We start from the raw sequence: 72,089 nt of genomic DNA on the forward strand, positions 1-72,089 counted from the left end.
AAACCTTGGCAACCTCACTTAGACTACAATCATAGAGAGCCATTATTGGTCCACCATCTTGTGCCTTAGCCAACAAACTAGTAGCCATTGAGATACTGCTCCAACCAATAGAGCAAAAAGTGGGCCCAAAGAAAAATACAGGTGGGAAACCTTGGAAAGACCTCTTGAACAAGTAAATCTATGAATAGTATCCACAAAAGAAGAAAAGTTGGCTATGTTGGGATGCTTTCCAATTAAGAGCTACCAATAACCAGAAAAGAAAAACTACCCTTCCAATTGCAAAGTAGAATCCACAGGATCCTTGGATGGGGGAAGTCAGAAGGCCATGAAAAAATTAAAATCATCAACTATGTAACATACTCCTTAAGACTAATCTGATAATTACCTGTTAGGCCCTCATTCCTTAAATTTTCTTTTGTTAAATGTAAGATTCAAACTTCGTCACAAGTATAATTATTTCGTCATTATATGAAAAATTATTAAACATGCAACTATACTCATATTCTTAACCATTGAACAACATCAAAAGTAATGAACCACACTCCTTGGGCACAATACTGCATACTCCTTCTATGCTTTACAGGATCCATGATGTGGACTTTTAGATTCATTTATAAGACTTATATGCCCAATCAAACCTTAAGCGTAGATTGAAATTCACATAAAATAATTAATCATGCCATGCAACCAATAAATTCCTTTGATGACTCCACACAAGAATTAATGGAAGAATATCTTGCGTCTATTGTAGCTAGAATGGCCATGAATCATAATTATATTCCTATAGGCATAGTCAAAATTGTTATTGACATAACTCTTATGCAACATGTAGAAATAGCTAAAGTAGCCCCATTGGATACAATTCTAATGACGCATAATGTATGGCATAGCTAACCTGTACCATAGACTATACAATTTGAAGCATTATGCCATAACTGTTCCGCATGCACCAATGTCCCAGGCATAAATATTCACCAACTTAAAATAGAGATATTATATAAGGTTAGATATGTTCCTTTACTAAATTTAATGGTGATGAAATATAGATTCAATAGATATCCAACAAATCTGTATATAATCATCTCATAAAAAAAGTTAGTACCGGAAATTATACTTATGCATAGTGGTCACATGCATATTCTACCATGAGTAACACATGTCAAATAGATCTTTGACCCAAGTATTAGCAACTACCTACTATGCTTCCACCACTAACTCTACACTTAGATGCAATAAGAGTCACATACATAAGAATTCAATTATTCTCATAAACACACATAACACAAACGTTTATACATTTCAGCTGAATGATTCCACAATATAAAAATTAAGGAGTAAACATACATTATTTCCCATGCAAGTGAATCCAACTAGATTAGAAGAGAGAAGACCATTTGGAAATAGTGCACCACCACACAACCTAAAACTGACTCTTCCAATTCAACCCTAAGCCGAGAGTTCTTGCCATGGATCAACTACCCCCTGTTGATCTCTACAATGGGTATTTAATACCCTCTTTCATGATATGGTTTCCATTAGCATCATCCCACTTTTATGGATCTTTTTTATCCATTTGCCTAGGATTTTATCAAAAAAGCTCACCTTTCTCTCCCGCGAGTTGCTTCCTCATAAAATCTCACCTTTCTCTCTAGCAAAGATTTTACGTTTTTCTCAATGGATATTTATCTCCATTCCATCCATCTTATCTAGAATTGAATCTAGAAGCTTTATCATGAAATAAGTATCTCGTCCCCTTCACTTATGGGATTGGGCAAGAATCACATCTCTTGTTGTATCGCTTTTCCAAATGATTAATTATTTTATTTATTTCATAACATATTTAATTTTATTGTTACACATGAGACCTAGATTTTCTTAGCTTAGGCTAGCAAAGTTTTACATACAAAGGAGGGGTGTCACATACTTCCCCCTTAAATTTATAATGTCCTCATTGTATTACTACATATTTACAATATTATTTCCTCGTTCATAGGCAATTTTCTCCGAATTGACAGACTCCCATGGCCTTTCCATCTAATGCAAATATTCCAATATATATCGGTTACAGGGAGCACATATCCTTCCGTCGATACCTGTAACATTTGTTTCAATCAATTTTGTGAGATATTTGAGATGCAAAAACTCAACTATGTTTACCACAGTTAATATGATAATATGATATACAATAATACTAATTGAATTACTACAACTTATATTTCCTTCCATTTATTGTGGTCGAAGAAATTCATGTTCTTACCCTGCATTCTTCCAAGCCTATGGGTTCTTTCCAAACACTTGCTCCTTGTTGTTTTCTTGCATACAACAAGTAAAACTAGCACATTTGACTAATATCATATCAAGTTAGCTCAACATAACCATCAAAATCATATGTAACTTTCAATCATAGATCACCTGTAATCCACATAGATCACATTCATAATCACATGCATACAAAACTGAAATAAAACATTGATACTTATCCTTGAATGAATTCTTAGCTTCCTTCTTCTGTACGCACTCTAGATTGGTTGCCATACCAGAAAATAACCCAACACCATCATGTGTACCTTTACATAGTGTGTTTTACACACAAACAACTATACATGTCATATATTATCATGCAATGCATGTATGCATAACAGTACCATATGTAGCACTTATACACAATACTATCTATACAACCTATACACCATACAGATGTCCATAGCATCACCTGCACGATATATATTTCATCCACATGTTTCTAACCATGTGATTATTATGCCAAAAAAATTCTTTAGTTTATTTATATTACCTTTAGGTAAGATTAACAAATGGTGCTTACTTTATCGATAGGAGAATAAGGAATTTCATGGACCTCTTCAACTTCTACAACCAATGAAATTTTTTATGTCAAGCTATTCTAGTGCTTTTATTTAGAAAATCATTTTCTTGTGTCATGTGGTTGCAGTACAATGTCAGAAAATTAGTATCACAAAAATAATCATGCATAGTACAACTTTATCGTACCCATAACTTTGAGTTTTGGGATTAAATTTGTCACCTCAACAAGGTTTTAACCACAACAGAATATGACTTCCACTTAATCATAAAGTGGACTATTGACTATGATGCTTAACTTTATATTTAACAGAGAAAATGATCATTTGGTAGTTACAAGTACTCTATACTTAACTCATCATGTCATATGCTCCTTTTACCCCTCTTCCAACATCTTGTTGACCATCAATAAAACTCATTTCCCCTCCATGAGTTATAAATGAAAATTTTAAAGTTTTTGATTCCACACCCTTTAAGTTTTTAGGCACTACATGTATCAGTGTGTGATCCTAAGGTATTTATATGTTAACACCTTCTTTTAACATTAAGTCACCCCAGAAAGAAAGAATTCAGTTATCAAATTCATTAACATGAATTCTCGTGTGGTCTATGCAATCGTTCTTATGATGTCCTATCCAAACCAGACACCATTATCAATGCAATATGTCAGGAAAACTCCCCAATGTTTCCTGGTAGGAATGGGTGATACAAAATATGTATTTCAATTTGTATGGTTGTCCAATATATTTGAATAGATTGTTGGATAGTATTTTATCAAACCAATTGTATACACAATCTCAATCACTAGTATCACTTAACCATCAATATAGTGAAGCCATCATTTTAATTTAACAACCATATGTTGCATAGCTTGTTATCCTTTCTCTTATCTTACTTGATGCCTATGTTATTTTACTACTAACATAATATCCTTAGATCATCATAAGTCGTAATTATGCGAAACCTTTTGGTTTACCAAACTTTGTTTATTAATTCAGAATCATGTTCTGAATCTAGTGTATAATCAGGCTGCTTTGGATTTTTCTAATTTTATTTCAGATGCATCAGGGACCACCATATATCATTTGTTTGTCACTTCATGAAGCATGTACGATTTATTTATATGTAGTAGAAACACACAGAGCCTTTTCTTATATTATCCTTCCCACAAGAAGTATATTTGTAACCTCTACAATCATTCTACTAGTATAATCTTTTTCTTGCTATTTCTGAGATATTTACACCCTTGGAATTTTGAGTTTTATTTAATATTTCCTTACTACTATCAATCAAGAAACACCAGGAGTCATTTTTATACTCCCACTATGTATTTACACTAGATGTACCTTTGGTGTCAGTTCCATGGACTTTCTTATGAATGTGATACAATTATTGATGTATGATGTCTTCCTGCATACATTAAGTTGTATAGGTGTGCCTCCTCTTCACAATTAGACCCTAGTTCGGTCATGATATGAACATAAAATTTGTGCTTCTTATTAATTACTATTTTTAGGTATGGTTTCACTTAAGAACCTATTGGTTCAACTACACATATGTTACCTGTTAAGGTTAACTTCCCTTCAATAGTACTTTCCCCAATGGGAAAATTACATTGAAAAATGGATTGCATCATTACATATGGATGCACTAAATCAAAAGATTAAATTGAAAGACAATTTGTACAATTACATAGTCTTATACTATGACATGTCCTTCATCAGCTTAACAATATTTCATGGGAACTTTTACAAATAGATATCCTTACATAATACCTTAGAATATATTCGTGGGTGGAACCTGCTTAATTAACCATGAATTTTTGTTAATGTCGATAGTATGTCCTAGATCTCTTACCTAATGAGGTATATAATTTCCTTTTATATACTTTTACTTTTGATTTTACATCATGTTGCCCATGATCTATGGAAAGGAAATACTTGATATTACCATGATTTCTCCTATAGCTCGTTATATGTTCTACTCCTCTTATGTGGATACATTTACTACTTGCATCTTCTCCTTCCTCAACAATATATGTATGTATGTATGTATGTATGTATTCTTCTTACAGATGCGCTACCTATTATCAAAATTTAATATCCCATTAATACGATGGGTATAACATCCCATTTTCAAGGCCATAACCATACTTTACAATTATTACCAATTTGTTTATTTATCCCACTCTACTATGCATATTTAAAAATATGCAAGTATCAGTTTTGAATCATGATATAAAGTTTGTGTGTCCTCATAAGAGAATTCAACAATAAATTGAGTTTTGAAAACTTTTATAATATATAATAAGTATAATTTTTAATCTCCACATCTATGAGTGGACACAATAAAAATAACTAATTAATAGTAAACCATTATACTTATTAACATTAATCAACATGTTAATTTTTAGTTATATTTTTGTATTACTCTTCACTCCAACATAGTTCCATGCATGTAAAAATACCAAGGCAGCTCATTGTAACCACAGAAATGAGTGTTACATGAAATCGATACATATATGTAAGCATATACATGTAATCACATCACGAGTATTTATTTCAATTATATGTTAAAATTTTCCCTTCAGAAGATAAATCTTCACGTTCCTATGTTTTATGCATAAAACAAAATAACTTATATAACTAATACACACTCTTACATGTAGATTGTTTTCACACAAATTTTCCTCATGTCATTTAATATTTTATTACCTATTTAAACATAATTTTGAACAATAATTCGAAATAATATCCTTATCATCAAGAAAATTGTAATTACACAAACTGTGGTAAATATGTCGACATGATTACACATTAATAAAATAAAACATGTGCAACACCATCCTTATAAAAAAAACTATCAATAAATATTTTCCATTAATGGTGGCATATATATATCCATCAAACTACGATTTTTTGGAACGGTGCGCATAATAAAACATGCAACTATGAAACTGGTCGTGAATAATCCCTTAAAGAGTCTTACCAGATTTAATGGGCAATTCTCATTAAAATCTAATCCCTTTGCTGGCACTACACTTTAGAAGACAAATTTCACCAATGTCTCTACATAAGTAAAACAACTTCTTTTTAATTAAGGGTTTCCTTGATAGGATAACCTCTTACAATCTCAGGCTATCAAATGGCCCAACCTTTCTCACCCTCTCTATGGCGTTCGATCCCAATTACACTCACACCTACGTCCGCACTTCTGTGTATGAGTGCCAACTTATTCCATATAATGACTCCAAAGCATACAATAATGTTGGTTAATTCATGATACATTATCCACTTCCATATTCAAGATAATCAATGAATATGAGCACAAGCTTGATAAATAATTTGATTGATTTGCTAAAGATTTCCTCACTAGTTTTCATGAAATTTTTTGATGGTCATGAATGTTTGTGATTTACTCTATGAGGCGAAATTTTCGGGCACGCCCCTACCATTCTTAGTGAGATAATAACACTGACGAGGAGTAGTGGGTATCAAATCCAAAAATCTTATTATATGAGCCACCCATAGACCTCAACAAACTATAATTTGATCTAGATTATCCTTGCATGTTGATGATGAGATTAACGAGATGTTTACGATGGTGACAGAGACACGTGTATGTAGGATAAACACTATCCAATTTTATGCTTTTATGGATGAGATCATGCGGGTAACTATTAGCCAAATGCTTTTGTGTCCAATTCACCTAGCTTTCAAGCGCCTTCTGATGAACGGATAAGTCCAATATAAAGGACAAATATGTAACTTGAAGAGGAAAAAGTTGTCCACATAGATATTTTCTACAATATTTAATTTGGGAAGGTTTTTTTATGCTTTAAAACTCCCAATCACATACACCCTTTCTAAAACTTCCTTACCTACACATGACACTTCGAACATGATAGTCGTGCTTATACTCAATTCTCAATCTGAACATTAAGTCACAAGGGAAGAGCTCAAAAGTGTGTTTGCTTCACCCCCGCCCCTGTCGCGTCACAAGTAGAGTGAATAATAATGGTTCTTTTAATATCAATCAATGCAAGTACAATCACATCACCTACCCATATCATAACATTGTAGATTTTTGAACCAAATTTCTTGGCAGTCTTTATTGTTCGCAATTTAAAAACTACCATAAAGTCCTCTTTCTCCAATACTACATCGTCCACATCCACAATGGAATGTTGAAATGAATGCGTGGAAGGCTCCATTTGGTAGCTCATAGAGAAATGAGAACTCATGGCTTAGTCTGTACGTGAATTTATGTTGATGCCTTCTGTCGGCCATCAACGCTCAAGAAAAACCTCCTTCCTGACATGGCGCACTGCACCTTGATTTTTTTGGTGATTCATTTACTGCATTATATTTTCCTCGGAGGAGGTCACGTAACATGAGATTCGAGTGGGAATATTTTCGATAACTTAAAATAAAAAATTTAGTGAATCCTTCATCTCTTGTTTGGTTTGTTCAGATAACTATCCTTATCTACATGAAATAAGATAGAACTTACTTTGATGTCATTGAAAGATTGCAATAGTGATCTTTATTATGCGACCCACCCTTCACCTCCAACCAAGTATGCCTTTATTTTTAGTGGAATAAGTAGGCGTATATACTACTTATTATGAATTAGAGTGAACACAACCTTTATCTCTCTATAATAATGGATTATCATTTTAGCGAGAATAATAGGTAACAAATATAGTTATTCATTATCACCTATATATATATATATATATATATATATATATATATATATATATGTCAATATATACACCTCATGAATGATTTCCATATCCAAAATCCATGGAGGGACCGGTAACAGATTTCTTTCCCACAAGACAAACTTATTAATTTATGATAGACCCTTATGATTGATAATAGACGATAGTGTGTTTCTCTGTCACTTTGTGGACATCGTAATTTTCATTGTTCAAATCGACACCAAAAACTAATATTTATTAAATGTTGATTTGGTTATTTTAATTATTATGTGTAAAACTGAAATATACACATTCATAATCCACTTAATAATTACCAGTCATAATGATAAGGGAGTTTCCTAAAGAGGCTAATCCCATGCCCTCCACTCTGACGTTCTATATGAGTTGAAGCTCAACTACCTGCAGATAGGATTTTACATCTCAGAGCCATAATCATTGTACTTGACATGGATGGAATTTGTCTATTAGAAATTATTGACCAATATAATTTCCATTTCAACACTCGATTAAAGAATAGTGCTAGGTCAAATGTCTAGGAAACCACCGCCTCCTCCGTAAAAGTATTGCTTACAACATGCAAGATTTAAACTTTAGTCATGATATATAATCCTCATAGATGTATCGAACTACTTTTTAAAATTCATAACTTTTACAACCTCAGTTTGAAGTTACCTTCAATTTCACATAAAATCTCCTCCATAGTTCATTTTCAGATCTAGCTTCAAACCTTATGAATTGTAATGCCTCAAGACACTACTCTAGAACTCATTGCAGTGAAAGCCTAACAATTCATCTATATCTTATAGAGGTGGATTGGCCCATAGGACGCAGTATTGGAACTTATGCTCTCGCACCATTTCTAACATACCCCTTGAGCCTAATTTGAGAATTACCTACTAGGCCCTCATTCCTTAAATTTTCTTAAGCTAAAGTTAAGATTCAACCATCGTCACCAGTATAATTATTCCTTAATTATAGAAACAATTATTATTCATGAAACTATACTCATATTCTTAACAAATGAACAACATCAAAAGTAATGAACCATACTCCCTAGGCAAAATACTACATACTCCTTCTATGCTTTACGGGATCCATGATGTGGACTTTTAGATTCATTTATAAGACTTATATGTCCGATCAACCCTTAAGCATAAATTACAATTTGGAAAAAATAATTAATCATGGCATGCAACCAATAAATTCCTTTGATGACTCCACACAAGCATTAATGGAACATTATCTTGTGTTTACTATAGCTAGAATTGCCATGAATCATAATCATAGACCTACAAGCATAGTCAAAAGTGCTTTTGACATAACTCTTATGAAACATGTAGAAATAGCTAAACTAGCCTCATTGGATACAATTTTGATGACGCATAATGTATGGCATAGCTGACCTATACCATAGACTGTAAAATTTGAAGCATTACACCATAACTATTTCTCATGCACCAATGCCCCGCGCATAAATATTTTGACAACTTAAAACATAGATATCACATAAGGTTAGATATGTTCCTTTACTTAATTTAATGGTGATCAAATATAGACTCAATAGATATCCCACTGATCTGGATATGGTCATATCATAGAAAAAGTTAGCACAAGAAATTCTACTCATACATACGGTGGTCACATGCAGATTGTACCATGAGTAACATGTGTCAGGTAGCTCTTTGACCTAAGTATTAGCAACTGCCTACAATGCTTCCACCACTAACTCTACACTTGGATGCAATAAGAGTCAGATACATAAGAATTCAATCACTCTCATAAACACAGATAACACAAACGTCTATACATTTGAGCTGAACGATTCCACAACATAAAAAGTAAGGAGTAAACATACACTATTTCCCATGCAAATGAATCCAACTAGACTAGATGAGAGAACACCACTTGGAAAATAGAGCACCACCACCCAACCTAGAACTGACCCTTCCACTTCACCCCCGAACCGAGAGTTCTTGCCATGGATCAACTACCCCTTGTTGATCTCTACAATGCATATTTAATACCCTCTTTCATGATATTGTTTCCATTATCGACGCCCTAATTTTATCGATCTTTTTATCCATTTGCCTAGTACGCTTTTCTCAGAAAATCTCGCCTTTCTCTCCTGCGAGGCTTTTCCTAACAAAAGCTTGCCTTTCTCTCCTGCAAAGGTTTTATGTTTTTCTCAATCGATATTTATCACCAATCCATCCAGATTATCTAGAATGGAATCTAGAAGCTTTATTATAATAATTATCCCTTCCCATTCATTAATTAGATTTGGAAAGAATATCATCTCTTGGTGTCTCGCTTTTCCAAGTGATTAATTATTTCATTTATTTCATAATGTATTTACTTTTCTTGTTACACATCATACATAGCTTTTCCTAGCTTAGGTTAACAAAGTTTTGCATACAAGGGAGGGGTCTTACAGACTAACTGAGCCAAATTTTCATAGTATGTTTGGGTGACCAACTGAAGCTCCACCATGTCAACCTAGGTGGATGAATATTATCGAGCCAAAGGGGGGAAATTATGGAGACTCTCTAGTTTTGAGTATGCCAATGCAACAGAGGCGACAAACACAATATACCACGCACCAAGTCTAGAGGTGGGCCAAAAGGATTATGCCTAGAAACCGTGACTCCACAGCAGTACTATCGTGAGGGACACTCCGTAAGGTAATCTTACATGCTTTTTCTATTTGTGAAGTTTGGTGTGATCCTCTAGGCCTTAATTTTTACTTGAGGAGCCACAACCAAGACCATCTAATCCATCAAAGTCGCAATGGGATCACACCACGCCTCGAACACACTACCTCTAAGATGAATAGATCTTTTATCGACTCTCATCCCCCTAGATAGGCCACAACCACCCCCCTTGAGGTTTGATCCTACGTTATCTTACTAACTAGGCCCATCCTCAACCAGTTGTACTATTGGGACATGAAGGCAATCTTACATGTTTATTTATCTTTGTGTGTATAATTATTTTTTATTAATATTTAAAATGTTATATGTCAATACCATATTAAAAAATAAATGAATTACAAATCTACCTAAAGAACCTATTAATAGAATACTAATTAAATCTTATCTATAAATTCTATATTAAACATTTTTAACTATATTATATAATATATATATATATATATATATATATATATATATATATATATATATATATATATATATATATATATATATATATATATATATATATATATATATCTATATATATATATATATATATATATATATATATTTCTTTTGTTTTGTATAATGTATACATAGTTGACATTAAAATATTTTAGTCATGATTCACAGTAGATATATTATAATGTTAATACATGCTCTGGAAGTAGAAAAGAGATATCCATAGGAATCTCTCTCTATAAAAATTATTTTTGTTATATATATATATATATATATATATATATATATATATATATATATATATATATATAATTTTTATTATTAATATTTAAAATGCTACATGTCAACTCACATTAAAAGATAAATGAATTAAAAATTTAGCTCAAGAAATTATTAATACAATAACGGTTCTATCTCTTTTTATATATAAAAACTGTATTAAATGTTTTCACTAGTAAATTGTTTGTTGTATATATATATATATATATATATATATATATATATATATATATATATATATATATATATATATATATATATATATATGTTTACGTGAAGGAGACGGCTTCCTGTGAGAAACACATGGAATTCTCCTGAAGCGCATTCTTGAACAGACAAAATCGGGGAGTCATCGAGCAATTCTGAACAGGCCGAGCCCTCACACTAAAGCAGACGAAGGGTTTGAACTATAATCGAAGACAGCCCAAGCCAAGCAAAAATAGAACCAATACCCTGTGGTAGTCGAGACTACGGAGCTAGAACTGAATGTGCTTTCGGAATACTAAGAAAGAACAGCAACGTAGATCTGAAGTCAGCGAGACCTGCGGCAGAGGAGAGACTTAATATTAAATTTGATCAGATCTTACTTTTTGAGCCGCAAGATCTGATCCAACGCGCAGGCCACTGCGTGATGCTTTGCAAGCCGAGCTGTATTTTTGAAGGTAATTCCATTTCCCTTCACAGCTGGGTTTTAGATCTAATTTTTTGCAGCTAGATCTAGATCTAGGCGGCTAGGTTCTAGATCTAACCTTCTGCAGTGAGATCTAGATCTAATCTTATCTTCTGCGGCTGACAGCGCTCCACAATTAGATCTCGGAGGTATGGAAGCTTGTCATTTCTGATGAAATTAATATCTACCCCTGTGCTAGGGGTTTCTTTATAGAAGATTTTGAAAATCCTGAAAGCAGACAATGTATTCTAGATTTCGGCCCTTGGTTTTGGGAAAAATTAAGTCTATTCATGAAGCCATGGAACCCACCATTCGATCCCTCTACAGCATTGATAACCTCAGCACCAGTTTGGGTGAGATTGCCAAGCCTACCCTTGCATCTCTGGAATCTCTCCTCACTAAAAGCCACCGGAAATGCAATTGGGAAATTTTATTACAGGTGCCCAAAAACAGAGGAATATGCCAGAACCACCTATGCACGCATCTATGTGGAAATGGACTTCAGCGCTGGATTCCTAGCTGAAATAAACCTAACAAGTAAAGACTATGCGTGGAACCCGAAACTTGATTATGAAAGTGTCCTCTTCAGATGTTGATCATGCTTTGAGACAGGGCATCTAGCCAAAAATTGCCCAAAAGCCTCTGAGAAAAATTTTGCTAGAAAAAACCACCACAGATCTACATGGTGGGAAGGAGCACAAAAAGAACACTACACTGTCACCAAAGAAGAATATTCTAGAGAAAACTCTGAATCACAAGAAATAGGGAAGAAAGAAACAACTCCCAAGACAAGGAAGGAGAAAGCCTTGACCAACAAATCAACAGTTATGAGGATTCGAATACCGCACAAAATAAATCTTCAATTAACAACAAAACAGATCTCCTAGACCAAACTTCGTCTCTGACTATCTTCAAAAGAACGAACACAATAGATCGCGAAACTAAGACACCAATGTCCCAAGAACTAGAAGAGATGAAGGAGATGCAAGATAAAGGAAGTTGGAAGACCATAGAGGAAAAAAAGAAAGCTACAACACCATTCTCACCAAGAAAGACGAGGAGCCAGATAATTAAAAATTACGAAAATTGTAGGTCCGATAGACCAATTTGGTCTCAGTGGACGTTAACCACCACCATCATCATATATATATCTTGTTTTACATACTATTTACATGGTGGACGATAAAATATTTTATTTGAGATTCATATTCTACACATTAAAATATTAATAAATACCTCATGACCCAATGAGATTTGGAAATAGAAAACATATGTACATAAGACTTTCTCTATATATAAAACTATTTTCTGTTGATATATATATATATATATATATATATGAATGACTTATAAATTTTAGTAAAACAAAATATTAATGGAATAAGAATTCTCTCTCCCTTTATATATATAATTCATGCTAAACATTATTTCCTTACTAATATCATACGCTGTTATATGAAGGCAAACCTGCGTATACTCTGTTTTGAAATGTCGAACCAGTGTGTATACGCGCCTTTGCTATACTGAACCTGCGTACAGATTTGTAAAAGATGATTTAACCTTTACAACTATTCAGACATCATTTATACCCAGATCATCAGATTTACAGATTATGACATGTGCCAATTATAAAAGATCAAATTCACACAAAGATACTTCTCTTCAAGCCTTAGGATCTTGACCCATCAATAGAACTTATCCTTCTTCAAGCGCTCGGGTTCCTCCTTGATTCAGATCCAGCTATGCACCATAACCCAATGACCAGTGTTCTAGATCTTGCTCTGCATTAGATATTCAATGCCTGAGTGCTCTTGCATAATGATCTCCTCCTCCTTTTATAGTCTTAGGCCTTACTCAATACCATGGTCCAAAACCACTTAGAATCCATACCTTGGACCAAATACCTGGGGTCAACACTTCGGACAAGATACCTTGGACCAATACCATGGGTCAAAATACCATGGTCCAAATACCACGGACCAAAACCAAATTCTCCAACATGTATGCACCTTTCCTTACGTGAAAGTGTGTGTAGACGCATACGCGCCTTTTGGTCGGCAAATTAGTGTGTATACGCGGCTTGGTTAAGGGGAACCTGCGTATATCTCGTTTTCCTTCATTCTGAGAGCTTGAACTGTGATCTGTCATCTGAGTGAGTTACCATCAAGGACAACACCTGTGTCATAGCGCCAAACCTGTGTCATAATGTCTGAGAAGCTGTCCAAGGTGTACAAACTAATTTGATGAAGAGAGAGAGAGAAGAATGTGTGAGTGATGGATGCCCAAATTAGGTGTGATGTCTCTTCTATTTATACGCTTCATTGTGGGTGAAGAGACACATTGATTGGGCTTCTTGAGCCTACATAATGATGAAGCTGACTTGAACAATTTGCACATCTGTGGGCATAAATTCAAAATCACACTTCTGCTTGTTCGAATGAGATGAACTTTATATCAATCTTGGACCTCTCGAAAAGAGGAATCCAATGCAATCATCATCTCCATCAAATGAGTTGTCCCAAGGTGGAGTTTGGCCCTAGTTGCCAATTTTAACAAAAATACTACGGGCCTCCTTCTTGGCCTGCAATTGGGTTGGTTCATGGCATACTGAATGACCTCCCATCATTAATTGTTCAACAAGGAACGATTTGCAAATCGAAACGATGGAGTTCAGAGTATAATATGGTAACAATATTGCGCAGAATATGGGAATTCAACAAACATAAAATGTAACAACACCTTCTTGGAAATTCAACGAACATAACATGCAACAACCATAAAAAATGGTGGCAAAGGATGAGGTATGTTTATAACACCAAATAATCATTAGGTTGATCATCAATATCCATTCTACTTTCTATATTAAAAATATAATAAATGACATGTATCCATTATATATATATATATATATATATATATATATATATATATATAAGTTGTTTTTATTTTTATTGATATAAGACTATCTTATTTAATATTTAATAGGAATATTGAAATATTAATTTATAATTAACAATAACATGTTCTTTTGTTATTAATACATTTTATTTGAATTATCACATACCAATAAGACATAAAATGAATTATCCATATAAAAAAAATATTATTTTTACATGCTATAGGTTAATAAGAAAATTGCATATCTATTTCATACAAAAAGAAAATATTTTTTTAATATTTTAAATTATGTTATCTCTACATAAATCTTATTTCTATTAAATATAAAATAAATATAATATAAAATTAAAAACTAAACTATTTTATTTATATAAAGTATTTTTTTTATTATTACCAATTTATTATTTTAAATATTACTTTATTAAACATCTCCCTCAATAGCCATACAACACCTCTCACATCAAGAATTCAAGATTCAATATCCAGTATTTTTCTATCCGGCCATCTTTTACCTTATAGGACGTGTTCTTGTCGTGTTCAGCTTAAGTGGCAATAGATTTGGACTAGTACATTAATGACATTTAATCCCTGCCCCTATTGCTCTTTATTTATAGTTTCACCCCCTCTCCTCTTCACCATCTCATCTCGTCTCCATTTTATGAATTTATTTTGGTTTTTCACAGTGATATCAATGGCTATTTCAAAGCTCGTATTATTGTTTGGCATTTGCATTTTTTCTCTCTTCCTGTCATCTCATGTCACAGTGATAGATGATGATCGTACTTCTGCAAAGACTGCATTATTACTCAGTAAAGTACTATTTTATTATTTATCTCCAGTATTATTTATCACCAGCCACCCTTACTATGAGAAGGTTTTGGAGATCACATGCAACACTTTCATTTCAAGGCACTAGGTTAATTGTTGGTCTTAGGTGGAGGTCATGCTCATCAACGGTTTGTAATATTGAGTATCCATGGTTGTTGAATGGACCTATTCTTATGACATGAAGAATGTCAAAATGTGACCTCAAACAATGAATAGGAGAAATTTGGTTTCATGGTCTCAAATGACATGAGAGAGGTGGTCTCCTGGAAAGAAATACTACTTCCTCAACCGCATTATTGTTCTTTATGGTGCAAGAGTTATCTGATAACAAAAAGTATTAGCAATTATTTTCTCCCATGGTTTATCTAGTCTCATTTCAAAGTTTATTTTCACCCATCTATTTTTTGGCTTATTATGGAGGGTATGTGTTAGTTGATTTTTTTTTTTTTTTTTTTTTTTTTATCTGCTCGTCAAAACATTTTATCTCTCCTAGCCTTTTATTATTCTTACTAATTGAAATATTATAAATGTGTATGCAGGTTCCTTCATTTTCTCAATTTTCCACTCTTACCCCTACATGTTATTCACCATCATTCTTTTTTTCCCATTGTTTTTCCATCATTATTGTCATATTTCCCCGATGTTTGATATGTCACATACCTCACTAGGGAACTTCCAACATCAATATAACCCATGGGTGTTGATTAACACCTTCCTCCACCACATTTTCCATCCCATACAACCATAAAGGTTACATCCATAGTGTTATAGACATTTTTGTGCCTTACAGCTCTAAGCATGAAATGTCCATAAACCAAGGGATCCTAAGTCCCTAAAAGTGTTGTTCCAACCCCTAAAGGAACAAGGTCAAAAAATTACAGCTTCTCCCAGAAGTTCTCCACCAAAAACTGCTCAGAATAAGTCAAAACAGGATCATTTCAGCTGCTCCACTAGCTAAGTGCATTGCATAGCACCTAAGTCCACTAGCTAGGTGCGTTGCAACGCACCTAAATGCACTACCAGGGTGCGTTGAGCAGGAAATGACAAATGGCAGTGTCATTCCGCAAGGTGGAAAGACAATGGAAGCTTCCAGAATCTTCTCCAATGACACTTGCCTCACTGAATTCGACCAAGGATGAGTAAGAGTCTTTCAGTCTCCAAGTGGAAGCAAGAACTGACAGAGAGAAGCCACTAATCAAATCATAAGCTGACTCATCCTCCTTGCATACATCTATATATGGATCCTGATGAGCCCCAATTTTTGGTAACAATTTGGGCTCATTTGGCCTACTTACCTTGCTCAACCCTTCATCTTTTATCACTTATGCATTCATTTCTTGGTATATTCGTGTTATTTGTAGGAAGAAGGGCAGGCATTATATCTATGTGGCTAATACATGATAATTTCAGGTTTTTTGGCATTAAAGGGAGCAAAAGACCACCCAGAAGGAGACAAGGAGACAGCAAAGGTGGCATTGCAGGTTTATAGGGAGGTTGTCTACAGCCTTAAATGACCTCCCTCGTGATCTCCACCCTAACTCCGAGCTCCAACAGCTCTCCCCACCGAGCTTAAAGGCAGCCAACGGATTCTACAGGAACAGCAGTTTAACTTTCAGTTGGACAGCCAAGCTCCACGTATTGAGGAAGCTAGCTGGATCCTCATCATGTATAAATATTAAGGCCGTAGCCTTTGATAGGAGCTTTTTGAACTTTTGAACTACTGTTGCAATTTCTAAGCACGAGCTACAGCTCGGTTTTTGCTTTTTGTAAGCCAGTTTTGGCATGATGTTAGACTCATGATTATTCAATAAAGGCAGGCAGCTTTGGATTCAATTCTGAGTTTTTAAGGGAGCTATAGCTCTCAGGTTAGGGCCCAACCTGAGAGCAATAGACCTCCTTTTCCTTGTATTGTTACTTGTCTTTCCTTTCAGCACTTTATTCCTCTGTTTTGACATGCATTTGGAAATTACAGTCTGCTGATTTGATTTCTTTTATGTGATTGAGTAGGATTAGTTTACGGTTCAAGTGCTTTTAGTTGCTTAGATTAGAGTAGGAGGATCAGCATTCATTAGAGCTCCAAGAAAAGGTTGACAGTGCACTCACTGCCATCTCTGTTTAGAGATTGGGGGTGTAGACCGTACCAACCACCAAAAAACGCAGTCTTATACTTTCATTCAAGCTGCAACACAGTCATTTCAATTGTAGATCCATCCATGCATTCTGATCTTGAGCAGTACTTCTTCATTCCAACTCCATGCACGATTTTTCTCTGAAGTTTACATTGTTGTTCGTTGATTTAATAACACAGTTAGGATAGGTTGATGAATTCTCGGTTTTGTGCAGATTTGTTTCCTTTACACTGCGTTGCATCACTCTATCATCTTCTTCTTCTTCTCAACGCGCCCAAGTCACCTACCCAACCTCTGTTCAGCTCGTTTGGCTTCCAACACTTCTACTGTTCACGTAGCTCCATCTTTTTGGACTTTTCATTGCTTCCACCCTTCTATCCACCAACCAACTGTACCCACTCTTTCCTCATCTCATATCTCTATCCCTGAGCCATCATAAGCTCCCTTTCCATCCTACCTATCCACCCATACAACTCCTCCACTCCTCCATCACCCAAAACTCCAACCACAAAACATCCTGTAGAAGTTAGCAGACTTCCTGTAGAAATCTCGAGCTTCCTGTAGGATCCCCTGCAGACATCTTGTAGAAGCCTGCAAACTCGGTTGCCGAGCACCTGAACGTTGTGGACTTCTGTGGAATGATGTTTTGGATCCCCTGGAACCTCTCCTAGCCCTCCTGACCTTTCCCAAGCTTTCTTTCCCTTCGAACCACCCCTGCACAGTCAAAACCTAATAAGAAACAAGTCATAATAACTCCAACCACTTAAGCAAAAATATAAAAACAATGTTCTTTTCAATGGAGGTAGTTTAATCTCATGCATCTCATATCACTAGAAGTAATGGCATCATTTTTAGTAGTTACATTCCCATCGTTGCATCATAAGGACTAAGCTAGTCAGATTAGGGTTTACTAGGGTTTCCATGGTTTGATTGGCTTTCAGTTCATTCTTGCAAAGTAGGTTAATTTCCTTTGAGATAGCCTTCGTCCATCATTTAGAAAGCTTCTTCTGAGAACATATAGAAGTTGGCTTGAGCCCTAGTGGACTTGTGCCAGCTGACCAAGTGACAGCTGCGACAAGAGCTAGTACTTGTGCATACAACACCGTCGCTTCCAAGTTTGTTACGAACTACCGGGTTGATAAAATTAGAGATAGGAAGCTCCAGGAGTTGTAGCATTATTGCTACAATACTGGAGCCCACCATCTTTTTGGCGCCGTTGCCGGGGAAGCGTCAGAGTATTAGTAATTGTTGCTTTTCTTCTACTTTCTGCAAAAGTAGCATAGACATTTCCTGCTTTCATAGATTAGCATTCCCTGCTTTCATAGATTAGCATTTCAATTCTGCCATTTCATTTCTGCAAGCGTAGATTAGTGTTTCAATTCTGCAAGCGTAGACTAGCATTTCCATTCCTGCAATTTCATTTGAGCAAAGTAGATTAGTTCTTTCCTGCTTTCAATTTAATTCTGCATCTTTATTTCAGTAAGATAGTTAGTTGTAGATCAATCTGTTTCAGTTTTGCAGGTACCAAAGAAAAAATACAAAAGCAATAAAAAAAAGTCTTTCCATTTCATGCCTCGTAGGAATCGAGATAAAACAAGCAAATTCTTACCCAACACCCCCACCACATCACTGAGTCACCCTTCTCTCTTCTTCGGTGACAGTGATCCAGAAGAACCTATAGGTGAACCTCCTGAGATATACGAAGATCCTATAGCAGAAGAAGAATTAGAGACCATCCCATCTGAAGCTATGGCTGACAATAGAGGGGAAGACGAGAGAATAGAAGGTGCCTTCCCCATCCGAGAGACCAATGGAGAGATGAAAATGAAGAACATTAGCCCCTCTGCTTTACCTCACTTCCATGGACTGACTACTGAAGATCCTAATACCTTCCTATTTGAGTTTGCTGTCCTTTGTAGAACCTATGACTATACTGAAGATGAGAAAAAGCTGAAACTCTTCCCTTCAACTCTTAAGGATGCAGCATTACGCTGGTTCATGGGCTTACCTGGGAATAGTATCACTACTTGGGCTCAGATGCAGCAAGCTTTCAATACCAAGTACCGGGACTACTGTAGGTCCAAGGAAACCAAGGGAGAAATCTTTCGGATGACCATGGGAAATGATGAGTCCTTAGAGGATTATGAGGAGAGGTTCCAAGTTAGCTATAAGCGGGCCAGGTGCACACTTGACCCTGAATCCCTCAAGTTGGTCCTGCTCCGAGGAGTCCCTGAAGACCTCTTAGATACCCTTCACATGTTAGCTGGGGGGATATTTACCAACTGCCTTATGAGGACATCAAGACTGTGTTTAGAAACCACTCCAGGGCAGCTCGGAAACGAGGTAGAGGAAACCTCCTCTCAACTGGTGTCCCTTTCTCCAAACATGAGTTTGCAAATCAATTGGAAGATCTTAAGAGTGAGGTGAGACAGACCATTGCCATGTAGCTAGACACATTCAGGATCCAGCAGAAGAAGGAAGAAGCTGAGAGAGCCTTGGCTATCTTCTGCCCTAGATGTACCAGGAGACACCCTAAGAACGAATGTCCATTGCATTCGGTTGAAGTGTGTTTCGTTTGTGAGGAGGACCATCCCACAAACCAATGTCCAACCTTACCTGGATTTAAAGCCATGTACCAAGGGACATAAGCTCCCACTGAACCTCTCTATTACCTCAACCAAAGGAGGCCACAAGGACCTAGACCTTACCAGCAGGGGATGCAAGGGGCACCTCAAGCTTATTACAGCCCCAACCAATCGACTCCTATGCCTTCCTGGGGTCCCCCTGCTCATCCTTCCTGGTCTATGCCTCCTCCATGGTCTTATCCACCTCAGTACCCTACTCAACCCACTACTCATTCTTATCATTCACATGCCCAGCCACAGCCTCAGTGGAATGCACCTCAGTCGGGGTGGAGGCCCCAGTACAACACTCCTCCTGCCATTTTGCCTCCACCACCAGTTCAACCTCAACCCTTACCTCCTGCTCCTCCAAGGCAACCTCAAATACCTGCTCAACCAAACCCGAACCCCAACAATAGACAGGCCCAGCAGGTATACACTGGGGAAAAATCATGCCCTACTTATGTTGTGGAGATCCAGGAGATCAATCTTCGATCTGGAAGGACTCTTCTGGATCGCCAACCTCCTCCCCCAGAGGATGAGGAAGATAAACAGGAAAGTGAACCAAAGGCTATTCCACCCTTTCCTGAGAGACTAACCGCCACCACACAACCCAACCCAGAGGAGGATGAGCTTCTGGGTGAGCTCAAGCAGTTGTGTGTGAAAATACCACTTCTCCAAGCCATCAAGGATGTGCCAATATACAACAAACTGGTTAAGGAAAAGTGTTTTAAACACCCAGGCAGGCGAAAGAGAGATGCTTCAACCATAAATGTCTTAGGACAACTGTCTGACCTTATGTTAGGACAAGTCATCTGCCCAAAGTATCTAGATCCTGGGAGTCCTGTAGTAGATGTCCACATCAATGGCACCATCATACCTCACACCTTGATTGATCTGGGGGCTGCCATTAATGTGATGACCAGGGATACCATGCTCAAACTTAATCTTCAGGGTTCCTTGAGGAAGACCTCGACATTTCTGCAACTAGCAGATCGCTCCACTGTGACTCCCGAAGGGATTGTGGAGGATGTCTTGGTCTCGGTCGACTCTTGGGAATACCCTGCAGATTTCTTGGTTCTACAACCCAAGGCAAAGCTTACTGGATATCCTCTTATTTTGGGAAGGCCTTGGTTAGCCACTGCAGATGCTTACATAAGTTGTCTTGCAGGAAATATGACCATAAAAAATGGCCCTATGTCCAAGAAGCTAGTCCTATACCCTCCTGCCCAACCTTCCTTAGAGCATGACTTACCACTTTGGTTGGAGGAAGGAGAAGAGGATGAAGTGTACTCAGCACCTTTGTGCACCCTAGATACCACTAGAAGAGACCCCCCAAACGAGGATGACTTGATTGAGACCTTGATCCAGAATCCACCTTCCAGTGCACTATCCTTAGAAAAATTGGTGGAGGATGCCCAAGCCAGCACCTTAGTGGATTTTTGTACGACCAACCCTGTCACTCCCAGAGTCAAAAATGTGGAGTTCGGCCCTGAGAGAACGTTAAAGATCAGCTCCTCCCTATCTCCTTCCCAGGAAAAGGAGCTGTGTAGCCTGTTGGCCAGTCACCTAGATGCTTTTGCTTGGAGCTATAAGGAGATGAAAGGAGTCCATCCCTCGGTCTGTACCCATCACATATACATCAAGGAGGATTGTAAACCGGTTAGGCAACCTCAGAGGAGAATGAACCCAGCACTTAAGGACATTGTCAAAGGAAGAATTGCAAAAACTGTTGGATGCCGGATTCATTTACCCCATCTCAGATAGTGAATGGGTGTCCCCTCTGGTGTTGGTTCCCAAGAAAAATGGGAAGCGGAGAATCTGTGTGGACTATCGAGAACTGAACAAAGCTACCAAGAAAGACCATTTCCCTCTACCTTTCATAGATCAAGTGTTGGATGGACTGGCAGGAAAGAAGTTCTTCTCTTTCCTGGATGGGTTTAGCGGGTACAACCAGATTCAAATCAGCCCAGAAGACCAAGATAAGACCACCTTCACTTGTCCTTGGGGTACCTTTGCCTACCGAGTTCTTCCCTTTGGGCTATGCAATGCTCCTGCTACCTTCCAGAGAGCTATCTTGAGCATCTTCTTGGAGCTGGTCCACGATGCAGTGGAAATCTATATGGATGACTTCACTCCTTATGGGGCCAACTTCCAGGAAGCATTGTCCAATCTGGGAAAAGTCCTAACCAAATGCATTGAGATGAACCTGTCCCTTAGTCCTGAAACATGTGAATTCCTGATGACTGAAGGGACCGTGCTAGGCCATACCATTTCTTGCCAAGGGTTACAGGTGGATCCTAACAAAATTGCTCTCATCAAGAAGGTTCCACCTCCTCAAAAGGTAAGGGATGTTCGAAGTTTCCTAGGATTAGCAGGGTATTACAGGAGATTCATTAAGGACTTCAACAAGCTAGCCTCGCCATTGTTTGGCCTGTTGGCAAAAGATGTGGAGTTTAAGTGGACTGATGATTGTTAGAGGGCTTTGAATGAATTGAAGGGCAAGTTGGTGTCAGCCCCAATCTTGAGAGGTCCAAACTGGGCCCTACCTTTCCACATCCACACTGATGCCTCGAACAAAGCCATAGGTGCAGCTTTAGGACAAGTCGAACAAAAACTTCCATATGCCATTTACTTTGTTAGCAAAAACTTGTCCAAAGCTGAGCTGAATTACACTATAACTGAGAAAGAGTTTTTGGTTGTGGTCCATGCACTGAACAAGTTCCGAAATTATATCACTGGCTATCAAACATTTGTACATACTGACCATGCTGCAATTAGATATTTAATGAATAAACCAGATGTGAATGCTCGTATTATTAGATGGTTACTTTTGTTGCAGCAGTTTGATTTGACCATTGTTGACAAACCAGGTAAAGAAAATGTTGTTGCTGATTTTTTATCTAGATTGGATTTGTCTGCAGATGAGGATGGAACCGTGGATGACCAGATGCCCGATGAACATCTGTTTGCTATCTCAGCACTCTCTCCATGGTTTGCTGATATAGCAAACTACCTTGTTTCAGCACAGTTCCCTCCACACCTATCTTCAAGAGAGAAGAGCAGAATCATCAGAAAAAGTGCCTCATTTACTTGGATCGGGGGCAATCTGTTCAAGCTTGGCCCCGATCAGATCTTAAGGCGTTGTGTAAGGGAGGAGGAAGTCTTTGATATCCTCCTCACCTGTCATGATGGGCCTTGTGGAGGACATTTTGCAGCAAAGAGAACTGCCTTCAAGATCCTGCAGGCAGGCTACTATTGGCCCACACTTCATCAAGATGTCAGAAGATATATCAGCCAATGTGACCAATGCCAAAGAATGGGGAAACCGACTCAAAGGGATGAGATGCCTCTCCAACCTCATGTGACTCTTGAGCCATTTGAGAAGTGGGGTATGGACTTTGTGGGTCCAATCAACCCTCCTTCGAGGCAAAGGTCTTACATCATTGTGTGTACTGACTACCTGACAAAGTGGGCAGAGACTAAAGCAATCAAAGCAGCAACAGAAGAAAAGGTGGCCGAGTTCTTAAGAGAAAACATCTTCTACAAGTTTGGCTACCCAAGAGAGCTGGTCACCGATCAAGGGAGCCAGTTCACATCCAACCTAGTTGAAGACCTACTAGCTCATCACAAGATCAAGCATAGGACTTCCACCCCTATCACCATCAAGCAAATGGGCAGGTGGAAGTCACCAATAGAGCATTGGAAGGGATCTTGACTAAGGTGGTGAGCAGCAACAGAAAGGACTGGGCAGATCGCCTGGTTGAGACCACATGGGCTTACAACACAACCTGGAAGACCACCACCGGCTTCACACCTTATGAGCTGGTCTATGGGAAGAAAGCTTTGCTGTCCATTGAATTTGAATACAACACTTTGAGGATGGCAGCTCAGCTGGACCTAGATCTCAGCCATGCACAGCAAGAAAAGTTATTGCAGCTAAATGGACTGGACGAGCATCGGATGCAGACCCTCCTTCACTCGGAAGTGGTTCAACTTCAGAGAAAGGTGTGGCATGACCAACACCTCCATGACAATAAATTCCAGCCAAGAGATTGAGCTTTGTTGTATGACTCCAGATACAAAGCTTTCAAGGGGAAGCTGAGAACCAGATGGCTAGGACCATATGCAGTGGAAAAATGTCATGACAATGGATCTGTTCTTATTCGGACCATTGATGAGGAAGCCATCCCCATGCTTGTCAATGGGCATCGATTGAAGATCTACAGGAAGCCTCTCTCAAGACAAGAGTTCATCAAAACTATGGAGAAATCAGTGTTGGTCACAGAGAAGGGTTCTGCCTCTCCTTTGGGCATACCCTGAAAGATCTAAAAAAAAAAAAAAAGAAAAAATAATAAAGATCCTTGGGTGAAAACCTATCTGAGGCGCCCAAGGCAGGTGGTAGGGGTGAAAACCTCATTGAGGCGCCCCTATTGTCTTTCAAAAAAAAAAAAAAAGAAAGAAAAGAGATTTGAAAAATGATCCTTGAGTGAAAACCTCTCTGAGGCGCTTAAGGTAGATGGCAAGGGTGAAAACCTCATTGAGGCGACCCTGTTGTCTTTCAAAAAAAAAGAGAAAAAAAAAGAAAAAATAATAAGAAAAAAACAAGGTCAGCAAATTCATAATGTAAAGTTGCATGCAGGTTGTAGGTGTACTATGGAGGAGAGGAAGCCTCTCAACTCAAAGCTAAGGTTCCTTACCATGTTGTCAGGAGACCTCACCAGCACCTCCTCCAAGAATACTCATTTTCTCCAAGGTATGTGCAATTTTATCATGGCTTGAGTCTTCTACAGGAAGACGCAGATTTTCTACAGGAAAATGCAGATTTTTACAGGAAGGCGCAGACTTTCTACAGGAAACGCAACCTTTCTACAGGAAGCTCTGTATTTCTACAGGAAACTTCCTGTAGAAGTTCAGGACGGCCCAGAATCCATTTTATGAGGAGATCTAACGACTAAGGATCGGTTTGGACGCATGCAAGCTATTGTTATCTCCCTTGCACATTGTTGTCACCTCGTCCTGCCATCCTTGTCGACATGCAACGAAGTTACCTGCACCAGCAAAGCAGATCGATGAGTTATCAAGAAAAAGCAATTTTTAAATAATAAAAAAAAACGCTGAGATCTCATACCATATCCATCCCAGTCATCCAGAAGCCCTGGGAGCGTGATCGGGAAGCCAGATCCTTCGTCGTGCAGCATGCACCCAAGGAGGAAGAACTGTTACAAGACATCCCGCGGGAGTCCTGTAACAGTTAAGCTCGCTAGAGTGTATACTATTCACAGCGCTGGCCATATGCAATGAAAACGCGGACGCATGCAGCCAAGCATCAAATCCATCGTCGGCAGCCTATAAACGTGAACCTCCGGGCCTGTGCAAATTCACCAGTAGCAGATAGATCCATTCATCATCGTCCAAAACCCGAAAAATCGTGTTGCAGCCGCGCAGGTAAGTGTCTCGACCCTTTCTTCCGTCAGATTGCATGAATTTTACTTTGAATTGTTTGCAAAGTGTGAAGTGAATGGGTTGAGTGGCTGTATGGCCAGTTGACTGGCCACGTCGACCGGTTAATGGTCCAGTCGGATGTTTGGGTGGCGGCCGTGACAAAAGGAATGGGCAGCACACACGTGAGAGCAATCCCCGTCGGGAAAAACGGATTTAGCAGAAGAAACGGCGACGGATCTGCTGGAGGGATGATGCGGTAGTAAGTGAACTCGCAGACAAATGATGGAACGACGTCATCCAATGGTCCGGCGGGGACAGCTCACCCCCGCGCCACGGATTCCGCCAATTCAAATCTAATCGGCTAGATTGCCCGCATGCATTTATCATTCACCGTTTGAAACTCGAGTGAACATTCGGATCCCTCTGCAGTTCGAAACTCCGAGCCTTTGGCTATCAGAACGTCTGTGAAGCAACACTGAGAGCACAGACCAACTGCAGTCTTCCCCAGGAATCACGCGCTGCTCCTACAGGAAAGTTGTTTCTACAGGAAGGCGGGTTCCTCACGTAAAAAGGTGGCAGATAAAAAGGTAACCCTGAACTCTCCATGCAATTGGTTTTTAAAGGTGGCAGAATCGTCGTCTACAGTCTGGTCGTAGGAAATGGTTGCAATTGTTGTCTGCCATGCATAAACTGTCGTTCTACAGGATGTCAGTGTAATTAAACTGTGTTAAGGTCCTCAGGGATAAGTTTCGTGGATTATGTGCATGACAGAAGCGTAATTCTACGCTCTGTCTCAGTAGGCCAAATTTCTTCCGCATTCGCCACCTCTAGCAACAGTTTTTATCATGCCGGGTGGGTTTATTAGACGGGAACCCACTGATTCATCAAAGTTAAGAGAAAACCAGGAGGTGGTGGAGCTCTTCACACGGGTGCAATGGATATCCTTTTGTGACAAGTTGCAGGGTTATGACGACGAAGTGGCAGAAGAATTTTTACAAGCTTTGAGGCCGAAATCCAAAACATTGGCCACCGTGAACTTCAGGGGCCTAAGCCTCAAGCTCACCCCGCAATATATCAGTCGAATTACTGAACTTCCAATGGGTTTGCCATGGGATAAGGAAGAAAGGAAGTTGAGCCAGCAGGCAAAGAAAGAATTCTTTCCACCTGAGGAGGAATTCTCGGAGGACAAAAATGGGGTGCGTAGAACCAGTTTGCTACCACCATGGAATGAAGTTAGCCTACAGATCATGAAGTATATAACCTGTGAAGGCCATTTTAGCATTGTGTACGGGTATCACTTCAGGTTGCTCACTGAATTGAGACACCAGATTGATCTTCCTGTAGAAAATAAACTGAGCATCCCTTATTTCCTGCTACAGTCTCTAATTGAGTGTGCCACAAAGTTAAAAGAAGGCATACCAGATCAGGTAGCCCACCATGGATTGATCAAACTTCTTGTGGAGGATGCGCTTCATTCATATAAGGTTCCCCTCTCATGGGAAGCATTCAGAAATTTGACAAGAGATGGAGACATAAGGATGTTGACCGAAGAAAGTGGTTCCTCCAGCAGTGAGGAGAAAGAATCAGTGGCCGTGGGAAAGAAAGAAACAGGCCAGAAGACCCCGACCACAGTGCAGAAGAAAGAGCAAAAGAAGAAGCATGAGAAAACGGATGACAAAGAAAAAGGTGACACACCCATCTTGTCAGCAAGAGAGAAAAGGTTGCAGAGCAGAACGGACAAAGCTGAGAAGGTCCACATTAGCACAAGTACCTCATCAGCACTCACAACCAAACCAAAAAGCAAAACCCATGCAGCAAAGCAAGCCAAGGTGGTGACACCTGTGTCTACAGGAAAGTAGAAACAGGCTTCTATAGGAAGCCCGAAAACAGAAAAAGGGTCTTCTACAGGAAGCCCGAAATTGACCAAAACAGGGTCTTCTACAGGAAGCCCCGGAAAAGTGAAACCCAAGGAGAAGAAGGCGGACATTCTAGCAAGGGAGGCAGCAGCTGTGCTGGCCGCCCTCAGCACACCACCTAAGCCAAAAGAGAAGAGAAAGAGGGAGACCCCTCTATACTTTAAAGCTCAAAGAAGTGTCCGAACAAAGACGGGCAAACCACAACCTTCGTCCAGCAGCCCGATTGTCATTGAAGATACCCCTACTTCTCCCAAGGAAAAGTCCCCCTCAAGGATAACAGTCACCTATGAGAAGGGGAGCCCAAAGAAAACTAAGTGGCAAGAAAGGTTAGACCTGTTGACTGAAAAAGCTCGGCTACAGGAGGCTGAAAATGTTCTACAGGAAACTCTGACCCGGCTACAGGAAACAGAGAGGAGGGAAGAAGAAGGACCCTCATCACCACCAAGGGAGGGTGAGGTAGAGCCACCTAAAGAGGCAGAAAAAGAACATATACCAGAACCCAGCCCTCAGCCTAGTCTGAGTTCATACTACACCTTTTTAGAGGCAGGCAAAATCATACCGCAGAAATTTACTGTGCCCCTGTTTTTTGCATTAGAGGAAGAAAGAGTCCGTACACACACGTGGATGAAGATTGCCAAGTCAAAGGGTGTGGCGGACATAGGTCCTTTACAAGAGCAACTCAAGGAGGCCAGGAGTGAATTGGCCATGGCCAAACATGTGGCCAATTGCCAAAGAGTGTACCTACAGGAAGAAAACCAGAAGCTAAGATTGCAGCTACAGGAGCTGAAGGCAGGGACAGGTACAACCTCCAAAGACACCACAGAAGAGTAGCAAGGCAAAAAGGAACTGACCACAGGTCTTGAGGATCCAATGACACTTCTACAGGAAGCAGAACAACAAGCACAAATCGAAGTGCAAGCTCTAAAAGAACAATTGCAGTAAAAAGAGGCACAATTGCCCTGCATGGCCAGTTGGGCCATGGAGGCAATACAGTGCAGACAACCTACAAAATCCTATGGTTTGTACTTGAAAGACCAATGGCTACAATTCCAAATAAATACCTTGGCACAAAGGGGTATTTCTCAGATCCAAGACCCACAACAATTTTCTGAGTTGTGCAGTACTAGTTCGTCAGAAGATAAAGCCAAATTAGCAGAGTTCTACCTCCACAATTTGGCCTTGCCTAATGAAGTTTCCTGGGATCCCAATACTGCCTTGGGTGATATGCAATTGATGGTGTTCGCTTCATGGTTGAACCATGAGGATCAAAGAGCAGCTGAAGCAAAATCGGTCATGAACCGAGAATTGAACGAGCCATTGTTCATTCGAGCAGAACCAGAGGATCCAGTTGCACTCATCTCAGCACACCAACACTTGTCTATTGATCCCACAACTTCCTTGAGATATATGGATCAACAGGCCCAAGCCATAGCTCATTTTGAAGACATGGAAAGACTGTTAGGAGAAAATGCTGCCCAAGCATGCACACGCAGGTGGAATACATTGGCACACAGTTTGAAAATCCGAGAGTACCATACCCGAACTCGGATGAGGGAAGATTTGGTAAGGGTAGACCTTTACAAGAAATCCATGCAAAACCTCCAGGCCAGCTGGATTGGCCTTCAACTCAGCCCACCACTGCTGCTAGGATTGACTGAAGGCAGCACAGAGAAGGATGACAGTGAACAATGGGAAGAGGTGAACAGGAAAGCTGGGTTTCATATCAGCAAGGACACTACTACAGAGGCTTGGGATGTAAGGGTAGCAGTAAAAGCAATGAAGGATGAAGAGTTGGACTAAGTTGCTCAAGGATGAGCAAATATTTTAGCTGGGGGGTGATGATGAGCCCCAATTTTTGGTAACAATTTGGGCTCATTTGGCCTACTTACCTTGCTCAACCCTTCATCTTTTATCACTTATGCATTCATTTCTTGGTATATTCGTGTTATTTGTAGCAAGAAGGGCAGGCATTATATCTATGTGTCTAATACATGATGATTTCAGGTTTTTTGGCATTAAAGGGAGCAAAAGACCACGCAGAAGGAGACAAGGAGACAGCAAAGGTGGCATTTCAGGTTTATAGGGAGGTTGTCTACAGCCTTAAATGACCTCCCTCATGATCTCCACCCTAACTCCGAGCTCCAACAGCTCTCCCCACCGAGCTTAAAGGCAGCCAACGGATTCTACAGGAACAGCAGTTTAACTTTCAGTTGGACAGCCAAGCTCCACGTATTGAGGAAGCCAGCTGGATCCTCATCATGTATAAATATTAAGGCCGTAGCCTTTGATAGGAGCTTTTTGAACTTTTGAACTACTGTTGCAATTTCTAAGCACGAGCTACAGCTCGGTTTTTGCTTTTTGTAAGCCAGTTTTGGCATGATGTTAGGCTCATGATTATTCAATAAAGGCAGGCAGCTTTGGATTCCATTCTAAGTTTTTAAGGGAGCTATAGCTCTCAGGTTAGGGCCCAACCTGAGAGCAATAGACCTCCTTTTCCTTGTATTGTTACTTGTCTTTCCTTTCAGCACTTTATTCCTCTGCTTTGACATGCATTTGGAAATTATAGTCTGATGATTTCATTTCTTTTATGTGATTGAGTAGGATTAGTTTACGGTTCAAGTGCTTTTAGTTGCTTAGATTAGAGTAGGAGGATCAGCATTCATTAGAGCTCCAAGAAAAGGTTGACAGTGCACTCACTGCCATCTCTATTTAGAGATTGGGGGTGTAGACCGTACCAACCACCAAAAAACACAGTCTTATACTTTCATTCAAGCTGCAACACAGTCATTTCAATTATAGATCCATCCATGCATTCTGATCTTGAGCAGTACTTCTTCATTCCAACTCCATGCACGATTTTTCTCTGAAGTTTACATTGTTGTTCGTTGATTTAATAACACAGTTAGGATAGGTTGATGAATTCTCGGTTTTGTGCAGATTTGTTTCCTTTACACTGCGTTGCATCACTCTGTTATCTTCTTCTTCTTCTCAACGTGCCCAAGTCACCTACCCAACCTCTGTTCAACTTGTTTGCCTTCCAACACTTCTACTGTTCACGTAGCTCCATATTTTTGGACTTTTCATTGCTTCCACCCTTCTATCCACCAACCAACTGTACCCACTCTTTCCTCATCTCATATCTCTATCCCTGAGCCATCATAAGCTCTGTTTCCATCCTACCTATCCACCCATTCAACTCCTCCACTCCTCCATCACCCAAAACTCCAACCACAAAACATCCTGTAGAAGTTAGCAGACTTCCTGTAGAAATCCCGAGCTTCGTGTAGGATCCCCTGCAGACATCCTGTAGAAGCCTGCAAACTCGGTTGCCGAGGACCTGAACATTGTGGACTTCTGTGGAATGATGTTTTGGATCCCCTGGAACCTCTCCTAGCCCTCCTGACCTTTCCCAAGCTTTCTTTCCCTTCAAACCACCCCTGCACAGTCAAAACCTAATAAGAAACAAGTCATAATAACTCCAACCACTTAAGCAAAAATATAAAAACAATGTTCTTTTCAATGGACGTAGTTTAATCTCATGCATCTCATATCACTAGAAGTAATGACATCATTTTTAGGAGTTACATTCCCATCGTTGCATCATAAGGACTAAGCTAGTCAGATTAGGGTTTACTAGGGTTTCCATGTTTTGATTGGCTTTCAGTTCATTCTTGCAAAGTAGGTTAATTTCCTTTGAGATAGCCTTCGTCCATCATTTAGAAAGCTTCTTCTGAGAACATATAGAAGTTGGCTTGAGCCCTAGCGGACTTGTGCCAGCTGACCTAGTGACAGCTGCGACAAGAGCTAGTACTTGTGCATACAGCACCGTCGCTTCCAAGTTTGTTACGAACTACCGGGTTGATAAAATTAGAGATAGGAAGCTCCGGGAGTTGTAGCATTATTGCTACAATACTGGAGCCCACCAGATCCCTCATCCCAGAGATCCAGAGGCTGGAATTTTGCACATTGTAAGGAATTGTTGTTGGTTTTGAGATACATATCAGAGAATTGGGTGATCTATGATTTGTTGGGGGTGAAGAAGGGACTTCTTTGCTGGGAGGTTGATGCTAGGTCAGGAATCATCGGTTGTAACTCCTCCTGGATCTTCTTGTATATCAATAAAAACTATTTGAGTTTCTTCTCCATGCTTTTGTATCATTGATGCTTGTTACATTTGTATGGTTAACTTAAATCTGATCCTAAGTTATTTATGAATATAAATCCATGTCTTTGTATAGTTTTCTCCTTCTGTGATCTTACAGGTACTTGGTGAAGCTGGGCAAGTAAGAGAGCAGGTAGCTAGAAGCTGTCAAAGAGGAGAGAGATTGGATCAAAGGACTATCGCAAGACACAGGTTGGTTCTTCCTATTCCTCTTTGTTTATAGTTCATAAAGAAGATACAAAAGTAGTTTTCTCTGTTTGTTTCTAAGGGATAGAGCAGTTCTAAATAGACACTTTTCCTGATAAAAAAATGGTGACTCCACTGGGGAGCGTGTCTAATTAGTTTGTTTGTGTTTCTCTTGTTGTTTGTTTCATAAACTTATAAGTAGCAATCGAACTGCATTTGCCATTAACAAATGCAAAGTAGATATCTGCTACTTCAATCCATTCACTGGATCTATTTATGATTTGAATAGCTGATTCATAGACTAACTGATTGCCCTTGTGATAGCTCTTAGACCCCCCTTAGATCTACCTCTGATTGTGCATTACTGATTGCTTTTACTCGGCCAAAAACCAAAGATTAAACTGCAAACTGTGACCCAGAACCCGGATAGAATTCTCGTTTCTGCCCCAGCGCAGGCACGGTGAAGAGGTTCTGCATTTCAACGCACTTCCCAAGAGGGCTACCTACGCTTCAATGCAGTTTCTCGGTGTAACAGGTGTGCTGATCAGCCTAGCCCTGTGCAGCTGAGGTTCTTTGCTTCATTCTTTCAGTTTTGTCTCTGATTTTTGCAGCCTGTGATCAGTATTTGACTATTTCAAACCACTTTTCCTTACTGATATTCCGCCTCATTTGTACAAAGGAACTGTAGATGTTTTTATGTGTTTGTTGAGTCGTTTACAGTTTTCCATTGCAAAAGTATAATAATCGTACTGTTGTCCTTTGATTTAGATCTATCGCAAGTGTCGATTTCGATCATAGGATAAAGTTTATTTGCTGTTGATAGTCGATTATGCTTTTACTTTTGCCTTTGGTTTGAATTTGTGACTTTCTAGTGTCGAAACGAGTATTTATTTCAAAATCATAAAGTGTCGTAATCATCTCTACCTTTAGATTTCGAAAAGAAGCTTGTTTGTGTTTGTCGCTTGAAAGCAAATTCAGATTTGTACATTAACTTTCTTTTTAGCATCAATACTAAGAAAGTGAAAAACAGATACTTGCATGTGCATTTGCATATTCATAGTCTGTTTGGCTTGATTTAGGAAAGTGCATTTACAGTGTGCTCTTTGCTCTTTGCTAAACGATTGTGTCTTTCTTTTCCCCTAGTAGCTAGGATTTTCATTGCTGAAAAGAGATAAAAGTTTGTTTATCATCTTTAGATTGCATTTTAGGAATTACATCTACATCTCGTGGTGAATCCAAAAGGCAAACTTCATAAGAAAGATCAACTTAAAATAAATTCAATGAACCTAACAACGCTTTGGAACTTAACGCACAACATTTAGAGGTCTAGGCTAGAGACGTATTCCGGCGTCGTAAAGCCTGGTAACTGTTGTCCTCATTGATGGTTGGGTGATTCCTCCACTTTGAAACGATAAGTGCCAGTACGGACTTGTGCTCCCACGTACCGTCGAGTATATATTGGGAGACCCCTATAGGCTTAAATCCTTTATCCATAGGAAGCCGTGTCAGCTGCCCTACTGATCGCAATGCACCGAACACAGCATTCGGGAAGATTGACTGTCGTACCGTAAAAAGTATTCTGCAGTTTTGCGATTGGTTTGGTACTCCCTCTACCTAGACCTCCAAAGTAGTCCCTTTCGTTCCTTTTCAGACTCTTTAACGGAAAAGGTCCATCTGAGCACTTGTCACTTCAGGCTCATTAAAAATCGAAGGAGACTAGAGTCATCTTTTGTTTTTTCTCGACTCTTAAAAACTGAAAAAACAAGTTGTGTCAAAGCGTGTTAAAATTTATTTTAAACAGAATATTCATTACCCTTTTCCTACGTTGATCTTGGGTTGAGAAAATGGAGCCTACCAACCAAGGAATTCCCCTTGGTGGAAATCCTAGTCCCTTCTCCTCTTGGGGAGATGTTGGTGTACCCCATATGGCCACATTGTCACTTCCAGGACTGACAATTGGTTTGCCTGTATGGCTCTTCTCAACCTCTGTCGTTCAAAACACCACCATTCCTGAGTTGCCCACCAGCCTTCTACTTCCTCTAATTCTTCCTCTCCTCCTTCCTCTTCGCTTGATGGAGTTGGTAAAGCTAAAAGCCAAGTTCCTAAGGAGAAGAAGGAAAAGAAGAATAAAGAGAAGAAGAAGAAGGAGCCAAAGGCGAATGGGGGAAAACGAGTGTCGTCTAACGAAAATCCACACACTGCACCGACCAGGCCTAAATCACCATGTGTCATTTGCAAAGGAGACCATTTTCACAGAGATTGTCCTTGCATCCCCCGGATACTAAGGGACTGGTCTCCTTGTTTGCACAACCCGGTGTCGTCAACCTCTGATGATCATGTTGAAAGCACACCGTCAACTAGTGAAAGTGAAGCCCCAGGACAAAAAGGGAAAGCTAGATTTCCCTGTAAACTGTGCGAAGGAAATCATGTTGTCCACCATTGTCCCTTCTTAGATGAAGCTAAAAGAGTTTTGGATGATCGTCCGGTTTCACCGTTACGACTTCCTCCTGGATATAAAAAAATCTTGCCAAGTCCGTCACTAGTTGAGAATCCAGCTGGCCCGCTCAGGTGGTCGGCTAAAGCACCTATCATTGAAGATAAACCATCTGAATCCATACCAGATGAAAGTCAAAAGGTCGAGGCAGTAGTTGACCTGGTCTTGCCTTCAGAGGTTTCATCTTTAGATGATACAATCACTGAAGAGAACAAGGATGACATCGTCCAAATTCTCTTCATAAACATAGACTCCGACGAACATGGGGGAAATCTACCCGTTCCTTTACCGCAGGAAGGAAGTTCATCAGAGCCGTACCCGGCCGTCTATTCGGTCCCACCTCCAAGCAACCTAGTTTTCTCCTTCGACTGGAATCAACTAGGCAGACCCCGTTTACCAGCAAGCGTACCATTCCGAATTATCGTTCAAATATATAGAATGGTTATGGCTAGTACCATCATAGATGAGGGGGCTTCTGTGAGTATCCTTTCCTCAACTGCTTGGAAAGCGCTTGGTTCGCCATCGCTTTTGCCTGAGATGAGAAATCTGACAGGCTTTGATAAAGGAACCAGTCGACCTTTAGGGATCCTTCCCGATGTGCCGATAACATTGAGAAGGAAGACAGTTCGCATGAACGTAATGGTAGTTCAAGGACCCTTGGATTATAACCTACTCCTTGGACGAGACTATATTTATTGCATGGGAGCGATTGTCTCCTCACTCTTTAGAGTAATGTGTTTTTTGCACGAAGGAAGAGTGGTCAAGCTCGTGGACCAGCTTTCATTTCCCAGATCACGCATAGAAAATAGTCATATACCATCCCTAAATGGTCTTTTCACGCAAGAAATGTCTCAATCCCCATTCCGTCCTCCCGATGAGCGCAAGTAATTCGGAGGGATATGACTGAAACCCAGGGGGCATTCGTCCTCGTCTGCTTCGGCAGGAAAACTTCGGGTATAGGGTAGGTTTCCGCGGGAGAATATGACTAGTCTGTACCCCGTCCGTGATTGGAAGAGGGGTTATTCTAGAACAAGATTCTTTTGTCAAAGTTATGTGAGTTAGCGGGCATCGTCACTCACCTTTGTTTATCTCGGTAAACATCGCCGAAGAAGTGTTTTGTTTGCGCCGCGAATAGAACAATCTTTGGGTGACCTGTAAGAGGTAGGCCTCTGTCGGTAAAACAAATGTTTTGGTGGAAATGAAGTAGAGGTAACCTTGAAACTCTGTTTTATACCTGGGGGCATGCAAACCTTTTGGAGTGCAAGCAAAGAGCGATTATTTATCTATTTTTTAGATTAGTCGTTACCTAACTTGCATAAAGAAAGGATGTGGGGTAAAACTCTAAAAATTGCCGTTTTTATATGAGACATTCTTATCATATGATTGGATTAATCGAGCAGTGTTTACCGCGAGGTTCAAGCTCATTAAAAAATAAACCCGGACCGAGCAAATGTTTCCACCCGCATTTAGGCTCGTTAAAAAATGAACTATCCCCTGGTAAATGACCACCGTGAATGTACTACTTCAGCCATTAAAGCCTTGGTCGTGTTTGCACCGTCACCTCCACTTTTTCATTGGCCGATCATTCACCTCCATTTGATTGTTTACCCATTTTGAGGAACAGCTGCGAAGAGTGATTTCAATAGCCATCCTTTTGACACTGCCGTGATTGGAAAATTACAAACCTTACCTGGAATCAGTTGCTACCCATTTTATCACTCGTTCCTCAAAAGACGAGTCTTCTTTAAGCTCTTTTCTGACTCGTAAAATATGAAAAGATTGTCGAGTTCTGGCCTTCCAGCTCGTTAAAGCGACGGGAAGTGCTATCCCTCCTCTAGAATTTAATCTTTTTGGACCTGAGGGATTATTGCACAAAAAGATCGAGCGCTTGTTTTGTTCGGCTCGTTAAAGCTAATCGAAAATTCATCCCTTTTGTATTGTTTTATACTTTTTCGGACATAAGGGATTAGATGACGAAAAAGGAATTTTGGAGTTACCTTTACGTACCTTTTCAGACTCTCTAAAAATGAAAAGGACCGAGTTATCTTTGTCGTTAAACTCGTTAAAAGGTTAATAGCGACAAACTTGTCTTTAGACGAGAACGAGTTTCACTATCGCTAGGCTCGTTAAAACATAGCGATGGGTTTGCCCGAAGGGAAAATTATAGAAAAAGCATATGTTATCCTCCTCAAGCTTGACAAAAATAAAGAGGTACTGGTCAGCAATGACTGGGGAAAAATTTGGAAGAAAACTCAAAGAATCTTTATTGGTAGCAAGTCGCTCTTGAACATGACACTTCCACTCCGTGCCCGAGTCGGGTTGGGTTGTTTCATTCACCGGTCACATCGCCATGGTCTCGCCATACCATCCACATTCGGGGTTAATGCTACCAATCCATCACATAAGTGTCGCCGACATGTTCAAGAGAAGTCATCCAGAAAGGCCACCTGTGTCCCGCCCACTACCATACATTATACTCCATTCTTTCATGACCGCCACCCTGAACCATATATCATCAAATCGTTTTCACCTCCATCAAAATCATTTGCTCCATTCCGTGTCATTGATGTGGGATTCATTAAGGCCCTCCTATGACGGATCACTTCTTGTCGACATCAACTCATTATCCAAGAAGTTGGTCTAGGAACACCCCATTCAGTACTTTGAAGCTTGCATGCCTCAATGGCAAGTTTCTCACTTCCGGCGACAGGTTTACATCAATGACCTTTGACCGAAAGATTTTGCGTGGTGTTCGACGCCAAGTCCTTTATTCACACCACGTGAATTGTACTGCAGTACCTTGAGGGTCATTATCATTATCGGTGATTCCTCTCATGCTTGTTAACAGTTTACATCATTGACTCGTAATCAAGCGATGTCTTTCCATGTTCGACTTCAAAAAAATTTCTCACATGGATCGACTTGTACTTCGAGTGAAGATCGGACGAGATTGAAGACCCCGGATCTAGTTTCATCCATCCGTGCTGCGATATATATTTAGGAAAATAAAGACATTGAAATGTACAGCGTTGCAGCACAGATAATCATCCTACCAAAAGGATGATGGCTCTATCAGAATCATCAGTCTACCCTCAGACGATTGTCTGTCCTATGTACATGAAAATGAATTTATAAAGCTGAGCATGGGAATGCCCGCCTCAGCTAGATCATGAAAACAGTATGAAGATAATGTATTGTATTGTATCTTATTACAGGTCTCCTCCCAGCATTGAAAGAACTTCGGATCCTCCTAATAAATCATTTCACCCGATAAATGGCCTCATACTTTAGGGGGCAACTGTTATAGACATTTTTGTGCCTTATAGCTCTAAGCATGAAATGTCCATAAACCAAGGGCTCATAAGTCCCTAAAAGTTTTGTTCCAACCCCTAAAGGAACAAGGTCAACAAATTACAGCTTCTCCCGGAAGTTCTCCACCAGAAACTGCTCAGAATAAGTCAAAACAGGATCATTTCAGCTGCTCCACTAGCTAAGTGCATTGCATAGCACCGAAGTCCACTAGCTAGGTGCGTTGAAACGCACCTAAATGCACTACCAGGGTGCGTTGAGTGGGAAATGACAAATGGCAGTGTCATTCCACAAGGTGGAAAGACAATGGAAGCTTCCAGAATCTTCTCCAATGACACTTGCCTCACTGAATTCGACCAAGGATGAGTAAGAGGCTTTCAGTCTCCAAGTGGAAGCAAGAACTGACAGAGAGAAGCCACTAATCAAATCATAAGCTGACTCATCCTCCTTGCATACATCTATATATGGATCCCTCATCCCAGAGATCCAGAGGCTGGAATTTTGCACATTGTAATGAATTGTTGTTGGTTTTGAGATACATATCAGAGAATTGGGTGATCTATGCTTTGTTGGGGGTGAAGAAGGGACTTCTTTGCTGGGAGGTTGATGCTGGGTCAGGAATCATCGGTTGTAACTCCTCCTGGATCTTCTTGTATATCAATAAAAACTGTTTGAGTTTCTTCTCCATGCTTTTGTATCATTGATGCTTGTTACATTTGTATGGTTAACTTAAATCTGATCCTAAGTTATTTATGAATATAAATCCATGTCTTTGTATAGTTTTCTCCTTCTGTGATCTTACAGGTACTTGGTGAAGCTGGGCAAGTAAGAGAGCAGGTAGCTGGAAGCTGTCAAAGGGGAGAGAGATTGGATCAAAGGACTAGAGCAAGACACAAGTTGGTTCTTCCTATTCCTCTTTGTTTATAGTTCATAAAGAAGATACAAAAGTAGTTTTCTCTGTTTGTTTCTAAGGTAGCTGTCACACCTTAGTGGGATAGAGCAGTTCTAAATAGACACTTTTCCCAATAACACATAGGCCATTCAATAGCCCCCTCCCCACACCTCACAACCATTTTGACTATCATTGTTCTTTCTCAAGTGGTTTATCAAGATAGCCCCCATGTAGTACCCCAACCATTAACCCACAATGGAAGTTTAGTAGATGGAAGAATAGATTTTTCCTATGAGTAGGTTGTATAGCTAACTACTCCACCCATTAGTGAATCTTTGTCATTGGGCGAGACCTTAACAATGATATCATTAATGGATTGTTTTCTTTATTTATGATCAATTGAAGTGATTCTAGTAATTTTTTTGTTTAAATTCTATGCTTGAACTCTTGTAACTATTGAAGAATGGTATAGTAGAGAGGTTGAGGATGTGGAGGAGAAAAACACCCACATGATTGATTAGACATATTTGGTTAGTTTTATGGGCTTGAATCATAAAGTATTATTTTATAAGTGTCTAATTTATTATGGAAAAATAGAATGAGAATTTTGTTTCTTTGTATAGTCCCTGTAGAGAAGAAGCAAGCCCAGAAAGCTAAAAATATGAGCTCCTTCTAGTAAAAGGAGAAAGGTCGACTTCACGGATGCAAATGATGGTCATGATGGTGTAAGTGGTCAAGAGACCCATTTTTTATATACAACATCATATGCAAGATAATAATGTTTGGGCAAGAGATGTTGTTCGAATATTATAATAATTTTTTATATAGATCACTACATGCCATACTTCCATGTTTAGGAATGAGGTGTAATTCTATATATTCAACACATTGTGCCATTTTGTTAGATATGTATATTTGAGACAATCTTGAGTGTGTTTGTGTGCATTGAAGTGCATTTTACTTTATGTTGAAGTGTTATATTATTAGGTTGAATTTGCATCTATGTCATAGTGATGCAATATCATCCATTTTGAAGAGATCACTTTGACATGTTGTATCATTGAAGGTGTTTTTATTGGTTTTTTAAAGACATGGTAGTTAGGCATATTCCTAACAATACACTAGTTCATGATCCCAAACAAATTGCAACAATTTTTATCACTTAGGGCACTCTTCTCCAACTGCATACCAAATATGGAAATCTCTTTATTATAATAATTTATGTAACATAAATATGGCTTTTATCTTCAATTTTTATATTCAATTACTTAAAAAATTCAACCTTATGTTATATCAAATCAATATGAATAATAACACTTGAAAATTACTCAACCACAAAGGAAATGCAAGAAGAAAAATAAAATTTTCAGTCACACAATTGTGGATAGAAGGATACTTTATACATAGATAGAACAAATAAAATATGCGTGAAAAAATTTATCACAATAATTGGTACAATATATAGCTCCCAAATTTATAGCAAGTTAAAAAAAGGAAAATCTAGCCACCATCAAAGATCCACAACAAGCAAGCATCAACAACAACATGTCTTCCCCTCACTCCAATAAGCTTATATCACATATGCTCTTCACACTATAATTATTTTCTTCCTTAGATTTTATGAACCCTAGCCATGTTGCATCACACAAATGCATGGAAAGACAATATAGTCCTAGTCTCCATCCCAAGGTTTGTTTACTCAAATCCTTGGCCTTCAACACTTACATCAACATAAACAACAATACATATGTGGAACATCGTTAAAGATATAGTAGCCAAATTGTCTTCTAATAAAGGAATGACACTATGCTCATGAATCATAAACTTCATCTCATGATTATGTTTCCGTAACCTCACATCCCATAAGAATAAGGTTTTTAAATCATTCAAGGTGTTATCTCCACTATCCATATCTTCATGTAGGTTATAAAATATAGTAGTACAACAAGATCCACCACAACCATCATCATCGTTTACACAAAATCCATGTCCTTTTATAAGGTCTAAGTGCATAGCGTAAAAACCAACATCACATGAGAAAACCTAAAATTCACACAAAGGAAATCTCTACATGAAATAGACAAGACATCTCTATCTCTCATGTTTTCTTATTTTAGGGTTTCCACATGCACCTCAATGTCATGCTACTAGGTTTTCCTTATGTACCTAACCTATTTGTCCCTATAAGATATAATACAATACAATGAATAGATTATAATGATGATAAAATTTGCATCAACTCTATCTTCCCTTATATATAAATAGGTGAGGGATGCTAAAATAAAAAGGACATAATTTGATACATGTTAAACACCCTCTGAGACTCTCTAGTTTTGATTAGGGGCAAACCATTAGAATTGAGGACATAATGAAGATAATGGGCATGGTAGCCATGTATCAGAAACTTGGAGCCACTTAGCATAAATGACAGAGGTGACTAATACAATATACCATGCACCAAGTCTAGAGGTTAGCCTAAAGGATTATGACTAGAAACCGTAACTCCACAACAGTACTGTCATGAGGGACGATTTGTAAGGTAATCTTACATGTTTATTTATCTTTGTGTGTATAATTATTTTTTTTATTAATATTTGAAATGTTACATGTCAATTCCATATTAAAAAATAAATGAGTTACAAATCTACCTAAAGAACCTATTAATAGAATACTAATTAAATCGTATCTATAAATTTTATATTATATATATATATATATATATATATATATATATTTCTTTTGTTTTGTATAATGTATACATAGTCGACATTAAAATATTTTAGTCATGATTCACAGTAGATATATTATAATATTAATACATGCTCTGGAAGTAGAAAAGAGATATCCATAGGACTTTCTCTCTATAAAAATTATTTTAGTTATATATATATATATATCTATATATATATATATATATATATATATATATATATATATATATATATATATATATATATATATATATATATATATATATATATTATTAATATTTAAAATGTTACATGTCAACTTCACATTAAAAGATAAATGAATTACAAATCTAACTCTTGAACTTATTAATAGAATAAGGATTCTATCTCTCTTTATATATAAAATCTGTTTTAAATCTTTTCACTAGTAAATTGTTTATCATATATATATATATATATATATATATATATATCTATATATATATACTTTTTTACACAGTGTTTACATGGTGGACATTAAAATATTTTATTTATGATTCATATTCTACACACTAAAATATTAATAAATACCTCATCGCCCAATCAAATTGGGAAATAGAAAACATATGTACATAAGACTTTCTCTATATATGGAACATGGAATGGTATATACCTACTGGAACAAATTTGCTGCTGAGAGGGACGGCCGCTTTGCAGCTCTTGCCTCTGCTGCCATGCACTCCCACAATGAATATGATCTTTTGACTTCTGGAATCCATGATGGACCTAGTTATCTTCTCTAAGAAGACCCCCTACTTGAGGATAGAAGGCATCGTTTACAGAGGGAAACGGAACCCCTTGGACTTGCTTATGATCGCTATGTTTGAAATGGGGGAAAGGGAGTAGGCTTCGTGTACCAATCCCACTCCCATCGTAGGAAGAGACCTGCACATTTCAGATGCCTCGACTATGGTGAGCGCAATGGATTTATTAGGGGAAATGGCACGGACGTCATACACGATTTTGGTCACGGTGCTCCTCTCTACAAGGTGATCTACAGGCACCCACTCCGTTACAAGCATCAGAAGGAGTTCTTCATAGTGGTCGAACATATGAACCTGGGAAACAACTGCAGAAAGAAGATCATTTTCATTGTGGGTAACTTGAGGTCTATTCTGGAGGGATCCATTTTCTGCATCGCAGAACAGAATGTCGGAGATCAGGGGTCATTTACTAGGGCTTCTAGAGTTTACGCCATCGACGTCAGCTGCACCGACATTTATCCTCGGAGAAATGTGAACAGTAATAAGGAGTCCGCGGAAACCACAATGAGGAAAAAAGCACAACAACTAGCATTTTTCCCAACAGAGCATCAGGAGCAACTCTGCCGGGACCAAATCTTGCCCCCTCAGAATTTACCTCAGTTTTCCCGGAAGAAAATCCCTGGGAATACAAAGATGTGTGGCGAATCTGATGCAGATGGGAAATCTTACTCTCAGATAGAACCAGAACCTGAATCATTGGTAAAACCTCTTCCTTATCAAGTTTTTATAAAAACCCCTAATGGGAGGTCACATTTGGCCTGGGTACACATCACCAAATCAATATTGCTTTTGAAGAACAACATCTACCAGCATATTGGTTATCCTACAAGAACACAGGTTTTAATCTATGGAGGCAGAGTACTCCAAGACTACAAAACCCTTATGGATTACAAAATCTTCCCTGAGTCTACCATCACACTCAACCTGCGGCTGAGGGGAGGTGGGGCATATCATCACAAAACATATCCCTTAGGCAATGGCATAGGAAGCAGCATAGTTTAATTCCTAGAACCACATCAAAAGCAAAAAAGTGCAGGGTTATCCTTCAAAGACATTCTTGAAGGAAATAAACTAGCTACAAACTCAACAAAACAAGCTAGCACAACACCAGCACCATACATTGTGGAGTAACTTAGCTACACCCCAGAAATAAATATGGATATACCAGAAACAGTTGAGTATTGTTCTTCATTCGAAAAACAAGCTTTAATTTGCAGATTCAATTATTTCTGGCCCATGTATATCGACCTTTTCCTTTGGGTTTTCAGAACCTGGACCCCTACATGTGACATACGTCTCTACTCCAAAGGTTTCTTCATTGTAAAATTTCAGACAGCAGATGAAAGGGACATCATTATGAGGGAAGGACCATGGTTCATCGAATCCACAGGTCTCTTCATTACTCTATGGTTCCCAGAATTTGATACAAATACAATGGTTTTATCTCGGATGTTGGTCTAGGTTCGTCTCCACAACCTATCACTACACTTCTAGAGCCCTCAAGTCCTGTCTATTTTAGGCAACACCATTGGGCAATTCATTAAAATTGACACAGAAAGAACGAAGGAATGAATCTACACATTTGCACGCATATGTGTGGAAGTAGATCTCAACAAAGGACCACCAGACCAAATACAACTCAAGTATAAACCGAGATGCTAGACACAGATACTAGATTATGAAAATACTGCATTCAAATGCAGAATATGTCGCCAAACAGGGCATCTTCAAAACACATGCCCCGAAGCCAAGAAAGATACACATAGGAAGAAGAAAGCAGGAAAACTGCCCAAGGGATGGAAATTCCCTCCACTAGACCCTGAAGATGTCCCTGTTAAGGAGGAAGATACAGAAAAGGAACACCCCATTCCCCAAGAGAACAATCAAATCCACAAGGAGACAGGAACTATGGAATCTATATCAAAAGATCTGATGGACTCATTACCGACAAAGATACCAGATTCAATGGATCTCAGTGGAGCCGAAAGATATCATTGTTCATACCACTCCGATTCAAACAAGGAGAATCCTCGCCCTAAGGAGGACACCTCACTCGTACTATTTTCATCCTTGCCGACACAAGGGAAGTGGTGGAAGGTTGAGAAGAAGAAAGGGAGAAAAACATAATTTTCTTCCCAAATGTGCATTATTTTTTTGGTTTTTTCTTTCTAATTTTTCTTCGAACCACAATTTTCAACTTGCTCATGCATATGCACTTCGGCGTCTACAAAATGTAATTTTGTTATTATTAATAAAATTATGTTTTTTCCTAGGGGAAAAAGACTTTCTCTATATATAAAGCTATTTTCTGTTTATATATATATATCTATATATATATATATATATATATATATATATATATATATATATATATATATATATATATAAAATGTTACATGTCAATTCCATATTAAAAAAAAAAACCAATTACAAATCTACCTAAAGAACCTATTAATAGAATACTAATTAAATCTTATTTATAAATTATATACTAAACATTTTTAATATATATATATATATATATATATATATATATATATATATATATATATATATATTTCTTTTGCTTTGTATAATGTATACATAGTTGACATTAAAATATTTTAGTCATGATTCATAGCAGATATATTATAATGCTAATACATGCTCTGGAAGTAGGAAAGAGATATACATAGGACTCTCTATAAAAATTATTTTTGTTATATATATAATTTTTATTATTAATGTTTAAAATGTTACATGTCAACTTCACATTAAAAGATAAATGAATTTCAAATTTAGCTCAAGAAATTATTAATAGAATAAGGGTTCTATCTCTCTTTATATATAGAATCTGTATTAAACTTTTTCACTAGTAAATTGTTTGTTATATATATATATATATATATATATATATATATATATATATATATATCTTGTTTTACATAGTATTTACATGGTGGATGGTAAAATATTTTATTTATGATTCATATTCTACACATTAGTCATTTTACATGTCAATTCCAAATAAAAAATAAACCAATTACAAATCTACCTAAAGAACCTATTAATAAAATACTAATTAAATCTTATCTATAAATTCTATATTAAATATTTTTAACTAATTATATATATATATATATATATATATATATATATATATATATATATATATAATTATAGATATATATATAGTTTTGTATAATGTATACACAGTTGACATTAAAAATTTTAGTCATGATTCACAGTAGATATATTATAATGCTAATACATGCTCTAGAAGTAGAAAAGAGATATTCATAGGACTCTCTATAAAAATTATTGTTGTTATATATATAATTTTTATTATTAATGTTTAAAACGTTACATGTCAACTTCACATTAAAAGATAAATGAATTACAAATTTAGCTAAACTTTATTTCCTTATTGATATCTCTTTAATTATATCTATCCATTCTACTTTCTATATTAAAAATATGATAAATGACACATATCCATTATTTATATATATATATATATATAATATTATATTTTTACATACTAAGTTAATAAAAAAATGGCATATCTATTTCATATAAAAAAAATTATTTTTTTAATATTTTAAATTATGTTATTTCTACGTAAATCTTATTTCTATTAAATATAAAATAAATATAATATAAAATTAAAAACTAAACTATTTTATTGTTATAAAATATTATTTATTTTATTATTACCCATTTATTATTTTAAATATTATTTTATTAAACATCTCTCTCAACAAAACCATACAACACCTCTCACATCAAGAATTCAACGTTTAATATCCATTATTTTATTTTATCTAGCCGGGAATCTTTTACTTTATGGGATGTGTTCTGGTCGTGTTCGGCCTATGTGCAATAGATTTGGACTAGTCCATTAATGACATTTAATTCCTGCCCCCATTGCTCTTTATTTATAGTTTCACCCCCTCTCTTCCTCACCATCTTATCTCGTCTCTTTTTTCTGAATTTATTTTGGTTTTTCGTAGGTGATATCAATGGCTATTTCAAAGCTCGTATTATTGTTTGGCATTTGCATTTTTTCTCTGTTCCTGTTATCTCCTGTCACAGCGACAGATGATGATCGTACTTCTGCAAAGACTGCGTTATCACAGAGTAAAATACTACTGAATGCTCTTCTTTTATTCTAAAACGAAAAAATAAAATAAAAGTATGAATAAAATCCATTCATACTAAAAATATTAGTTTAATAATTTGTTTTTTTTTTAATCTAGGATAATCGGTAACTGGTGAGAGTAATTTGTTATTTATTACTAATGGTAATATTGTTTGATGTGTGTCTGTGTTTAGAGATGGTAGGGGCACCTTGTCGGTGCTGCAAATGGTGCTACAACGGTGGGACTTACTTTTGCTATGAAGTGTGTTGCGCCGGATACGGTGAAAACAAGGTAGAGAAACCGTCGGCGCCATCACCGAATTACTAAATCACTGGATGGTGCTGCACCGAAGACGTTGCGGATGGTGCCGCACCGAAGAGGGATGTTGATTGAATAATAACAATGTAACTACTTGATTGAATAATAAGAATGTTTGGGTGCCTCAGATGCTGTAAACACACTACTTATATGTAATGTTGCAGCTATGGATATAGACTCTATTATTGTTTAGTGTTTGCTTTGAAGCTAATAATACTTGCTATATGACATGCCTTAGCCACTTTCATAACAGATTTTTTGAAATGTTTCCCTGTTTAATTTTGTGTTTTTTAAATCACTCTGAATATTTCATTCTCTTTAAGTTTTTCTATTTAAATTCAGGGGTATCCAGTTGGAAGAATGCAAGTGAGTTTAAAAAAGTTACATAATGTTATAAATTTTCTTTATAAGAGGCAATATATTTGTTATGGGTTTGATATTGAATATTTTATTTAATATCTTCTAAATTTTACATATTAATAATTAAATAAATTGTTTATATATCTCTAATATAATATTTTTCTCTCTATAAAGACATATAAATGATATTAAATTATTTTATTTCAAATAAATATTAAAATATTTTATTGATAGTCAATTTTGAAATATATATATATATATATATATATATTTTATAAATGTTTGTGTGTGTCAAATTTGTATTGAAATATATTAAATAACATAGGTATTCACATATTTTTGTTAATGTAAATAGTAAAATGTTTTTAAACAATAAAGAAAAGTCTCTCATAGTTAAAAGTGGAAATATATGAAATTATTGATTTTCATTTAGTTTATTTTTCTATATAAAGTTGATAAAAAATTATGTTACTATGGACACAGAAATATTTTATTTATGGCTAACCCTTTTCTTTTATTAATATTTCTTTTTTAAATATTACATGTCAACTCTGTGTTTAGTATGGAATGAATTACACACATTTTCTTCATAGTAGGGTGTAAGATTACACATGCTAGCTCCATATTAAGTCATGGAGGAATTACACTACTCAAAAAAGGAGTTAATTACAGAGGAAATTTTAGATTTTTCACAATAAATTACTTTATCTCTATATGTGAATATGATATAAAATTAACGTTGACATTGAAGTTCCCTACATGAGTCATTTTCCGAGGACTAGTGGGGAGGGGCATAATGCTGCCACCCCACCATGCATTAATAGATGGAACATGAATTTATGTCCCACTAGTATTACTTATCACCAGCCACCCTTACTATGAGAAGGTTTTGGAGATCACATGCAACACTTTCATTTCAAGGCACTAGGTTAATTGTTGGTCTTAGGTGGAGATCATGCTCATCCATGGTTTGTAATATAGAGTATCCCTGGTTGTTGAATGGACCTATTCATGTGACATGAAGAATGTAAAAATGTGACCTCAAACAACGAATAGGAGAAATTTGGTTTCATGGTCTCAAATGACATGAGAGAGGTGGTCTCCTACCAAGAAATACTACTTCCTCAACCAAATTATTGTTCTTTATGTTGCAAGAGTTCTCTGATGACATCAAGTATGAGGAATTATTTTCTCCCATGGTCTATTTATTCTCATTTCAAAGTTTATTTTCACCCACCTAATTTTTGGCTTAGCATGGAGGGTATGTGTTAGTTGATTTTTTTTTGTTTCTCCTCGTCAAAATATTTTATCTCTCCTACCCTTTCATTCTTCTTACTAATTGAAATATTATAAATGTGTATGCGGGTTCCTTCATTTTCTCAATTTTCCACTCTTACCCCTACATATTATTCACCATCATTCATTATTTTCCCATTGTTTTTACATCATTATTGTCACATTTACCCGATGTTTGATATGTCACATACCTCACTAGGGAACTTCCATCATCAATATAACCCATGGGTGTTGATCAACACCTTCCTCCAACACATCTTCCATCCCATACAGCCATAAAGGTTACATCCATAGGCCATTCAATAGCCCCCTCCCTACCCCTCACAAACATTTTGACTACCATTGTTCTTTCTCAAATGGTTTCTCGAGATAGCCCCCATGTAGTACCCCAACCATTAACCCACAATGGAAGTTTAGTAGATGGAAGAATAGATGTTTCCTATGAGTAGGTTATATAGCTAACTACTCCACCCATTAGTTAATCTTCATCATTGGGCGAGACATTAACAATCATATCATTAACTGATGGTTTTTTTATTTATTTATGATCAATTGAAGTGATCCTAGTATTTTTTTGTTTAAATTGTATGCTTGAACTCTTGTAACTATTGAAGAATGGTATAGTAGAGAGGTTGGGGATGTGGAGGAGGAAAACACCCACATGATTGATTAGACATATTTGGTGATTTTTATGGGATTGAATCATAAAGTATTATTTTATAAGTGTCTAATTTATTATGGAAAAATCGAATGAGAATGGTGTCTCTTTGTATAGTCCCTATAGAGAAGAAGCAAGCCCGGAAAGCTAAAAATATGAGCTCCTTTTAGTAAAAGGAGAAAGGTTGACTTGACGGATGCAAATAATGGTCGTGATGGTGTAAGTGGTCAGGAGACCCATTTTTTATATACAACATCATATGCCAGATAATCATGTTTGGGCAAGAGATGTTGTTCGAATATTAGAATTTTTTTTTATATAGATCACTGCATGCCATACTTCCATGTTTAGGCATGAGGTGTCATTCTATATATTGAACACATTGTACCATTTTGTTAGATATGTATATTTGAGACAATTTTGAGTGTCTTTTGTGAATTGAAGTGCATATTACTTTATGTTGAAATGTTATATTATTAGGTTGAATTTGCATCTATGCCATAGTGATGCAATATCATCTATTCTTAAGAGATCACTTTGACATGTTGCATCGTTGAAGGTGTTTGTATTTTTTTTTAAAGACATGGTAGTTAAGCATATTCCTAGCAATACACCAGTTGATGATCCCAAACAAATTGTAACAATTTTTATCACTTAGGACACACTTCTCCAACTACATACCAAATATTGAAATCTCTTTATTATAATAATTTATGTAACATAAATATGGTTTTTATCTTCAATTTTTGTATTCAATTATTTAAAAAGTTCACCCTTATTTTATATCAAATCAATATGAATGATCAAACTTGAAAATTACTCAACCACAAAGGCAATGCAAGAAGAAAAATAAAATTTTCAATCACACAATTGTGGATAGAAGGATACTTTATACATAGATAGAACAAATAAAATATGTGTGAAAAAAATTATCACAATAATTGGTACAATATATAGCTCCAAAATTTATAGAAAGTTAAAAAAAGGAAAATCTAGCCACGATCAAAGATCCACAGCAAGCTAGCATCAACAACAACATGTCCTCCCCTTGCTTCAATAATCTTATATCCCATATGCTCTTCACACTAGAATTATTTTCTTCCTTAGATTTTATGAACCCTAGCCATGTTGCATCACACAAGTGCATGGAAAGATAATATAGTCCTAGTCTCCATCCCAAGCTTTGTTTACTAAAATCCTTGGCCTTCAACACTTACATCAACATAAACAGAAATACATATGTGGAACATCATTAAAGATATAGTAACCAACTTCTCTTCTAAGAAAGGAATGACACTATGGTCATGAATCATAAACTTCATCTCATGATGATGTTTCCATAGCCTCACATCCCATATGAATAAGGTTTTTAAATCATTCAAGATGTTATCTCCACTATCCATGTCTTCTAATAGGTTATAAAATATAGTAGTACAACAAGATCCACCACAGCCATCATCATGGCTTACACAAAATCCATGTCCTTTTGCAAGGTCTAAGTGCATAGCATAAACATCAACATCACATGAGAAAACCTAAAATTCTCACAATGGAAATCTCTCCATGAAATAGACAAGACATCACTATCTCTCATGTTTTCTTATTTTAGGGTTTCCACATGCACCTCAATATCATGCTACTAGGTTTTCCTCATGTACCTAACCTATTTGTCGCTATAAGATATAAGATAATACAATAAATAGATTATAATGATGATAAAATTTACATCAACTCTATCTTCCCTTATATATAAATAGGTGAGGGATGCTAAAATAAAAGGGACATAATTCGATACATGTTAAACACCCTCATTCAACACGGACTAGTTTGTGAGCTGGAAGCTCTTTTATCTTTCTAACTAATCTAATTTAAAACAAAAGATGTTTGCACAAAATTTAGTTTTACTATAAAAAAAAAAAAAAAAATCTAATAGCTTGTTACTAATTGTAGTATTATTTGATATGTGTGTGTTTAGAGGTGGTAGCACAACGTTGTTGGTGCTGCAAATGGTGCTACGACGGTACCTGCACCCATTGTTGTGATCTGTGTTGCATCGGATACGGTGAAAACAAGGTAGAGAAACCATTAGCGCCATAACTGAATTACTAAATCACTGGATGGTGTTGCACCAAAGAGGAATGTTGATGGTGCATCTTGTAACTACTTGATTGAATAATAAGAATGTTTGGGTGCCTCAGATGCTGTGAAGACACTACTTATATGTAATGTTGCAACTATGGATATAGACTCTATTATTGTTTATGTTTGCTTTGGAGCTAATAATACTTGCTATATGACATGCCTTAGCCACTTTCATGATAGATTTTTTTAAATGTTTCCCTGCTTAATTTTGTGTTTTTTAAATCACTCTGAATATTTCATTCTCTTTAAGTTTTTCTATTTAGATTCAAGGGTATCCAGTTGGAAGAATGCAAGTGAGGTTAAAAAATGTTACATAATGTTATAAATTTTCTTTATAAAGAGGCAATATATTTGTTACGGGTTTAATATTGAATATTTTACTTAATATCTTTTAAATTTTATATATTAATAATTAAATAAATTGTTTATATATCTATAATATAATATTTTTCTTTCTTTATATAGATATATAAATGATATTAAATTATGTTATTTAAAACAAATATTAAAATATTTTATTGATAGTAAAGTCTAAAATATTTAATTTGTGTGTGTGTGTGTGTGTGTCAAATTTGTATCGAAATATATTGAATAACATAGGTATTTACATATTTTTATTAATGTAGATATTAAAATGGTTTTAAACAATAAAGAAAAGTCTCTCATAGTTAAAACTGGAAATATATGAAATTATTGATTTTCAGTGAGTTTAACTCTCTATATAAAGTTGATATAAAATTATGTTACTATGGACATTGAAATATTTTATTTATCGCTAACAATTTTCTTTTATTAATATTTATTTTTTAAATATTACATGTCAACTCTGTGTTTAGTATGGAATGAATTACAAACATTTTCTTTATAGTAGGGTGTAAGATTACACATGCTAGCTCCATATTGAGTCATGGAGGAATTACACATCTCCCTCATACTCAGAAAAGGAGTTAATTACAAAGGAAATGTGAGATTTTTCACAATAAATTACTTTATCTCTATATGTAAATATGATGTAAAATTAAGGTTGACATTCAAGTTCCCTGCATGGGTCATTTTCCGAGGACTAGTGGGGAGGAGCAAAATGCGCCACCCCATCATGCATTAATAGATGGAACATGAATTTATGTGCCACCAGTATTATTTATCACCACACACCCTTACTATGAGAAGGTTTTGGAGATCACATGAAACACTTTCATTTCAAGGCACTAGGTTAATTGTTGGTCTTAGCTAGAGGTCATGATCATCCATGGTTTGTAATATTGAGTATCCCTGGATGTTGAATGGACCTATTATTATGACATGAAGAATGTCAAAATGTGACCTCAAACAACAAATAGGAGAAATTTGGTTTCATGGTCTCAAATAACATGAGAGAGGTGGCCTCCTAGCAAGAAATACTACTTCCTCAACCGCATTATTGTTCTTTATGGTGAAAGAGTTCTCTGATAAAAACAAGTATGACCAATTATTTTCTCCCATGGTCTATTTAGTCTCATTTCAAAGTTTATTTTCACCCACCTATTTTTTGGCTTAGCATGGAGGGTATGTCCTAGTTGATTTTTTTATTTTTTTTTCTCCTCGTCAAAACATTTTATCTCTCCTAGCCTTTTATTCTTCTTACTAATTGACATATTATAAATGTGTATGCAGGTTCCTTCATTTTCTAAATTTTCCACTCTTACCCCTACATATTATTCACCATAATTCACTATTTTCCCATCATTTTTCCATCATTATTGTCACATTTCCACAATGTTTGATATGTCATTTACCTCACTAGGGAACATCCATCATCAATATAACCCATGGGTGTTGATAAACATCTTCCTCCACCACATTTTCCATCCCATACAGCCATAAAGGTTGCATCCATAGGCCATTCAATAGCCCCCTCCCAACCCCTCACAACCATTTTGACTACCATTGTTATTTCTCAAGTGGTTTCTCGAGATAGCCGCCATGTAGTACCCCAACCATTAGCCCACAATGGAAGTTTAGTAGATGGAAGAATAGATGTTTCCTATGAGTAGGTTGTATAGCTAACTACTCCACCCATTAGTGAATCTTCGTCATTGGGTGAGACATTCACAATCACATCATTAATTGATATTTTTTTTCTAAATTTATGATCAATTGAAGTGATTCTAGTATTTTTTTTTTTAATTCTATCCTTGAACTCTTGTACATATTGAAGAATGGTATAGTAGAGAGGTTGGGGATGTGAAGGAGGAAAACACCCACTTGATTGATTAGACATATTTGGTGAGTTTTATGGGCATGAATCATAAAGTATTATTGTATAAGTGTTTAATTTATTATGTAAAAATCGAAGGAGAATGTCATTTCTTTGTATAGTCCCTATAGAGAAGAAGCAAGCCCGGAAAGCTAAAAATATGAGTTCCTTCTAGTAAAAGGAGAAAGGTCAAATTCAGAAATGCAAATGATGGTCGTGATGGTGTAAGTGGTTAGAGACCCATTTTTTATATACAACATAATATGCCAGATAATCATGTTTGGGCAAGTGATGTTGTTTGAATATTAAAATAATTTTTTATGTAGATCCCCACATGCCATACTTCCATTTTTAGGCATGAGGTGTCATTCTATATATTGAACACATTGTGCCATTTTGTTAGATATGTATATTTGAGACAATTTTGAGTGTGTTTGTGTGAATTGAAGTGCATTTTACTTTATGTTGAAGTGTTATATTATTAGGTTGAATTTGCATCTATGTCAAAGTGATGCAATATCATCTATTCTGAAGAGATCACTTTGACATGTTGTATCGTTGAAGATGTTTGTATTGGATTTTTAAAGACATGGTAGTTAGGCATATTCCTAGCAATACACTAGTTGATGATCCCAAACAAATTGCAACAATTTTTATCACTTAGAGCACACTTCCCCAACTGCATACCAAATATGGAAATCTCTTTATTATAATAGTTTGTGTAACATAAATATGGCTTTTTATACTTCAAGTTTTATATTCATTTACTTAAAAATTTCAACCTTATGTTATATGAAATCAATATGAATGATAAAACTTGAAAATTACTCAATCACAAAGGCAATGCAAGAAGAAAAATAAAAATTTCAATCACACAATTGTGGATAGAAGGATACCTTATGCATAGATAGAACAAATAAAATATGTGTGAAAAAATTTATCACAATAATTGGTACAATATATAGCTCCCAAATTTATAGCAAGTAAAAAAAAGGAAAATATAGCTACCATCAAAGATCCACAACAAGCTAGCATCAACAACAACATGTCCTCCCCTCACTTCAATAAGATTATATCACATATGCTCTTCACACTAGAATTATTTTCTTCCTTAGATTTTATGAACCCTAGACATGTTGCATCACATAAGTGCATGGAAAGACAATATAGTTCTAGTCTCCATCCCAAGGTTTGTTTACATAAATCCTTGGCCTTCAACACTTACATGAACATAAACAACAATACATATGTGGAACATCATTAAAGATATAGTAACCAACTTGTATTCTAATAAAGGAATGACACTATGCTCATGAATCATAAGCTTCATCTCATGATGATGTTTCCATAGCCTCAAATCCCATAAGAATAAGGTTTTTAAATCATTGAAGATGTTATCTCCACTATCCATGTCTTCCAGTAGGTTATAAAATTTAGTAGTACAACAAGATCCACCAAAGCCATCATCATGGTTTACACAAAATCCATGTCCTTTTGTAAGGTCTAAGTGCATAGTGTAAACACCAACATCACATGAGAAAACCTAAAATTCACACAAAGGAAATCTCTCCATGAAATAGACAAGAAATCTCTATCTCTCGTGTTTTCTTATTTTAGGGTTTCCACATGCACCTCAATGTCATGCTACTAGGTCTTCCTCATGTACCTAACCTATTTGTCCCTATAAGATATAAGATAATACCATGAATTGATTGTAATGACAATAAAATTTACATCAACTCTATCTTCCCTTATATATAAATATGTGAGGGATGCTAAAATCAAAAGGACATAATTCAATACATGTTAAACACCCTCACTCAACACGGGTCAGTTTGTGAGCTGGAAGCTCTTCTATCTTTCTAATGAATCCAATTTAAGACAAAAGATGTTTGCAAAAAATCCAGTTACACTATAAAAAAATTAATCAAATAGCTTGTTACTAATTGTAATATTTTTTGATATGTGTGTGTTTAGAGGTGGTAGCGCAACCTTGTTGGTGGTACAAATGGTGCTACGATGGTACCCGCACCCATTGTTTTGATGTATGTTGCACCGGATACAGTGAAAACAAGGTAGAGAAACGGTCGGCGCCATCACGGAATTACTAAATCACTGGATGGTGCTGCACCAAAGAGGCATGTCGATGATGCATCTTGTAACTACATGATTGAATAATAAGAATGTTTGGGTGCCTCAGATGCTGTGAAAAAACTACTTATATTTCATGTTGCAGCTATGGATATAGACTCTATTATTGTTTATGTTTGCTTTGGAGCTAAAAATACCTACTATATGACATGCCTTAGCCACTTTCATGATAGATTTTTTGAAATGTTTCCCTATTTAATTTTGTGTTTTTTAAATCACTCTGAATATTTCATTCTCTTTAAGTTTTTCTATTTAGATTTAGGGGTATCCAGTTGGAAGAATGCAAGCGAGGTTAAAAAATGTTACATAATGTTATAAATTTTCTTTTTAAAGAGGCAATATATTTATTATGGGTTTTATATTGAATATTTTACTTAATATATTTTAAATTTTATATATTAATAATTAAATAAATTGTTTATATATCTATAATATACAATTTTTCTTTCTCTATATAGATATATAAATGATCTTAAATTATTTTATTTAAAACAAATATTAAAATATTTTATTGATACTCAATTTTGAAATATATAATTTGTGTGTGTGTGTGTGTGTGTGTGTGTGTGTGTGTGTGTGTCAAATTTGTATTGAAATATCTTAAATAACGTAGGTATTTACATATTTTTATTAATGTAGATATTAAAATGTTTTTAAACAATAAAGAAAAGTATCTCATAGTTAAAAGTGGAAATATATGAAATTATTGATTTTTCAGTTAATTTAACTCTCTACATAAAGTTGATATAAAATTATGTTACTATGGACATTGAAATATTTTATTTATCGCTAACAATTTTCTTTTATTAATATTTCTTTCTTAAATATTACATGTCAACTACGTGTTTAGTATGGAATTAATTACATACATTTTCTTCATATTAGGGTGTAATATTACACATGCTAGCTCCATATTGAGTCATGGAGGAATTACACATCTTCCTCATACTAAAAAAAGGAGTTAATTACAGAGGAAATTTGAGATTTTTCACATTAAATTACTTTATCTCTATATGTAAATATGATGTAAAATTAAGGTTGACATTGAAGTTCCCTACATGGGTCATTTTCCGAGGACTAGTGGGGAGGGGCATAATGCCGCCACCCCATCATGCGTTAATAGATGGAACATGAATTTATGTGCCACCAATATTATTTATCACCAGCCACCCTTACTATGAGAAGGTTTTGGAGATCACATGCAACACTTTCATTTCAAGGCACTAGGTTAATTGTTGGTATTAGCTGGAGGTCATGCTCATCCATGGTTTGTAATATTGAGTATCCCTGGATGTTGAATGGACCTATTCTTATGACATGAAGAATGTCAAAGTGTGACCTCAAACAACGAATAGGGGAAATTTGGTTTCATGGTCTCAAATGACATGAGAGAGGTGGTCTCCTAGCAAGAAATACTACTTCCTCAACCGCATTATTTTTCTTTATGGTGCAAGAGTTCTCTGATAACATCAAGTATGAACAATTATTTTCTCCCATGGTCTATTTATTCTCATTTCAAATTTTATTTTCACCCACCTATTTTTTGGCTTAGCATTGAGGGTATGTGCTAGTTGATTTTTTTTTGTTTCTCCTCGTCAAAATATTTTATCTCTCCTAGCCTTTTATTCTCTTTACTAATTGAAATATTATAAATGTGCATGCGGGTTCCTTCATTTTCTCAATTTTCCACTTTTACCCCTACATATTATTCACCATCATTCATTGATTTCCCATAATTTTGCCATCATTATTGTCACATTTCCCCAATGTTTGATATGTTGCATACCTTAGTAGGGAACTTCTGTCATCAATATAACCCATGGGTGTTGATCAACACCTTCCTCCACCACATTCTCCATCCCATACAACCATAGAGGTTGCATCCATAGGCCATTCAATAGCCCCCTCCCCGCACCTCACAACCATTTTGACTACCATTGTTCTTTCTCAAGTGGTTTCTTGAGATGGAGGTTTAGTAGTATGAGTAGGTTGTATAGTAACTACTCCACCCATTAGTGAAACTTTGTCATTGGGAGAGACATTAACAATCACATCATTAATTGATGGTTTTTTTTTTTTTTTTTATATGGTCAATTGAAGTGATTCTAGTAATTTTTTGTTTAAATTCTATGCTTGAACTCTTGTAACTATTGAATAATGTTATAGTAGAGAGGTTGGGGATGTGGAGGAGGAAAGCAGCCACATGATTGATTAGACATATTTTGTGAGTTTTTTGTGCTTAAATTATAAAGTATTATTTTATAAGTGTCTAATTTATTATGGAAAAATCGAATGAGAATTTTGTTTCTTTGTATAGTCCCTGTAGAGAAGAAACAAGCCCGGAAAGCTAAAATATGAGCTGCTTCTAGCAAAAGGAGAAAGGTTGACTTCGCGGATGCAAATGATGGTCGTGATGGTGTAAGTGGTCAAGAGACCCATCTTTTATATACAACATCATATGCTAGATAATCATGTTTGGGCAATAGATGTTGTTCGAATATTAGAATAATTTTTTATATAGATCACACTAGTTGTTTGAATATTAGGCACATTCCTAGAAATACACTAGTTGATGATCCCAAACAAATTGCAATGATTTTTATCACTTAGGGCACACTTCTCCAACTGCATACCAAATATGGAAATATCTTTATTATAATAATTTATGTGACATAAATTTGGCTTTTATCTTCAAGTTTTATATTCAATTACTTAAAAATTTCACCCTTATGTTATATCAAATCAATATGAATGATAAAACTTGAAAATTATTTAATCACAAAGGAAATGCAAGAAGAAAAATAAAATTTTCAATCACACAATTGTGGAGAGAATGATACTTTATACATGGATAGAACAAATAAAATAGGTGTGAAAAAATCTATCACAATAATTGGTACAATATATAGCTCCCAAATTTATAGCAAGTTAGAAAAAGGAAAATCTAGCCACCATCAAAGATCCACAACAAGCTAGCATCAACTACAACATTTCCTCCCCTCACTTCAATAAGCTTATATCACATATGCTTTTCACACTAGAATTATTTTCTTCCTTAGATTTTATGAACCCTAGCCATGTTGCATCACACAAGTGCATGCAAAGACAATATAGTCCTAGTCTCCATCCCAAGGTTTTTTTACTCAAATCCTTGGCCTTCAACACTTACATCAACATAAACAACAATACATATGTGGAACATCATTAAAGATATAGTAACCAACTTGTCTTCTAATAAAGGAATGACACTATGCTCATGAATCATAAAATTCATCTCATGATGATGTTTCCGTAGCCTCACATCCCATATGAGTAAGGTTTTTAAATCATTCAAGATGTTATCTCCACTATCCATGTCTTCCAATAGGTTATAAAATATAGTAGTACAACAAGATCCACCACAGCCATCATCATGGTTTACACAAAATCCATGTCCTTTTGTAAGGGCAAAGTGCATAGCGTAAACACCAACATCACATGAGAAAACCTACACTTACATCAACATAAACAACAATAAATATGTGGAACATCATTAAAGATGTAGTAACCAACTTGCCTTCTAATAAGGGAATGACACTATGCTCAGGAATCATAAAATTCATCTCATGATGATGTTTCCGTAGCCTTACATCCCGTATGAATAAGGTTTTTAAATCATTCAAGATGCTATCTCCACTATCCATGTTGTTTGAATATTAGGCATATTCCTAGCAATACACTAGTTGATGATCCCAAACAAATCGCAACGATTTTTATCACTTAGGGCACACTTCTCCAACTACATACCAAATATGGAAATTTCTTTATTATAATAATTTATGTGACATAAATATGGCTTTTATCTTCAAGTTTTATATTCAATTACTTAAAAATTTCACCCTTATGTTATATCAAATCAATATGAATGATAAAACTTGAAAATTACTCAATCACAAAGGCAATGCAAGAAGAAAAATAAAATTATCAATCACACAATTTTGGATAGAAGGATACTTTATATATAGATAGAACAAATGAAATATTATCACAATAATTGATACAATATATAGCTCCCAAATTTATATCAAGTTAAAAAAAGGAAAATCTAGTATGACCAATTATTTTCTCCCATGGTCTATTTAGTCTCATTTCAAAAGTTTTTTTTCACCCACCTATTTTCTGGCTTAGCATGGAGGGTATGTGGTAGTTGATTTTTTTTTTTGTTTCTCCTCGTCAAAACATTTTATCTCTCCTAGCCTTTTATTCTTCTTACTAATTGAAATATTATAAATTTGTATGCGGGTTCCTTCATTTCCTTAATTTTCCACTCTTACCCCTACATATTATTCACCATCATTCATTTTTTTCCCATTGCTTTTCCATCATTTTTGTCACATTTCCCCAATGTTTGATATGTGACATACCTCACTAGGGAACTTCCATCATCAATATAACCCATGGGTGTTGATCAACACCTTCCTCCACCACATTTTCCATTCCATACAGCCATAAAGGTTGCATCCATAGGCCATTCAATATCCCCCTCCCCGCCCCTCACAACCATTTTGACTACCATTGTTCTTTCTCAAGTGGTTTCTCGAGATAGCCCCCATGTAGTACCCCAACCATTAGCCCACAATGGAAGTTTAGTAGATGGAAGAATAGACGTTTCCTATGAGTAGGTTATATAGCTAACTACTCCACCTATTAGTGAATCTTCGTCATTGGGTGAGACATTAACAATCACATCATTAATTGATGGTTTTTTATTATTATTTATGATCAATTGAATTGATTCTAGTAATTTTTTTTTTAAATTTTATGCTTGAACACTTGTCTCTATTGAAGAATGGTATAGTAGAGAGGTTGGGGATGTGGAGGAGGAAAACACCCACATGATTGATTAGACATATTTGGTGAGTTTTATTGGCTTGAATTATAAAGTATTATTTTAAGTGTCTACTTTATTATGAAAAAATCGAATGTGAATGTTGTTTCTTTGTATAGTCCCTGAAGAGAAGAAGCAAGCCCGAAAAGCTAAAATATGATCTCTTTCTAGTAAAAGGAGAAAGGTCGACTTCACGGATGCAAATGATGGTAGTGATGGTGTAAGTCGTCAGGAGACCCATTTTTTATATACAACATCATATGCCAGATAGTCATTTTTGGGCAAGAGATGTTCGAATATTAGAATAATTTTTTATATAGATCACCGCATGCCATACTTCCACGTTTATGCATGAGGTTTCATTCTATATATTGAACACATTGTTCCGTTTTGTTGGATATGTATATTTGAGACAATTTTGAGTGTGTTTCTGTGAAATGAAGTGCATTTTACTTTATGTTGAAGTGTTATATTATTAGGTTGAATTTGCATCTATGTCATAGTGATGCAATATCATCTAGTCTGAGGGGATCACTTTGACATGTTGTATCATTGAAGTTGTTTGTATTGGTTTTTTAATGACAGGGTAGTTAGGCATATTCCTAGTAATACACTAGTTGATGATCCCAAAAAATTGCAACAATTTTTATCACCACTTCTCCAACTGCATTCCAAATATGGAAATATCTTTATTATAATAATTTATGTAACATAAATATGGTTTTTATCTTCAAGTTTTATATTCAATTACTTAAAAATTTCCTTATGTTATATCAAATCAATGTGAATGATAAAACTTGAAAATTACTCAATCGCAAAGGCAATGCAAGAAGAAAAATAAAATTTTCATTCACACAATTGTGGATAGAAGGATACTTTATGCATAGATAGAACAAATAAAATGTGTAAAATTTATCACAATAATTGGTACAATATATAGCTCCCAAATTTAGAGCAATTAAAAAAAGGGAAAATCTAGCCACCATCAAAGATCCACAACAAGCTAGCATCAACAACAACATGTCCTCCCTCACTTCAATAAGCTTATATCAGATATGCTCTTCACACTAGAATTATTTTCTTCCTTAGATTTTATGAACCATATCCATGTTGCATCACACAAGTGCATGGAAAGACAATATAGTCCTAGTCTCCATCCCAAGGTTTTTTTACTCAAATCCTTGGCCTTCAACACTTACATCAACATAAACAACAATACATATGTGGAACATCATTAAAGATATAGTAACCAACTTGTTTTCTAATAAAGGAATGACACTATGCTCATGAATCATAAACTTCATCTCATGATGATGTTTCCGTAGCCTCACATCCCATAAGAATAAGGTTTTAAAATCATTGAAGATGTTCTCTCCACTATCCATGTCTTCCAGTAGGTTATAAAATATAGTAGTACAACAAGATCCACCACAGCCATCGTCATGGATTACAAAAAATCCATGTCCTTTTGTAAGGTCTAAATGCATAGCTTAAACACCAACATCATATGAGAAAACCTAAAATTCACACAAATGAAATCTCTCCATGAAATAGACAAGACATCTCTAACTCTCATGTTTTCTTATTTTAGGGTTTCCACATGCACCTTAATGTCATGCTACTAGGTTTTCCTCGTGTACCTAACCTATTTGTCCCTATAAGACATAAGACAATACAATGAATAGATTATAATGATGATAAAATTTACATCAACTCTATCTTCCCTTATATAAAAATAGGTGAGGGATGCTAAAATAAAAATGACATAATTTGATACATGTTAAACACCCTCTGAGCATGATCCTCATTTGTATCTCTTATGACCCTATCCCATTCCATTACATTGAGAAAATCCTAAGTTCAACTTATCTTAGTTGCTAGCAAGAATTAATATACTTTTCACCTCTACATTTACTTATGTGATATTTATTCCATGCGAATAAAGGGAAGGCCTAGGAAAGATTAAGTGGGAGTGATAACAAGAATATGAAATAAAAAACAAATCAAACACAACCAAGATAATTTTTTAGTTTAAAACTTTCACAACCAAAACAAATCACCACCACCTAAAATAAAAGAAAGCAATCAAGAATGAAAAAAATCAAGCAAAAGTGATAAATGCTGAACAAGGAAAAAAATGGTTGCAAAATTGAAATCAAAAGTAGATCTTAGTTGTTACATATCAACCAAATATATCTAAAAAATGAGATCCAAGGATGAGGACAATACACCCAACCAAAGCAGACCAGGCCTCCAAGGAAAACCCTAGAGAGGTAAGAAAAGGAAGGATTGAACACAAACCAATCGAAATGGGCTCAGTTTAAGAATGTTTAATAGTTCATAATACTAGTGACAATAGATCCAGAAAACCAAAATCAAATTAGAGAGAAGAGGAAGAATTGAAAACCATTTTATGAAGTAATAAAACCTTTTCAAGAGAACAATACACAAATTAAATTGGACAAACCATTAGGGATCATATCGGCAATAGATCTAGACTCCAAAAAGAGGGTAAAAAATAAATCAAATCTAAGAAAAAGAGCTTTGAAGGGGTTGGTATGGTTTTTTGATTGACAAAATTGGATGAAAACATGAGTAGCAACTAAATGGAGCTACATTCTCACTTAGAAGAGGTAATTTAGGCAACTATAAAGCTATAACTTCTGTGTAACCACACATGTTGATGCAATCGAAGAAGGAATTATACTAGGTAACTTTAAACAAGAAAACACCGCTAACACATATTTCATCAAAGTTGGAAATATTTTATTACAAGGACATCACTAGAATTGAGCTTTTTGGTTATTTTGAAATTCTAAATCCACTATTTCCTTCCAAATTTAATGAAATATGTGTTCACTCTGATTTCTGATAATATTCATGAGCAACGACATCATGAGAGGTTAGTGTCAACCAATATCTCTAATTAAATTCTTCTTAAATGATTCATTTAATCATTGCTACCTGCCATATCCAAGGGCGTACCTATGTTCAATGTTGTTACTAAGGAACAAGCTATTTTAGCTAGCCACTTAGTATATTTCATTTATTCTTAGTTGGGAACACTTTATGAAGTAATTATGAATGACCCTCGCCCTTTGATATACCCACCTAAACCTACCCCAATACCACACGCTGATGCTGTTATTGGTTCCATCTCTAACTCTGTGAGTCAACTTGTTGTCAAATGTTGGAAATTGATCATGACAACAAAAGCCCTCGAGAGTGTGTCTAATGCTAAATGAGAACTATATTCTGAGAAAACCATCAATTTTATCACAGTGAAGTACAAAAACCGTAAGAACACTTAGAAACATGGTTCAAAAAATATTAAGAAAAGTAAACAAAATAATCAACTTGCTCATGAGAGTGGAACAAACCAATCTAAATAGGGAGGGGGAACATCCGAAAAATATCGTAAGTTCAAGTTCCCTTGCAACATTTTTCATGGTGAGCATCTAACTCACGAGTGCACTCAGATGGATGAATTTCATAGGCTTCTTGCACCACCACCCGCTACCTAAAAACTTGTTTTTTTACTCATACGTTCCTTGCACATCCACAACAACAAATGGTTTCTCAGGTTCCTCTACCTCCTCAAGGGGGCAATGAGGGTCCCTATTTTCATTTTATTACTAACATACCCATTGTTATGTGTCAAGATCAAGTCATTGTGACAACATGAGCTAGGCCAACCTTAGATACTTCCATTGGACCTCTCATGCTAGATAATACTGTGGAGCTAGTCTATAACCCACCTAAGGTTTCTGTTCACATGACTTCACACAACCCATCTAAGCGGGCTTGCCAACATTACAATATTTTTTAGGACTTAACCCGAGCTCTTTGTGTCATGTCTTCTTTTGAGGTTTTGAAGAGTTATCTTCAGCAATGCAAAGGCTTGTTGTCTATGACCATAGGGGTGGATCCCTTTGACTGAAATATCAATACATTCAGTGTTGATAAGGCCAACATTCAACTTCCCCAATAGATAACCTTTCAGATTATTGTGTGCATCTTTCATAGGGATATTGATCTGAATCTTTTTAGCTACTGGAATTAACCAAAATATTTTACTTTTGTGATGTTAGCAGAATTTCATATGAAATAAAATGAAACAACCACATGTGCAGACTTCAAAGAAGAAGAAACATATTGACAACCATAAAATCAAGAACACATACACATTAATAATTAATTTCTGAAAGTGTGGGTTACATCTCTGGGCCTGGTGTCAAGAGTGGTGAGGTCGCTTCATTAAATTCCCTCTTACAAGGATAAATTCCCCTCAACCAGAGTGGCATCTCTCTCCATGAGATGCTTTCCTTATGGGAATGCTCACTCAAATGAACCTTCCTTTAGCATGACCAGCTAATGAATTCTCACATGAAGTGGCATACAAGTATCCATCAACGTAATGGTAACAGGGATCTCAATAACAAAAACATGATCTCAGCAAATTAGAAGAAAGACATGGCATAACTACATCATTTAGCTCCACTTTCGAGGATGGCTGAAAAAAAAATATCATCTACTAAAATGGATATAACCATTTAATTGGTAGTGTGAATCGTGTTGAATGACTATAAACTTGGCCCCTTTCTGACACTGTCAAATTTGGACCCTCGGGAATGTCAAAGATTCCCCCAAAGATTCCTTCCTAGAGATGGCTGGAAAATCTGTTGCTCGAATGGAAATTCTAAGCACACCATTGTTCTCCCTGCAAAATTCTCTTAAAATTAACTATCAAGCTGGCCTCATTCTGCCTTTTGTCAAAAATAAACCTCCAAGGGAATCTTTTAGATTCCACAAGATTCTACAAATATTCCTTGTTGTTGGACACCTAAAACTCTACTTCTTAGAGGGGGAAATGGACCAAACTGTCATGTTCCCTATCAACTTCTGGTTCTTTTGAGTATAAATTTGACATGTTTCTGACAGTGTGAAAAATCACCCCCAGAGAACCTTTTAGATTCCTCATTACATCAAAAAGATTCTCTTGCAATATTCTTGTAAAATATTCCTCTGTCTCAAAATCCATGCCACATGGTTATGACTATGGGTTCCCATATTCGTTCTGCTTGATGCATCCCTTCATTGAGCGAATGATTAAGGTCGGTTTATATAATGTGTTTTGGGTAGACATAATAATGAGAGCCTGCTCGGCATGTTGGTTAGACCATCGAAGTTGGAGCATTGGCCCCATCCACGGTCATAGGTTTGAAACCCATTTTTGGTAGTATCTTAATACAATTTGGTGGTGGTTTTGTTTAAACTCACACATAACCGTTCGAAATTTGAATAATTAGCGACACATGCTATGTGGTTATGGTATAATTTTAACGGGCGGTCATATATATGTGGTGGCATGATTACATAATTTAATCACCATTTTTTGTTTAATGTGGTGTGATCTGGTGTATTTCACTTGGGTTCACGTGAGTTGCGGGTTGTCCCACTTGGTTGGCCAGCTTTGAACCTCATTGGCTCTAGCTCATTCTGTGTTGTTGTGCCATTTTAAAGATATGTAACATGTTTTTGCATTGGGCCGAGGGTCGTGGGCGGGGTCCTGGGTCTCCCGTGGGCCTCAATCTATTCCAATATATATATATATATATATATATATATATATATATATATATATACAACACCATAGTTAAAAATATTTCACTGGAAAATAAAGGTCACTAGAAAAATTAAGTAGGCAACAAATTTTCTTATTCCAGTGGTTGGATTCAATGCATCGAGACTCTACAAAATTATTGCCTCGTCAGGACAGCCACTTGACCATGTTTGACCAAAAATTTGAGTAACTATAACTTGAGAATACGAAAGTAGATTTGAATGTCGTTCACATTGTACGAATCAGGGAGACGAGCACTACGATCTGGTACTCATTTAAGTTTAATCTAAGGATTTTGATTTTTTGAGCTTTTCCATAGGCACTGCTAAATTTTGAGCATGTGTAGGGCTACTTGGATCATTCGGAGCTTTTGTTCCTCCAAAAACATTAACATAATCTACAACTATTGTGTTACATTGTCTGCATGAGAAGAGTCTTGGCATGTCACACTTCCTTCTTCTTCACCCTTCATCTTTAGAGCCATAAATGATGAACCATCACCTACACCCTCTCCAAACATGTAGTATATCTTTGCAAATTATATGAACAACCATGACCCAAGAATTCTCATACTTACCAAGAGTTTATATCACACACTCTCTCGTCGAGTTTAGATCATAATATAAACCAATACCTAAGCTATCAATAATATGTGAAGAAACATCATTGTTTCTTTAACAAGCAATGGAAAACACATCATCACTTTTACATTTATATTGCAACATACTATTTAAAAAAGTGCGGCCATGACAAGCTACTATTATAGACATTTTTGGGCACTGCAACCCCAATCCTAAATGTCCATAAACCAAGCGCTCCTAAGTCCCTAAAAGTGTTGTTCCAACCCCTAAAAGAACAAGGTTAGCTGATCACATCATCTCCCAAAAATTCTCCATGAAAAACGACTCAAAACTAGTCAAAACTGGGCCATCTCACCTGCTCCATGGACAAAGTGCACTGCATCCCACCTAAATACACATAGAGGGTGCGATGCATGTGGAAAATCCCTTCTATGGGGTGTGATGGGTGAGAATGGACAAATGGCAGAGGCAGTGTGCGAGGTGGAAAATCATGGAATCTTCCAAAAACTTCTCTTGTGACACTGGCCTCCCTGAATTTGCCCAGGGATGAGTAAGAGATCATCATTCTCCAAGTGGAATCAAGAACTATCATAGACAGGACACTAATCAAACCCCAGAAGCTGACTCACGCCCCTTTCAAGCATCTATATATGGATCCCTTCCCAAGAGATCCAGGGGCTGGAATTTTGTATCTTGTAAGGAAGTGTTGTTGGTTTCTTGCTGCAACATCATAGTGTTGGGTGATCTAAGCTTTTCATGAGGTGAAGAAGGGCTTCTTGCTGAGAGGATGACGCTGGGTCAGAACAATTGGTTGTAATCCTCCCCTACTCTTTTCTTGATATCAATAAAGCTATTCAAGGTTTCCTCCATGTTCTTGCATATTTTATTATATATGTTTGTGTGTGGTTAATATACATCTGATCGTATATTGTTTATGCTAGTAGATCTCTGTTCTCATATAGTATTGTGTTGCTTTGATTCCACAGGTGCTCTTTGAAGCTGGGCTGATGGGGAAGCAAGTGGCAAAGATCTATCAGAAGGGAGAGGAATCAAGTGAATAACCAAGCGCAAGATTGAGGTTGGTGTCTTCATTCTTCTCCTATCTATTCGTCATAAAGGAATATGAAAATAGCTTTACTCTATTTGTTTCTAAGGTTGCTACCACCCTTAGTGGGATTAGAAGTTCTGCATAGACACTATTCCCCGTAACAAAATGGAAACTCTGCTGGGGAGCGACTAGATTGTTTGTTAGCCTATCTTTGTTTCTTTTATAAACATACAGACGGAGCCTGAAGCCAAGCCAGCTCACCTTCAAACTCCATTTGTTTTACGAATGCAGAGTAGATCAATGCTGCTTCAATGAATCTCCGGGTTTTGTTTATGAATTCAACAATCGATCTACAAACAGACTAATTTCCCTGAGTGGTAGCTCTAGTAACCTCCTTAGATCCACCTCTATGATTTGCATATACTGAACATTGCTTTCTTGGCTTAAATCCCCGAACTGCATTGCAAATTGTCAGTAAAAACCCATTCAAATTCTCGTACTGGTACCATCACACCCTACCTTAAAGGCAGTCTGCTTACATCGCACTTCCCGAGTGTAGTAGGTGCACTGAAAGCAGAGATCCTTGTGTAACAGGTGCGCTGGTCAGATAAGGTTAACTCTACCTTAAGGCTTTGGTTTTTCACTCACTGTTGTCAGTCCTATTCTGGAGTTTAGCTGTCTATGGTCAGTGTATCTCTGTAAAAACCCCCTTCCTTTACATCTTTCTGCATCCATAGTGCAAAGAACTGTAAGTGTTTTTATGTAAGATATCATTTTTGGGATTCAACTGCGTTAAGTAAGTCATTCAAACATATGACCATTTCCATGAGAGGTAGTCGTAACTGACTAATTTCTCATGATTTTTTTTTTTGAATAGTTCACTTAGCACTCATTGCATCGGGTGATGCTAACAGGGGTGTTTTTATGTATTTTGCATCATTTTCGGTTCCCTTTTGCAAAAAAGTAGCATAATCAAGCGGTCGTTCATTGATCTAAAAGTGTCGTAGTTGTCGTTTTCATCCATAGAAGACAATCCCCTTGCATTGATAGTCGATTATACAAGTTACTATTGCATATGATTTGAATTAGTAGTTTTTAAAGTGTCGAAAAGCAGTTTTTCATTTCGAAATCGCAAAGTGTCTCTCTTACTTTCACTTCATTTTGAAAAGAAATTTGTTGAGTGTTGTCGCTTTGGAAATAATTCATATTTTCACTTAGCTTTCTTATCATCACATACACTAAGAAAGCTAAAAAACAATACATGCATGTGCGTTTACATTTAGACTGCTTGGCGGTTTGATTTAGGACAGTGCATATAGTGTGTACTCTATGCTCTATGCTGAAAGAAAATCATCCCTCTTTCCTTAGTAGCTAGGATTTTCATTGCTAAAAGAAGATTAAATGATTTTTTATCATCTTAGACTTCATTTTAGGAATTGTACATCTACATCACGCGGTGAACCTAAAAGGAAAATTTCTTACGCAAGATCAACCATAAAATAAATTCAATGAATCTAAAAACGCTTTGGAACCTAACACACAACATTTAGAAGTCTAGGCTAGAGACGTGTTCCGGCGTCGTAAAACGTGGTAACTGTTTCTTTCATTGTTGGTTGGGTGATTCCTCCACTTTGAGACGATAAGTGCCAATACGGACTTGTGCTCCCATGTACTGTCGAGTATATATTGGGAGACCACAATAGGCTTTATCCTTTACCCGTAGGAAACTTTGTTTTCCGCCCTATCGATCGCAATGCACTGAACACAGCATTGGGGAAGATTGACTGTCGTACCGTATAAATAGTTTTGTGATTGGTTTGGTAATCCCTCCATCTACATTTCTAGAGCAGTCTCTTTCATTCCTTTTCAGACTCCTCAAAAGAAAAGGTCCATCTAAGCACTTGTCACTTGAGGCTCATTAAAAATCGAAGGTGACTAGAGTCATATTTTGTTTTTTCTCGACACTTAAAAATTGAAAAAACAAGTTGTGTCAAAGCATCTAAAATTTATTTTAAACGGAATAAATATCACCTTTCCTACGTTGATCTTGAGTTGATGAAAATGGAGTCCACCAACCAAGGGGTTCCTCTCGGAGGAAATCCTAGTCCTTTCTCCTCTTGGGGAGATGTTGGTGCAACCCATATGGCCACATTGTCACTTCCTGGATTAACGATCGTCTTGCCTGTATGGATTTTCTCAACTTCTGTCGTTCAAAATACCGTAACTCCTGAACAGCCAAGTCAGCAACTAAATGATACCAGAGTTACTCCCCAACCTTCTACTTCGTCTAATTCTTCCTCTACTCCTTCCTCTTCGCTTGATGCAGCTGGTAAAGCAAAAAATCAAGTAACTGAGAAGAGGGAGAAGAAGAAGGAGCCAAAGGTGAAAAGGGGCAACCAGACATCATCTAGTGAAAATCCACACACTACACCGACCAAGCCTAAACCGCCTTGTGTCATTTGCAATGGAGACCACTATCATCAAGATTTTCCTTGTATCCCTCGGATCTTAAGTTACTGGTCTCCTCCTTTGCACAACCCAGTGTCATCAACCTCTGATGATCATGTTGAGAATACACCGTCAACTAATGAAAGTGAAGTCTCTAGACAAAAAGGGGACTGCAGATTTCTTTGTAAACTATTGAAGGCGATCACGTTGTCCACCGTTGTCCCTTCCTAGATGAGGCTAAAAGAGTTCTGGATGACCGTCTGATTTCACCGGTACGGCTTCCGCCAGGATATAAGAAACTCTTTCCAAATCCATCACTGGTTGAAAATCTAGCTGACACGCCATTGGGGTTGGCCGAAACATCTATTGTTGAAGATGAACCCTCTGAATCCATACCAGACGAAAGTCAAAAGGTTGAGACGGCAGTTGATCCGGTATTGCCTTTAGAAGAGCCATCTTTAGATGATACAACCACCGAGGAAAATAAGAACGACACCGTTCAAATTCTCTTTGTGAACATAGACTCTGATGAACATAGGGACAGTCTACCCGTTCCTTTACCACAGGAAGGAATTTCATCAAAGTCATACCCGGCTGTCTATTCGGTCCCACCTCCAAGCAACCTAGTTGTTTCCTTTGACTTGAATCTGCTAGGCAGACCCCATTTACCGGCTAGTGTACCATTTCGAATTATTGTACAAGCATACAAAATGGTCATGTCCGGTACCGTCATAGATGAAGGGGTGTCTGTGATTATCCTTTCCTCAATAGCTTGGGAAGCGCTTGGTTCGCCACCGCTTCTGCCTGAGATGAGAAATCTGATAGGCTTCGACAAAGGAACCAGTCGACCAGTAGGGATCCTTCCCAATGTACCCATAACGTTGAGAAGGAAAACCATTCACATAAACGTAATGGTAGTCTGAGGACTCTTGGATTATAATATACTCCTTGGATGTGACTATATTTATAGCATGCGAGCCATCGTCTCCTCACTCTTTAGAGTAATGTGTTTTCCGCATGACGGCAGAATGGTCAAGCTCATAGACCAACTGTCGTTTCCCGGCTCACACATAGCTAATAGTCAAATACCATCCTTGAATGGTCTTTTCACGCAAGGAATCTCACATCAAATCCCAATCCGTCCTCCTGATGAGCGCAAGTGATTTGGAGGATATGGCTAAAACCCAGGGAGCATGCACCCTGGCCTGTTTCGACAGGAAAACCTTGGGTATAGAGTAAATTTCCGCAGAGGATATATGACTAGTTTGACACACCCATCCATTTATAAAAATGGGATTAGACTGGAATAAGATTCCCTCATCAAAGTTATGTGAGTGGAGGCGTCTGCGCCACTCACCTTTGTTTATTTCGGTAGACATCGTCGAAGAAGTGTTTTATCTGCAGTGCGGCTAGAACAATCTTTGGTAACCTATATTTTTCACTATACCTGGGGGCATGCAAACCTTTTGGCGTGCAAGCGAAGAGCGACCATTTATTTTTTAAATTTATAGGTCCTCTAACCCTTTAAACTCGTAGGATTGGGCGTTTCCTAGCTTGCATAAAGAAAGGAAGCGGAGCAAAGCTTTGTAAGGTGCAAGCTCCACAAAAATGGCATCTTAGATGAGACATCCTTATTATACGACTCGATCGAGCAGTTTTAACGCGGAATTCAAGCTCGTTAAAAAATAAACATAAGAAATGAGCAAATGTTTTCCCTAGAGTTTAAGATCATTAAAGAATGAACCAACTTCGGGTAAATAACCATCATGAATGCCTTACCATTAGCCTTTGAAGCCTTGGTCGTGTTCTCATCATCACCTCCACTCTATATTGGCCAATCATTCACTTCCATTTGATTGTTTACCCTTTTTGAGGAACAGCTGCAAAGAGTGATCCTGCTAGCCATCCTTGTGACACTGCCGTGATTGGGAAATTCCAAACCTTACATGGAATCAGTTGCTACCCAAATTTTATCACTCGTTCCTAAAAAAACGAGTCTCCTTTAAGCTCTTTGCATCTGACTCGTAAAATATGAAAATATTGCTGAGAAATTGGCCTCTCTATCTCGTTAAAGTGACCGGAAGTGCTATCCCTCCTTTAGATTTTAATCTTCTTGGACCTGAGGGATTATTACACAAAAAGATCGAGCGCTTGTCTTGTTCGGCTCATTAAAATTACCAAAGATTCATCCCTTTCGTATTGTTTTATACTTTCGGA

Source organism: Pinus tabuliformis, chromosome J (genome assembly GCF_031772625.1).
Source record: "Pinus tabuliformis cultivar Carrire ecotype Pingquan chromosome J, CPIR1, whole genome shotgun sequence".
NCBI classification, from domain to species: Eukaryota; Viridiplantae; Streptophyta; class Pinopsida; order Pinales; family Pinaceae; genus Pinus; species Pinus tabuliformis.